At 45.3% G+C, this 72,089-nt stretch overlaps 1 protein-coding gene across 1 annotated transcript; it reads right to left on the bottom strand.

The window, feature by feature from the left end:
• Nucleotides 1–16,199: 16,199 nt before the first annotated feature.
• Nucleotides 16,200–36,639, bottom strand: LOC146200274 (uncharacterized). Its single transcript, XM_084592904.1, has 6 exons — nucleotides 36,499–36,639; nucleotides 21,204–21,294; nucleotides 19,865–19,926; nucleotides 19,638–19,727; nucleotides 18,691–18,717; nucleotides 16,200–16,345 (listed from the first exon to the last, which is right to left on the bottom strand). Exons 1-6 carry the CDS (start codon nucleotides 36,598–36,600, stop codon nucleotides 16,292–16,294), a joined length of 426 nt encoding a protein of 141 aa, XP_084449030.1. The 5' UTR covers nucleotides 36,601–36,639; the 3' UTR covers nucleotides 16,200–16,291.
• Nucleotides 36,640–72,089: the final 35,450 nt, after the last annotated feature.

The following is a 72,089-nucleotide window of genomic DNA, read 5'->3' on the forward strand; positions in this document are numbered from 1 at the left end:
AATGGGCAGGCCATCATTTTTTTTCCTCACAATTGAAGGAATAAATCAAAGTCATGCACATTAGGCACTACCTTGCAATTGCTGCGGTTCTTTGTTGCTGGAATAGCATTTTGGCATGGCAGTAGCAATTGATGGTAGATACTGTAAAAATAATCACGTACATTCTGTACAGACACTCCAGCATTCTGGAATTGTACTAGTGCTCCTAGTTCATAAGTGCTATCTTTGATGCACTTAACAAACCCTGCTTGTGCAGTGTATGAAAACCTGCATAAGCATTAAATACAAAATTTGTGGCTAGATGCGCATGTGGCATTTTCTTTGTTGTTGTTTTTTATAAGCACTGAATTTGTTGGTAAATTGTGGCATTTGCGTTGCGATTGCAGCAAAACCACAAAAAGGTTTTCGCATATAAAAAAGTGCAGCTTGGTAAAGCATCACTATCCAAGCATGAAATAATTTTTTTTTCTTTGAAACAGGAGGTGCGCTGAGAATGCCTTTGGCCTCCTCGTGACCCGCTGGAGAATACTTGAAAGGACACTGGGGGAAACTCCCAGGCGTGCTGAAGAGCTCGTGAAGGCATTGTGTGTTGTGCACAATTTTTTGATGGACCGAAGTGCAGAAGAGGGGGATGTCTACTGTGCCCCTGGCTATGCCGATGTAGTGAATGGGAACGGACGAAGGAGGCTTGGCCAGTGGCGTCAGTTGCTTGTACAGCCACCCTTGCAAGTGGCGCGCTGCAATGCGCGGAATTTTGGACAGAGAGCCCGGTATGTTCGGGAAATGTACTGTCAATATTTTAGCCGCCATATTGGGCGAGTGCCTTGGCAGGATGCCGTGCTGTACTAGAGAGTATTGCCTTTGTGGTTGCGTGCAATGTAATATATGGTGCATACAGGGTGTAAGTGAAATATTCACTTACAGCAAGCTGCAAGTAAAATATTGTACATGATGTGGCCATAATGCCTGCAGTTATAACTTTTTCTTTAGCTACGCAAAAACTCATGTAAATTATGTATTTTCCGTAAGGAACCGGAGAAGGCTCCCGCTTATCGTTGTCGGTGAGCCATTTGGAGAAGTCCTCTTCCCCTGTTGCGGTTAGTTCCAATTACTGCAGAATCTGTGTCGCTGATACCCTTGTCCCTGCACAAGTCCACAGCAGGTGGCAAACATCCACTTCTGCAGCTGGTGTGGAATACTTCGGGCAGGTGGTGTGTCCGATGTCTTCTTGAGATTCCCATCGGCATGTTACCGATGTGGTAAGGGCCGCCCCAGGCTCTTATCTTTCTGAGGGAAACCTCCTCCAACCTCATTATGAGGGAAGGGGAAAGTACACGGGTGAATTTGGGCACGTGCACTTTCCTTAAGGAAGATACTAAGATGGGAAAAGAGGAGCGGGCATCAAAAGGGAGCCTGGTGGGGGCCGAATTAGTGTTTGGAACTTCGTGTGTGAGGTGGTCAACTTTTCGCTGCTCAGTGCTCTCAGCATCGTCTTGTATGCAATGTATCTGGATGCGCATATTTGTTTTTTTATTGCGTGTGTGGATTTCCTGGGCATATGCACCAAGCTTCCTGCGCATGTAATATGCCTAGTTTTGGTTTAATGAAGATAAAATAAAAACGATGGAATTGCTACTACTGCAGGGCTTCAGAAAACTGGTTTATTGTTTCAACAACTCGTATGGCATATTCTTGTCCACAACTTCAAACTCTTCATTGGCATTAACATTAGGAGTGTAGCAATTAAAAAGTTAGTGAGTTTCAATTAATTAGCTTATGATTAGGAGCGTTGTGCCGTAAATTGTATCCATCAATGCTCAAAATGTTCCTTGCAAATATTTTTTCCATTTTGAACTCCTATGTTTAGGAATCTTCAAAAGTATTAACTGAAATCACAACTCGTCTGGCTGCCGCAACTGCACCAAACTGGTAGGCACCTTGCCAGACCTATATTGCATAATGACATCCATTATGTGGATCTTGCAGTAACCCTGCATTTCTTCTGGTATCTGATTGGTTTCCTTTGCCAGGGACAAGCAGAAGTGTTCGTTTGGATCCAATTTTTCTTGTAGCTTTTTGTTTATATTTTCTATTTCCGAATCAAATGTGTCCCTTTTTTTTGCTTGTTTTTTTTTGTTTTCATTTGAAGGGCTGGTATATGGCTGATGCCTAGCGGGTTTTTCTAATGCTACTGAAATGTTGCGAGGAGATGGAAGTGAAGGGCATGGTGAAATATTTGACAATTCAGCCAGTGGTGTAGAAGTTTGGGAAAAAGATGCACAGTTTTCTTGCGTGTTGCAACTTGCCCGTTCCGATACCATTTTTAGTAGCACTTCCTGTGCAGGGGAGTGCTGTGCAGGGGAGTGCTGTGCAGGGGAGTCTATCAATAGGTCGTCTTCACAACCCAGCAGGACTTCATCAACTGAGTCGCTGTCAACGAATACTGCACGCAAGTTGCCTGCATTGAGACCCGCAACATTGCTGGAGGACCTAAGGAGAAATAATAGGGTTTTAATCAGCATGACACCACCATATATGCCATTGATTCACAACTCTACTTAGATACAGCCGATATACTGTGCCAATTTTATTTTTACCTTTCTACTCACAACATGAAGGTTTTGCATGAGGTTAAAAATCGTATATTGTAAATAGATATGATCTGTCATTCTGCAATCTGTAATCGTGGTTGTGTAACTTCTCTACTTTGCTGCATTATTGCCAGGCTTGTGTATGGGCCAGGACTGGATCCACTGACATTTTTATCTTTGTGCAAAAAACCACGTCTTGCTGCTTTCACAATTGTTGTCATTTATTTTATTTACAATATACTGCAGGCCCTTTGGTGGGCCCAAGCAGGAGTGGCAACAATAATATTATTACATCATATATAAAGAAAAAATTATACACAGCTAGAACAGAATAATCATGGCAGCCAGGGGTAGAAAAATCGAACATTTGGTACAATAATGAAATGAAAAACGTCAGTGAAATCGGCAGTACAAGGGATAACATTTTTTTTGTTATTTAAAACACACAAATATTTAAAGCAGCAGCACAACAACAGGTTAGTTAAGGTAGTCAAGACTCAATTAGGTCAATCGAGTCGATGCTATTTGTTAGGCGAGGTGGCAGTCAGTTCCAGTCTTCTATAGTACGAGGAAAAAAGGAATATTTAAAAGCATTTACTCTAGAATTGTATGGAGTTAATTGATGTTCGTGACGATTGTCAGACGGGTGTTTAACGGTTTCAGGTAAGGTCAGGAGTTCATTAACAATTTATTGTGTTTCAGCAAGAACAGAAGTTTGAGTCTTTGAATCTTTCTTCGTAATTCGAGTGTTGGGATGTTATGTTGCTTCATTAGTTCAGTTGGTGAATCCATTGCACGATACTTGGAGAAAATAAAACAAACAGCTTTGCGTTGGGTCCTTTCGAGTGCATGAATGTTGCGTTTTGTGTACGGGTCCCAAACAGTGGAGGCATATTCAAGCTTGGGTCTTATGATTGACGAGTATGCTAACAGCTTTACATTAGGTGGAGCTTGCTTTAGTTTGTGTCGTAAAAGGGATAGTTTTTTAAATGAAGATGCGCATATGTTAGAAACATGTCGGTTCCAATTAAGTTTATTAGTTATAGTGACTCCAAGGTATTTGTATTCGCTGACTTCAGTTAAATGATGAGACGGAAGATTGTACTGGAATGAATGCGTGATTCGCTTCTTTGTTATTTTCATGAAGACCGTTTTATCTGTGCTAAGTTTCATATCCCACTCACTGCACCATTCTTGAATTTTATTAAGGCTAGAGTTAAGGAGTAATTGGTCACTAAGATCGTTAATTTCATGAAAAAGAATGCAATCGTCTGCAAAGAGCCGAATTTGAATAGGGTCAGCTATTGCATTGATAATATCATTAATATAAATGAGAAACAACAGAGGCCCGAGTACGCTACCTTGTGGCACTCCTGATGTTACTGGAAGTGGTTTAGAGAAATGATCACCTATGCAAACAACTTGAGTTCGGTTAGTCAGATAAGACACCCAGCTAATTATGAAGTTTGGAAGACCGATCAGATGAAGTTTGTGAATTAGCTTACGGTGTGAAACTAGATCAAATGCCTTACAGAAATCCAAAAATATAACATCAGCCTGGCCTGATTTATTCAAAACACTTGCAAAGTTATGGATAACAGAGGTAAGCTGTGTTACAGTAGAAAAACCCTTCCTAAATCCATGCTGACAAGAATACAAGACATTATTTTCAGTTAGAATGCCTTTGAGTACATTGAATGCCAGAATGTGTAATGGCCACAAGCACTTCGAGCTTCTCACTTGAAGCAGGTCGACTGGGGCCCTTTATTTGCAGATGCAAAATAAAGCATTCACTAATTTAAGAAAGTCTGATCGTCCAATGAGAGAGGTTTACGAGAAGGCAAGCACAGATGGCACAAGCTAGTTCACTGATGGGACATCGGAGAAGCCTTTGCACAGCAGTGGTCGTAAATTAATGATGTAGAAATACATATTCAATTGGCATTTCTTAAGGTCCTTTGCAGGTCAAAGGCCATCTATCACAGTACAAACGTACACTACCTAATTCAGTAATATGCAGTTATTTTAGTATGTTTTTTGTTCATCATTTCCATGTCGTCTTCAGTTAAAGCAATATTTCTGCTCCACATCAGTATCGTCAACTGCAATACATATTCTATTGAGTTGCTTAGGTAAAGAACGGCAAACATGTGCTAAGGAAACCTGAAGAGTGAGCATTCAGAGCATATCAAAGGGCAACAATTAAGTCTGAACTGTTTTACTTACTCACGAGGCTCGACTATGTCCCGCAAGAAGGCCATAATTTCAAAATATGGCCATGATGATGATGCGTCTCCTGCAGCAGAGCCACTTTTCTTCTTCAGTTCTTTTACTTTCTTGCAGTATGTATCTCTTAGGTTCCGCCACCGCTGGGTGACGGTCTTCACATCATCTATGAACCATTGAGAAGGATAGGAAACCTTGTCAGGAAAATAATGACATTCCAAAACAAGACTGCTTTTAGTAGTGATTAAGCAGTGCTGTACAGAGAAAATAAAGTAGAATTCAAAAGTACTGACTTTCACTCAAAATGCTATTAGTCTAGTTCATATCAACATACATGAGAACTGCACGGGCACAAGCACCTTGTCCCAGCAAACCAACTGCATCAATATTTAATGTGCTCCACAGCACACAGCTTGACTGCCTTTTAAAAGTAAATGGCTGTTTGGGCCCACCGGAGATACTACCAGTATTGTAAGTGATCTGAAATAAAACATTGTTGCTTCTCATGTTTTAAGAGGTAGAACTTGATTATAATTTTGCCCTTTGCAAAATATGTTTTGGCATCGCGAAAAATGACACCACGGTTTCTTGCTAGGTTCCTTAAGGGAAGGCATGCACGCGTTATCGGCGTTTTGCAAGGTGGAACATTTTAATAGAAGGATCGGTGCTGGCATATCACACGCTGCAGAGTCATGGACAAGTTTGCGGATGCGCCGAGGGAAAAAATTGCGTCGCCCCTCTATGTACATCACAATCCGGTACTGTTTATAAGATACCTTTGACTGAAGGTCTATCCACACTTGAGACTCGTGAAGGAGGCGCGACCGGCCGTCGCGTGCGACCAGAGCAACCGATGTTCACACTTGCGGATTGCTTTCTACATCGTATCTACCTGACTGTTCAGCACATAGAGTAAAACTTACGTTGGCAGTTGCTTTTCGACCGCTGCGACCATTTGCGACTGTCGCTTTTCGATGAAAACGGTCGCGCGACCGCTGCGAGTTGCAAGTGTGAACAGGCCTTGACAGTTTTTTTTTTTTCGCGGACCCGCATGCCGCAAACTCGTTCGCATTGACCGTTCTCGGAAGCACTCGATGGTAGCAAAATTGCGTCAGAAACTCATTTCCTGTTTTCATTTACCGCTAAAATGTTGTCCAGCAATCTATAGGGAGTGTTGTCTTAAGAAAGATCGCGGTAGCACAGCCGTAGCTTCAGTCGTGCAGAGCTTGCGAGCAGGCCTCATCCTCACATAGCGCGCAGTTGACGCTGCTGAGCGCTGCGCTCTTCACACACGAGGATGCGCAGGCTTCTGGCCCAAACAATTCACATTACTGGTAGAATAGATAAAAAAACGCTGAAACAGGCAAACAGCTGCCTATACATGCAGGGTATTCGCTTGGGTACGTACCTGGTGTTCCTTCCAATCCAACTTCTTTGGCGACGGCCACCCAGCTAGCGAACCTGCGGTCAATGTCTTTGTATAGCACGTTTCTCTGATCCCATATAGCTGGGTGCCTCCGTATTGCCGATATCAGCAGCTCGTTTTCGCTAATCCGTGATCTCTTGAATGCGCTCATGGCTGAATCAGTAGGCAAAAGTAAAGTGAACTAGAAGAAGTTCGCGGTCAAGAGCTTTCCAGCCGACACCATACCGCCAGGTTAGTGTTCAAGGGTTATACGTCACCATGACGTCAGCGCTATGAGCGCTCGCATTGGCTACCGTCGCCCGCCGGAGCGTCGCTTCGCATGCGGACTGCCGGAGACATCTGCCCGGTTGGACGCGGGCGGCGAGCGCCGGTTTGCCGGATCGGACTCGTCCGGACGCGGCGCGCCGGAGCGGATCGCACTCGCTTTTCGGACATGTGTCCCCGCCTTAACACCATCTCTGATGCGAATACCTAAGATAGCCTAGAAATGTGGCATTGAAAGCTAATGAGTAACCTGGTCTACGGGTTGCGCGGTGACAAGGGAGGTCGGGACAAAAACCTTTAAAAGCAAGGAGAGGGGCGAGGTCTGGCGGATCGAAGAAGCCTGCGACTAGGCCATTAGAAAAAAAAACACAGAAGAGGGAATGGCGGTAATTATGCGATAAGTAAACTGCAGCATATGACCTTCAATATGACATAACGCTGACCAGCGAGGAAAGATGCCGAGCAAAACGAACAGCATTTGGCCACCCCATGGAAGCGACGAACCTCGTTGTCGCCGGGGGCAATCAAGATACCGCTACAGGCGGCAGCATAATCTCTCCCCACCCCCTAATATCGAACGTACAAGCTGAGAATGAGCCTGAAGCGCTTCTGAACGACAAGACTGGCTGAAAGGACTCGCAAACAGCGGCAGTTTTCTCAAAATTGAAGAAGTAGAGAGCCTGCTCTACTCGTTTGAAAGGGTCCCAGAATAAGCAAAACCTTCAGTGTTTTGAATTTTTGCAAGAGGAGAAGAAGTTGCGACTGCCCAGAATTGTATTCACTATCTACTGTAGCACTTGCTGTGCCATCTACAGAAGTCAGCGTCGAGAGAGCGTTTTCTGCAGTAAAGAATATCCTTTCTTGTCATCAAACCCGGATGGTTTCAACAACCCTCGACAATGTTCTACTCTTTCGGTCTATCGATGTTGGCCAGGAAAAAAAAATATTGGCTGCACTTGCTGGGCGAATAATAAAATATTTGTGAGCAGCCATGATGTTTCGTTATGCTTGTTGTAAATTATGCTACTAAACATACTAGTCTAGTTTCAGAGCGGTACTAGAAGAAGGTACATAGCGCTCATATTTAACCAGCCAAAGGACGAGACACAGCAAAGAAGAGGACAGGACAAGGCTGGACTAGCACCTGAATGTTTATTGAACAGAAGAAAACAACGAAGACTCCTTCCGAAAATCACACGCACAACCCAACCGGTGGAATGGCAGGAAATTGGGAAGAAGATGAAAAAGGAGAAACTTCAAAGTCAATTCAAAGTCTAGGCCTAACTAACGACTTTTCTAATAGATCAAATTCCTTACAATGAAGGCTAACCGACGCCTTAGCCACACATCCTCAGCTTTAGCAATGTAATATGTTTCAACCAATTCTCTACAGAATTGATTACCATTGCTGTAAACTACACCCGTATTAATAAAATCAGGCGCACAAATGGACGGGTCATGCTCCGACTTACACTCTCGGAATTGCACATGTAGCGCCAGATTAGAACTGGCACTCCCTCCCAGAGAATTAGAGTGTTCCGTCAGGCGCACATTTAGACATCTGCCTTTCTGCCCGTAGTAGTACCGGCCACAATTGAGCGGAATGCGATAAATCACATTCTTTCTACAGGTGGTGAACCTTTTCTTATGTGACACTGCACAACGAAAACTATCACGAGCTACATTGTCGAGCCCCTTTCTAACTTGGCGCACAAGCCTTCTATCTTGGTTCTCGCTGTAAATAAACGTCGACGTCGTACCTTGCCGCCAGTTTCTTGAGCCGGTGCGAAACGCCATGGAAGTAAGGTATGGCAGCCACCTTCTTTCGCCGCGTCGCCACACCAACATCAACCTGCCCCGTTTTGCTCTTCCTGGAACGTGTTAAAACACGTTCTGACAGACGAGCGAGGTGGACAGTTGGGAAGCTTGCCGCCATCAACTTCGAAATCGGTTGTGAAAATGCATCTTCAACACGGCGATGGCAAGATTTACGTAATGCGGGCTTGATGCATCCGACCGCCAACTCATCCTTTACCAACCTCGAGTGGTCCGATTCAAAGCTAAGCATAGGCTTCTCTGACCTTGGGCTGTAGCTCCAACACACGTGATTGTCTTCGAAGCACAGGTCCAATTCCAGAAACTGTATATGGTGATCTTTAGGAAACTCATACGTAAAAGACAAGCCCTGACCTTGCTCTTTGAACATTCGTAACACATCTTGAGCCAAACTATCGAAACCATCGTTACCTAAGAAAATAAGGTAGTCATCAACGTAGCGAAACGCTACTATACCGAAGGCATCCAAACGTGGCTTCAATGCGGTGTTAACTTTAGACAGAAAAATGTCGCTGAGCGCAGGGGCGACCTGCGACCTAATGCGTACCCTTACTTCTGGATGTGCATGGTGCCTTGCCAACAGACGAGAGTGGAACTAAGGTAAAAGGATAACAGCTCCAAGAAACTAGCAAGTGATATACCGCACGCATTAATAAAAGCCAATTCATCATTATCTACAGTGATGCAGTCTTGCACACACCTTAGAAGTCCGTCCTATGGCAAACAATAATATAAGTCCTCCACATCAATGCTCATTGCAGAGCACCTACCCGGATTTCTGTCCATTAAAAATTCTAGCACCTTAGAAGAACTCGTAATCAAAAATGGGTCCTTAACTTTCAACATCTTTAGATGCTTCTTCAAAAATCCCGAAATCTCGTACTGCCAGGTACGAGATTCCGAAACAATGGTCCTGAAAGGAATGTCCGTCTTGTGCGTGTTCGCCGAGAAGAAAACATCCAAGTTGGCGTCTGTAGCTGCCTTCACCCTCGAACTTAAAGCCTTCAGATTGTGATCATCTAACTAAGCGATAGCTTGCTTCCTGTAAGACGATGGCTTCGCTTTCACCTTCTTAAAATCCTTGGCAATCGCGGCCGAGGCTTTTTCAGAGAAACCGCTGTCAGGTACAACGACAAAGAAGCCTTCTTTATCAGATACCATCAGAAGCAATCAGTTTTCAACCAGGTAGTCACATACTGGTTTCAGATTGTACCGTGGCTTCTGCTTACAATTCCGTGCCGCTATTACGTCCGTGGCTTCACTCAAAAACCGACTCTTCTCATCTTCCAAAACATGACGAGCAATATTTCGAGACGCCGCCAGAAGATCAACTGGACTTACATCGGGTTGTAGACAAACCTTTGGCCCACGCTCTAAGATCCGCCTGTGCCTTACATCCAACTCTTCGTCTCCCAGGATCAGCAGTTTACCCTGTACATTTGCGCACACCTTCCGAGAAGGCAACGTGAGGCGAAGAGTCTTCCACATGAACTCCGTTAGTCCGTCAACCGTCTTGCTCGCATGCATCAAGTCCGCATTACGTAAATCTTGCCATCACCGTGTTGAAGATGCATTTTCACAACAAATTTTGAAGTTGTTGGCCGTAGGCTTTCCAACTGTCCACCTCGCTCGTCTGTCAGAACGTGTTTTAACACGTTCCAGGAAGAGCAAAACGGAGCAGGTTGATGTTGCTGTGGCGACGCGGCGAAAGAAGGTGGCTGCCATACCTTACCTCCATGGCGTTTCGCACCGGCTCAAGAAACTGGCGGCAAGGTACGACGTCGATGTTTATTTACAGCGAGAACCAAGATAGGAGGCTCGTGCGCCAAGTTAGAAAGGGGCTCGACAATGGAGCTCATGATAGTTTTCGTTGTGCAGTGTCACATAAGAAAACGTTCACCACCTGCAGAAAGAATGTGGTCTATCGCATTCCGCTCAACTGTGGCCGGTGATACTACTACGGGCAGAAAGGCAGATGTCTAAATGTGCGCCTGACGGAACACTTTAATTCTCTGGGAGGGAATGCCAGTTCTAATCTGGCGCTACATGTGCAATTCCGAGAGTGTAAGTCGGAGCATGACCCGTCCCTTTGTGCGCCTGATTTCAATAATAACGGGTGCAGTTTACAGCAATGGTAATCAATTCTGTAGAGAGTTGGTTGAAGCATAATACATTGCTAAAGCTGAGGACAAGTGTGTGGCTAAGGCGTCGGTTAGCCTTCATTGTAAGGAATTTGATCTATTAGAAAAGTCGTTAGTTAGGCCCTGACTTTGAATCGGCTTTGAATTCCTTTTTCATCTTCTCAATTTCCTACCATTCCACCGGTTGGGTTGTGCGCGTGCTTTTCGGAAGGAGCCTTCGTTGTTTTCTTCTGTTCAATAAACATTCAGGTGCTAGTCCAGCCTTTTCCTGTCCTCTTCTTTCCTGTGTCTCGTCATTTGGCTGGTTAAATATGAACCCTTACCAACATGCCCAGTCGTCAACCTTGTTGAAGTACATAGCGCGCCTATAAAGGGAATCATGACGCGCATCACGACTTTGGTCGTATCGCGTCGCTGCCACAGGAGTGAGACAATGAATTAATCCAGTTTTCTGGCAAATTGAATGATTCTAACCATAATACGTGGTGGAGGGGACTTGTTTTAGCGCCTTTCGGGCCACAACACACGGGTACCTTTGTGTTCCACCTCCATAGAAAAGCGAAATGTAAAGATGTTCGCCTGCTGTGCGATATATAATCACACATAGGATAGATATATTCTCACAGAAATATATAGCTTCTCATCAGTCAGAAGTCAGAACTTCATCAGCCTTGGGGTGTGTGCTTGGTTTAGCCTTGATCTTACTTCGAAATCCTTTAGTGAGAGCCAGACGAAACTTTGTTGTACATGACACCCACCCCCCAGCAGGGGATTCGCCCTAAACTAAATTGTGTGCATTTCAGTGTATCTGTAAAGTGCAGCAAGAACATTATTTTCTTGTAACTTTGGGAGCGTGACAGCTTCACTTGGTCATGTGCCAGTGAAAATAATCATTATTACCTCCCCATCCAGCTCTAATCACCAATTACTCATTATAAACATTTTTCTGAGGGCTGTACAACCAATTTAGCGAGTCATATCTGACAAAAACAGACGGATTACGATATGAATTTTCACCTTTTATTATTACTGGAATAGGAAATAAAAGGCAGTACTAAAAAATTGGAGTAAAAAACATACACCGGAAGTGTTTTTTTTTGTTTTGTTTTATGAGCCCATTTGAACCCTTTGAACCGGTTCGGACAGGGTTGAACCTGTTCAAACTGGAACGGGATGTGTCTCCGAAGCCGAAACCAAACCCGAACCCGAAAGGCGTGAACCCGAACCCGAACCGAGCCCGAAAAAATTCCGGTTCGACACCCTGTGGAGGTCTTATAAAAGATATATAAACCTATAGCGCTAGGCATTACGTAGAAGCGCATTTCCTTCCTGCAAACACATTGAATTGATATCACATGTCAAATGCAGAACCAAGAGCTCTTGTCACGGGGCTGCGAAGACAATACGTTTAAGCGGTAACCGCATGAGCCGTCAATCCTTGGTGATCCGTTGCGCGACGCCGCCGCCAGCGCATGTCGTTGCCGGTTGTGCACAGCGCACGGAGCGACGGGACACGACAGAAGGCGTGTTTTTAGCATTGCTTTGTTACCGCCGCCTCGTCGTTCGGTCAGAGTGAGTACAGTTACGATATATTCCATTTCTAACATTAGGCAGCATGAAATACGATATATATGGTGAAGGTTTTTGCAACGCCTTTCGTTGAAAAAAAAAAAAAAAAGAGGTCCCAGTGCATGGGTGCGCTGCTACAGGACAATGCAGACTTGCATTGCAAACAGTGACTTTCTCCTTCTCCTTTTGAAGATTGGCAATATCTAGCCACACTATACATTTTATTTTTCCTTACTACCCTACTAAGCTTTTACAGAATTGTCTCGATGCGTTAAAATATGCACGGATCAGACGAAGTGAGCGTCTGCAGGTTCTTCACTCAAACCGGACTAGGAAAACAAACTTCGCCCGAAAAAAAAAATACAGAATGGAAGTTGAGTACCTCAAGTCCTTCTGCGATTGGCTGCCTCGCGAGCTGCTTCCTGGTGACACGCGAAATTTTCTAAAAACCCAGAAACTGAGCTACAGCGACGAGTGGCAAAGCTTTGGCCCTCAGCCCACCATGCGACCGCGTTGCGTGGCGTGTCATTGCGAATTGTCGTCTCATGCGGTTAGCGCTTTATGTGAGCAGCAATTAAATAACGTGCGCCACACCCATATTTATTTTTAGATGTCGGGAGAAACTGGCCGCATGACCAAGCCTAATATAGTCTCGAGGAAAAAATGATGCTTTGGGTTTATTTTTTCCCGCTTGAGTGCCACTTCGTGACTACTTTGAGTACTCCTGACGACCAAGGAAATAGAGGATGTTATCCCATAGAGGCCTTCGTCATTACTCAGGCAAAATCGCCTTGTGTTGCAGTCACTTTGTCCCTATTAAACCTGCTAACCTGGTGATTCTAGCGGACTCTGACCTCACCAGCCATGTTTTTCGTCCACGGCACTAACACGCAGCAGGTAAGATGTTCTCCGCATTACGCGTCCTGTCGGAGTCCATTTCTTCTTCTTAATTATGCATATAGCTTAGATATTATTAACTCTCATTTTTCTCTACCACGGATATCATCACCGTCAAGACGTAGTTACGTTTTTCGTCCATGGCACCAACACGTAGCAAGTAAGATGTTCGTATTACTTAGCCTGTCGGAGTCCATTTCCTCTTCTTTATTATATAGCTTAGATACTATTATCGCTCGTTTTAATTTAACCACGATTATCATAATCGTGAACGGCATAGAAATAGTGCTAGAGAACGTTGAGTCGGGCGAAGATAACCATTAAGAAGGAAAAGCATATGATGGTAGCTAAGGTTGCGGCATATGCAACCAGTTTTCATCCGAATCCATTAATGAACTAAACTTGTGATTGTTTTATAATTCTCTATATCAACCCACTCCTGTAACAGCCCCGATTAGGACAAACAGTATTTTAAAATAAAAAATAAATAAATAAATATAATCAGTCGCAATGGAAAACGGGAAGAGGGCTTCTGAAGCGACAAGTTAGTGTAAAGTCATGATGGTACCACTATAATGTTACTGAGAGCTGGCAGACAATAAAACTTCGGAACATACACTCAAGGCTACTTAGACTACAGTATAGTTTTGTCTTTCCTCGGGTGCTTTGCGCAAGTCGGCGAACCACAGTCGATCGCATACACCTCCTGCACTGGGGAAGGGCTTTTTTTAACGAATTTCTTGTTGAAACTGTTTTGGCCTCCTTGTATGGAGTCCGCCCATGTGCTTGCTTGTGCTTGTTGTTGCCGCCTCTGACGTGCTGCCTCTGCTTCTCGTTGTCCCTGTCCTCTTCACTCTTGCGAGTTTCGCATCGGCTCTCGTTTCCACACCTCTGCGTCTTGCTGGCGCTTTGGTCGCATCGTCTCGGCGCTTTCTGGTCGAAGTTCCTCGACGCTATGTCGTCGGGCTCGTTGAAGACTTAAACGGTGAAACTTCGCTCGGCGCCCAAACACCAAGCGAAGCATTTGTCGCACGGCGCGCCTCATTCTTCGCACGGCGAGCCTCAAATCGAGTATATAAACGGTCCGCATTTGATGTGTATATGTACTGACGCTTGAATGCTAGGAGGAACGAACAGGCATGCTTGTAGAAAGTGTCCTTGACGCGAGTTCAGGACGATCCACTAAAACTCTCGCCATTACTCCCATCGCACGCATGTTCCGATGGGCGGCATCTACCCATTTCCACATGCGTCCGCTCGCTTCGTACTACTGTCGATGTTTCGGTACTGTGTGAGTGACTTGAACGTCGACGGCATTTTAGAGCTATGTGGTAGGTAAAGCTTCAGATTTTGAAAATGTTTAGCTATGTAGCAAAGCACTAGAACACCTGACGCAGTTCAGCCAACCAACATGCCAACATGAAAAGACTGAGACAAGCTGGCGCCAGTCAACCGCACCCGACCGCATGAGGGCACCAGTAAATGACTAACACTGTGGCTATAGCAAGTAAGTGTACACGTAGCTGCCCGATTATGATATTCTAAAGCCGCTGCCACCTCGGGCGAATTTCGGCCATAATGTTGGTGGGAGTTATACTGAATATCCAAAGCGTTGTCCAAAACCATGCCGGTTCTTGAGCGACCAAAATCTGCCGTTCTCGAAGTGGAAGGTCTCTAAGCGGGTTTTCAACCGCTACACCAAACTCCGCACCACCGGTCTGCTTCTGCGGGTTTCTTCCGTAACAGTGCAGATGCGAAAGCTTTCCATTGTCTAATGGGCAGTGAAAATTGCTACAAAAATTGATCTGTACCGCCGTCAACACTATACATCGAGACCAATTGAAATGACGTGGTTGCTGTTGCAACAGATTGCAGCAGGCTACAACAAGACTACTAGTTGTGTAAGCATAGCTTCTCTCCGCGCTCTTTCAGGGCGAGGAGGGAATGAAACAACCTGAAAAAATTAGCAGGAAGCCTCCTTTACAAAGCGCCAAGAACAACTCGGTGCTTAAAAAAAGATCATCCCAAGGCAATGGACAACCTGCAAACTGAATAGCTCATTGCACAGCAGACCCATACTGGGATGGCAGGTCCAATTAAGAGAGTTTATTTCCTAATTCTTCCTTCCTCGTATCATTTTGTAGCTCAAAAAGCGGCTTTCGGTGCCAAAGAATACAAGTGAAGTGAAGCGCTTTCTTTCGAGCAGTACCAAAGACAGCAAATACATTATCTAGCGGATATTATATGTACTTGCGGCGCGCGAATAACTAGAGGGAATGCTGGTACATAACGGAGACAGGTTGACGTTCTGGTTGTTTACCGCCCTCTAAATTTTCATCGTTAATTCGGATTAATAAAAAAGTTATCAAGTGGTGCAATTTAAAACTATGGGTGTATTTAATCTTCGTAAATATGTATTGGGTCGTTTTGATTTAAGGGGTTTGAGGTCCCAAAGCGACTCAGGCTCCGATAGACGCCATATTGGAGGGCTCCGGAAATTTCGAACACCTGGGGTTCTTTAACGCGCAGTGACATCGAACAGTACAAGGGCATCTTGCTTTTCGCCTCCACCGAAAAGCGGTTGCCGCAGCCGTGATTCGATTCCGCGTCCTTGAGTCCACTAGTGATGTCTTAACGACTGAGCCACCGCGGCAACTCTCGTAGAGTTCTGTTGCTCGGAAAGTTTACCGCACGTTCTGGAGTAACTTGTGTGCATTCCATTACTCTATAAGTTAGGTAAACGAAAAGACGACGATGGGCTTTTGAAGATATGCACTTCTGCATTTGCAATGCAAAAAATAAAATAAAAGTAAAACTTATTAATTTTCGATTTGATTTGAAACTTGAGTACGGACATGTGATAATGCAGCTTTTCATTAGGTGAGCAAAACGCTAAAAAGGGCTCAACTAGAAATATTTCATCAGGCGTTGAAAACACAAATTTTTCACCCTTCCTTTGCGCAGGCTTTAAAAGAGGCCAACACCGAGCTCGAGCTCAAGAATCCGAGAGCATGGGTACCTTGATTAATTGGAATTGTAGTTAGCCTGATATTTCGAATAGCCCATTAGGGAGAAAGCAATAGTCGCTTGGTGTCAAAACGTACCCCTCATAATGCTCTCTGGCCGTAGCAGGGCAGGTCATCACTGGGAGGAAACTAAACTTGCTCGTGTTTAAATTTCTTTCCCGTATACGGGCGAGCAGGTGGTAAGGCCCACAAACATTTTTTTAAACGTGCTTACGGAACGGTGTATCGATCATCTTTATTTCATCACGTTCTCCAAGAGCAATGTCATTGTTCTCCGAATGTAGTGGCGTACGTCGTCAGTCCCTTGCAAGCAGTTTAACTTTGCCTACACTCCGCGTAGGCCTTCTTGACAGCTTCCGCTTCCTCAGGCTAAAAGCAAGAAAAAAAAGAGATTTAAATATACTGAAATGTATTTCTAGGCAGACTCATTTATTATGAATAACACAAACAAGAATCCTAATAACCCTGAGATTTTTATTTATATATTTCAACGTCCCAAAGCGACCAATGTTATGAGGAACGTCGTAGTGAAGGGGTAAGGAAATTTCAATGAATGGGATTGTTTAACGTGGTCGGACAATGCACACTGCACGGGCGCCGTATTGCGTTTATCCTCCGTCAAAAGCGGCCTCCATGGCCGGTATTTCATCCCGCGCTCTTTGCCTCAGCAGTCGAGCGTCGTGAAAACTTACCGCGGCAGGGCAGACGAACCAATCCATAAAAGCAGACAGCAGGCTTTATATGTAATGCTACAGTGGTTAAGAGGAGTACATATTGGAAGTTCTCCGTCTATTGCAACATTGCCACCGCCGATTTGATTTCACTTTTATTTCTAATGTGGAGTGCGTGCTCAAAATGAGGAGTACCTTAAGTCACTCACAGCGCTCGTGTGTCCTATGTGTCTTCATTTTGTCCTCGTAATTCTCTGCGCTGTATTTTTCCATCATGAATAACCAACACGGCCAGACTGCTACGGTATTGGACTTAAGTCACAAGTGTCCTCTGCGATGCCAGTGCTTGGAAATATCATTAGACTGTCGAAATATCGGATGTCCTTTGCTACGCCGTCCCTCATAACTGATCTCACTTGGGGACGTTAACTCCTACGAACCAAACCAAACAGAAGCATTCTTTCCAGATCCCTAGACGCCGATTGAGTGTTCATTCGCATACCAGGACCCCCTTCGCAAAAGACTTGAACACCGGGCGAATAATAGAAGTACTAGTACGGACGTGATTGTGGAGAGCCCTGCTCACAGGCGGACACTAATCTAAGGCAGATACAAGCTGATGAAGTGAAGTGCGGCGCTTCTTTGTATTAAGTGAATTAAAATGCACGAAGACTGAAACACTGAGCATGCGAGCAGTCGCTATCGAAAATAGCAGAACACTATACGGTTTTATTTAAGTCATCCCTACACTTTAAAATCATAATTCCTAACCTGGTTCATCGAACTGCTTTTTGCAATCTAAATGATTTCGTAATTCGATTCATGAAGCGGACATACGTTTGGAATAGGAACTGTATGTACGCCCCATTCGGCGTTGTCTGCTCTATATCGGCCACAAGCCATTTTGTAGGACGAAGCTTGACTTTTCTGCTTGTACGCCTAATCACCGGCTTGCGCCTTGTGAGTGTCCGCCTTCCAACAACTACAAGACTTCGAACAACTGCTGCGGAGGCACTGGGCAGTTGTATGTCTCCTTGTTAACTTTTAGGTAGAACGAGAGGAAGAAGATGGCTACACGATATGAAAGATCACTGAACAAAAGTAGAAGGGGGGGGGGAGAAGCCTCAGTTTGCAGGTCGAGCCAACGTTTTGACAAGTGCACTTGTCTTCATCTGGGCTTTTCGTCTTGTTTACTTTTCTTTGTTACGATCCGTGGTGTTTTCCTCCTAGATGGATAATTTCGTGATGACTCACGCCGTCAACTACTCCGGGGAGCTCGATAAACTAATTCTCGTGTGTGTTGCTGTTCTTTGGTCCTTCCCGTCGCCATTCTTTCCTGGTCCTCAGGACGGTGCGGCCGCCTTAAAGTCGGACAGTCCGTTTAATTTTCAGTCGTCACGAAAGGCACTTATCACAAGCTGAACAGCTACGAGAGTCAATTACCTGATCAGAGCAGCACAAGATCGATGTCCAAGTGAGCAGACTTATATTACATGTTTGCACTTGGGATAGTCATCGCATATTTTGGGAAATCAATGATTGTGTTTCACTGCATTGAAGCTTTTTGGGGAGCTTTTTTAAGCAATTATTAATATAAACAGCGCGCACACGAAGACGAAGGACAAGATAAAAGAAAGCCTTGTACTGTGGCTTTCTTTTATCTTGTCCTTTGTCTTCATGTTCGCGCTGTTTATATCAATAATGAATAAGTACCAGCTCGCCCAACAAAGTATCTTGGTTTTTAATCAAGACTCAATTAAACTACGCTTTTTATGGTAGTTCCAAACGGTGCGCCCATGTCAGTATATTATCTGCACTCCATATAGTTAGTTAGCTTTAGAGATACTTGTGGTATTGGTATTTTTTTTTAATTTTTGAACATTTCTTCACGCTAGTAGCGAGGTGGTGGGGCAAGGCAGGTAAAACTAGAACTATTGTTTACGCGCTGAACTGAAGGTAGATAGCACGTGCACTCGACGTTCTGCTTCCCAGAAGCACCAAATGTGCATTAACTAAGAAACACTGGGGTCAAAGTGTACTTACAGTGGCAATTGCCTTGAGCTTCTCACCCTGTGAAAGAGGAACACAATTTGGTTAGCAGACCTCTACAATACTGGTGGGTCTCAAGCACTGGTGTAAAATGTGGAAACAGCGGTGCAGTCCACCCAGCCTTCTGGACGCTTTCCGGTATGTGCACAGCTCGGAGACCAACGGTAACCGAAATATCCACTCTAGCTATGGTCCGGTGGCTGCGCAGTTAAATGTTCTCAGCTCTCGTTACCGCATTTATGCCTTCAGTGTGGCCGCCTTCATGTCCACTGCTGATATCCACGGTTAAAGCAGCATGTCTACCCGTACACTCAGTAGCGCATACCAGACTAGAGCTTCTTTCCTAGAACCTTCCTATTATAAGGCGGATGCTATAATTTCTATGCCACCGCAGAGATGACATTCATCGTAATTGGACTGCTGCCATCTCCATTATTTGAAAAGCATATGCATAGTTTTGAACCATTAAGTTCTTTTATTGCGCGACCGTTAGTACCTCCATTTAAAAACAAAGTACCTGCTGATGTTTGCGGTGTCGGCCCTTTGAAGCCTCGCAGACTCAGGAAATAGGAAGCGTGCAGAGTGGGTCAGAGAAATAACTCAAGTTACCGACAATCTAGTAGAAATCAAGAAGAAGAAATGGGCATGGGCAGGACATGTAGTGCTAAGAGAGGATAACCGATGGCCGCTTAGGGTAACAAACTGGATTCCAAGGGAAGGAAAGCGTAGCAGCGGGCGGCAGAAAGTTAGGTGGGCGGATGAGATTAAGAGGTTCGCAGGGGTCAAGTGGGCTAAGTGGAGAAACATGGGAGAGGCCTTCGCCCTGAAGTGGGCATAATCAGGCTGATGACCTCCTGAAAAACAATACTCAAGCAGTAGCAAGTAACCTTTAATCGCGAAAGGGAAATTATCTCCGAAAAGTGCCGAAACAGTGCACTTACAAAGTCGACGTTGGCATCACACTGCTTCTTAAGGATCTCGACAACATCGCCACCGTGTTTGGTGATGATATCCTTCGCTTTGCCCTTGAGCTGCGTGAAAAAAATATTACGTTAGAAAACTTGGGAGGTTTTGAAAAACACAGAAGGAGCCTGCATTTTGTGTCTCACGATATCGGTTTTTCGTGTTGCTAGCATGCAGAATAGGATAAAAATTATCTGAATAATACCTCAGAACCGACGCGGTCTCCCATGCACTTCACCAGTGCCGTGATTTGGTCGTTGCTCATGCCTGTAAAGTCAAAAGTCTGTGAGCTACATATCTGCATACTATCGCGTTATTCGAGAACTGCTCCATAATCAGATTAGGTTGTTTGCAATATCGCTTTAATTACTTTTTCAATTAAACACAGTTAATAGGTGTGTGTTGAAGGCAAATGATAACGAAATTTGAGGGCAGAATTTGACTACATCGGTCTGAGATCAACAGCAAAAGGCCTTAATGCCCGTGAAAAGTGTGAAAAATGCAGATAGATATGGTATGCTTTGATATTGCCTTTAGAAAAGGTAGCGTATAAAGGTTAGTCAATGAATTATCCGCATGCGCCAGAAATACTAAGAGAGCATTTTCGCAGCCGAGTCTATACCTATAAGCCGAGTCTCTATAAAACTGATCAGTAAATCCCAGGCGTTCTTAAGGCTACTTGTGTGTCTGAAATAAACAAGGAAATTAAAAAAACAGCTTTGTCATGGTTTGGAGTCGTCAGTTTACGTAATGCCACAATGAAAAATATTAACATTCACCAAAACGCAGTCAAACGGCTACGAAGGAAAGCTATACAGTTTTCTCTGAAACTTCGTATTTAAACAGAATCCTTCCTTGCCGCGGTGAGGAAATTTGTTTCATGCAAGAAGGAAAAAGACCTACCACATAGGATGAACTAAAAGGTTTATAAAATCTCGGACTGACCGGCAATGACCAAACGTTAACTGTAGTCGGCGTATAGCAGTTATATGATATGTTTATAATATGCAAGCGAACACGCGTTCGTACCTTCTTATTTAATTTGCTTGAATTCAAAATGTCGCTTTCTTGACTTTCATGCTTCGTCGTCCGCCTACGGACTTCACTCTTTGAGAGGTGTTTTTCAGCTTTAATTTCAGTTCTCTGTTTGTGCACGCTATGTTCTATGTAAAATATGTTTTTCTTGCGCTTCGTATCTATTTTTGAACACGTCAGGTAAGTTGTGCCGTAAAAAGCGCCTATCCTGATCGACTGAGCTCCACGCTTGGTAGCGCAGGTGTCGGAGCACGAAGAAAGAAGCTATTTAGTATGGTCCATATTTAATAAATATCGTCATCACGAAGTACAAGAATATATACGAAATTTACGACCTACGTGATTGAATAATTATCTAAGAACCATGGCTCATAATGTTTTTCGGCATGCCGAAGTGCGCTCGAAAGTTGGTTTAGTATTTCGTCGGCAACCACAAGATGCTCTACGATGCCTAAGCACAGTATAAAACGACAGGGAAATAAAAAAAAAAAAATTAAGTTCGCGCTTACCGCACAGCTCGTGGGCACCCTTGACGACGAAGGCCGCAGCAACGATGAGTGCGCACACGAACAGCACCTTCATTTTGGACGGGCTGGAAATCTGCGAGAAAGTGACGGAACAATGAACGAAGGCTTAAAGAGCGAGCTTGGCTGAAAAACCTCGAGCTTGGATCGTTATATATGCATGCGTACTGTAATCCAGTGACCTTGGCCAGAATAAGGACCGCCGCTCTCTTCCTAAAGCCAACTTTGTGAGATATTGCCCAATGATTTGCAATATTAAGCAGCCGCGCTTGCGCCATTCTTCTGTAACCTTTCAACGATAATATAGTAAAGGAACTTGACTGGATGGTAAGCGAACAGCACTGTTCTTTTCTTTGCGCACCTGCTGGACGAGCGGTAAGAGGAAACTTTGTCTCATCGACGACACGCATCACGCTTTTAGATCATAGTCCGATTTCGCTCACCCTTCCTGTTCTTTCCGTTTTTGTCAGGGTCTTGTTACATCCTTTTGCCTCGATGTCATTTGCGCTCAGACGCTCATCCCGTGCGTGACCATTGGTTACGCATCGTGCACCTCAATCCCCTCTTCCCCCCCCCCCCCCCCCCCCCTTTGTCACTGGAGACTGGACGCGGACGTCTTCGTGCGTTCGGGGTTCGCGTGCTGCAGCCGACAAGGGCATTAGAGATGGCGTCTCCCCGCCTTTGCGTCTATACTTTGTCTGTGAAAAGGACGCTGAGACTAGCATTAATTTAAAATCTATTAATTTAAAATTCCCCAGCGATTACAAGAAGGAAAAGCCTTTATGAAAGAAAAGAGTGTTATGCATGTAAGAAAGTTTCACTGCACCAAACTGACCCGAAAAGTTCATTTTCCTTTTAAACATCGTGGCCAAGAGCCGATGCATTTCGAATATCTAAGACAAACTAAAGACACTTATAAGGCAGTTTTGCTGACCCATTGCTGCTTTCAAAGCTAATTCTAGTTTTCGCCATTATCAATACGGTTCCAAACATGGCAATGACGCCCAAGAGGACCATTTAATTAAAAATAAACTTAGCTTATTTGGTTTGGTTTGGTTTGTGAGGTTTAACGTCCAAAAGCAACTCAAGCTATGAGAGACGCCGTAGTGGAGGACTCCGCAAATTTCGACCACCTGAATTTCTTTAACGTGCACTGACATCGCACACAGGGTCAGTTCAGCCGTATCAGAGCAGCGAATTGAAAAGTAGACTGACTGTCTCAAATAGAAAGGAAGTTTCGGTGCAAAACAAATTGGTAAAAAGGTAGAATCTGTGCCAAAACATTCTCGCTCAATGATTCTCTAAATTGTGAAATATATTGAAACACAAAATATTTCCGCGGATTTGCTAATAAAAGTTTAGAACATAATTTGAGCACAAGCGAGTCCCCTTGTCAATGCTCTTAACTGGGCTAGTTGGTGAACGAATTCAGGCATGGTGCTAGTGCACAAGAAGGACACACACTGCGGGTAGACGGACAGGACAGCGTGTGTCCTGTCCGCCTACCCGCAGTGTGTGTCTTTCTTGTGCGCTAGCCCTATGCCTGGAGTTCACGTGCTCGTATCTTGCAGTTACAACAAATGTCTGTGTCCTAATAACTGAAGACGTGCTGCGGTCTGGTTCGATGCGTCCCAAATAAAATGAATCTGTACGGTTGACTACGCAGTTGGCAAAAATAGGGAATCACCGCTAACTTCTCCACGCAGTTGAAAGGATGCGCGAGCCGCCTGAAAGCAGGCTAGGGCATCCACAGAAGCGTTCCAACAGTATACGTGTTCATTTTTCGGACAGAAATAATTTCGACACATTAAAAGAAACACAGCAGATTTGAAGCGCGCTCAAGCTATGCCTTTACAGTAAACATGATAACGCATTTTACATCGCTTTTTGATTCTGCGAATTTTTGACATTGAGAGACTGGCAGAAAGTTAGGCATATTGTTAGTCCTTTGTTGCTTTGCTTCTAGGGAAAGGAAGGCGTAGTATGTTTTTCACTTCTCGGTGGATACATACACTTACAATAAACGCCATGAAATTAGAAGTACATTTGCCGTAGGTTCGCAACTTTTTCGCAGACTAAATGGGAAGAGAAATGATATGACACCACCCTGAGTAATGCGTACAGAACGGTTGTGTCAAAAATGTCGGTATGAAACCACGTGCCTATTTTTTTCCGACGCGTTTTTCTCGATTCTGTGTGACTGCAACGGCGGTGCCTTTTCCACCGAACGAGCTGTATATGCTATCGCGTGAAAATGTGGCACTGAAGTCGCAGCTAACCACCAGGAAAGCACGCGCCGATAGGCTTCCAACAGGGCAGCGCGTCAAAACTGGAAGAAAGCGAGCGAGACAAAGATAGCTTTGAAAACGCTACTACTGCAAACTATCGATTATTCAATTAATGGCAGGGATTAGGATAGTCTGCATGTTAGTCACAAGATGGGCCTTGCTTGACGAGGTGGTCCCGTGATGCCATCTATCTCAATCAGGCAGCGTACGTACAGAAAAGAGGACTTGCATCCTAGCCCCAGGTTTCCTTCATTGTAAGTTTTCGCTATAGAAATATATGCTGTAATAATGAATTTGGCTGTTAAGACGGGAAGCATAGTTGGAATATTTGTTAAAAAAGCATTTCCTGTCTCTGGAGCTCTCCTGTTACTGCACAGAAGGAAAAAATATTTAGCGCAGCCTACTTACTGCCTTCAGCACTATGGTGGGAATGCAGAGAAACATTGCACGAGATGCATTTACGTTTAAACTCTCTTGATTCACTTTGTTGGTGCAGCCCTGCCCGACTTCAAATTTTCACAAAAGGCTTGACATTCTCACATGATGCGCAGTAGTCTCGTGAGCATATCAATGTCGCTCTCCGCTTCTGTGTTCACGATTTCGAAAAAAAAAGATTCCCACTGTTTTCTTAGCTCTTCCAATTTTATTTCTGTATAAGCATGTACTGAGGCCGCACGTTAAGTGGTTTTAATAATTTTTAGCATTCGAACCCTGAGTTGCTTTGGGACGTTAAACCCCACAAACCAACCAACCTACCTTGATCGGATGAAAACATGACGGTGACCGTCTTTGGTGACAAGCGACCGAGAAGGCCGAAAGTAAGGACACCCCATTCATGACCTACAGTGAATCCGAACTAGCGACAGTGTAGACAAATCAAATTTTCTTGTGGCTTCTTTAGACCATTCGGCATCGCCATAGTCTAATTTTGCACGTACTAATCTGGCAACCTCTGCGCAAGACCTTGGATATCGTCATCATCCCCAATTAACTCTCATCCGTGCTGTAGACCGCCCGAGCGTTGGAGCATGCGGTCATTTGCAAGTGCGAAGTCAAGGTCGAAATCGTCGCCAATTGTTGTAAAATGCTTCATTATTTGCTGGACACGTTACATAATTTTGAGTCATCTCTTCCACAAGCAAAGTGGCATCCGGTCAATGAGCGATTTGCATGGAACGGTGGGGAATTTGAAACAATGCACCTCAGAGAGAGAGAGAAAAAGTAAATGTGTTAAATTCTCATAGATTCGAAGAAATTCAGTCTGCACTTGCAGACACAAGTCACCCTAAGGTGAACAAGGACATAAATTTGTGACTGACTCTGCAATGATTGAAACAGCACCCAAGCTATTCCCATCTCATTATCCCAAAAATAAATTAGTAAAGAAAAGGTGCGTTGTCGCACCCGTCGATATCGGTGTTGGAGGGCATAAAAATGGCGGTGGTTTAGATATGGTTAAACCGACTATACCGCGACAGCTTCACGTGGCTCTTTATATTACCGCGAAACCTTCAAAACAGTATTTGTTGTTTTTAAACAGCCGCCGGCATACAAGCTTATCACTCAAATTCTGGACCGCGTATCAGTTCCGTAAACTTTGTTTGTTACTGCTCGATGTCGCGAGTCACACCTTTATCAGTTTTTGTTGTAGCGCAAGACGCACCGAGATCTGTCTCGAAGGTTCTGGCCACTCGGGTGTCTTTCCACAATGTTCCAGCCCATGCTGGTAGCTGTTAGCGACGTTATCTAGATTGTTCTGTGCAGCCTTTAAATTGAGCGTTGCCGAGTGTGACGGGCATTCTTTGTTCGACGATCGACGAGCACGTTTGTTTCTGTCACCGCCGCCGAGTTGCTTAGTTCTTTTGCGGGCGCAAGTCAGCCCAAATAAAGTTTCTTTAGTGCAATCATCGACCCTTCATTTATGTCGTCGACCTCGTCACCACTACGTGACATCTGGTGGAGGTGCTGCCTTTGATCCTTCAAGCGAAGACCCAAGCCGTGTTCCTGTCGCCCTGGAAGACGCACTGGACCTATTCCGTCAGCCTACATTTGACATCAACCCGGCACTGACCCACAACAGAAAAGACAAGATTCTCAGTCTGCTTCGAAGCTACGGGGAGTGCTTCTCATCGTCATCGAAGGTACGACAAACACCACTGGCCAAGCACCGCATAATAACGGACGAACACGCACGACCTCTGCGCCAAAGCCCTTATCGTGTATCGCCGCGAGAACGCCAGGCCATTCGCGATCAAGTTGAGGAAATGCTGCGTGATGACGTAATCCAGCCATCGAACAGCCCTGGGCTGCACCAGTCGTTTTGGTGAAGAAGAAAGACGGCACACTTCGCTTCTGCGTTGATTACCGCCGCTTGAATAGCATAACGAAGAAGGATGTCTACCCGCTTCCCCGCATCGACGATACTCTCGACCGGCTCTGCAATGCAAGGTACTTTTCATCGATGGACTTAAAAAGCGGATATTGGCAAATTGAGGTCGACGAAAGAGATCGCGAGAAGACCGCATTCATCACACCGGACGGACTTTTTGAGTTCAAGGCGATGCCATTTGGCCTCTGCTCCGCACCAGCCACATTTCAACGAGTAATGGACACAGTCCTGGCAGGCTTGGAGGCAAATTTGTTTGGTATATTTGGACGACGTTGTTGTCTTCTCATCAAACTTTGAAGACCACCTAAAACGACTACAGACAGTGCTGGAAGCCATCAAGTCATCGGGACTAACGCTAAAAGCAGAGAAATGTCACTTCGCCTACGAAGAACTCCGGTTCCTAGGTCACATCGTTAGCAAGGACGGTATCCGCCCAGACCCGTAGAAAACAGCTGCAATCGCACAATTCCCACCGCCTGCCGACAAGAAAGCTGTGCGCCGATTCCTTGGGCTGTGCGCTTATTATCGACGATTTATCAGAAACTTTTCGCGGATCGCCGAACCGTTGACGCAGCTTACAAAGGCTGACGTACCTTTTAAATGAGAAGCGCCGCAAGGAGAAGCCTTCGACGAACTCAAGCGCCGCCTGAAATGCCCTCCTGTACTTGGCCACTTTGATGAAAACGCCGAGACCGAAATTCACACAGACGCGAGCAGTGTTGGCCTAGGAGCCGTTCTCATCCAGAAGAGTGCCGGACAGGAGAAAGTAATCGCCTACGCTAGCAGGTCCCTCACAAAAGCCGAAATCAATTACTCGACGACAGAGAAGGAGTGCCTTGCAATCATCTGGGCCACTTCTAAGTTTCGTCCATACCTATACGGCCGACCATTCAAGGTGGTAAGCGACCATCACGCACTCTGCTGGCTGGCTAATTTGAAAGATCCTTCCGACCGCCTTGCCAGATGGAGCCTACGACTTCAAGAATTTGACATGACTGTAGTCTATAAGTCGGGCCGGAAGCATTCCGACGCAAACTGCTTATCTCGAGCTCCCGTCGATGCTCCCCCGAAGGACGATGACGACGACGCCTTTTTGGGACCGGTAAGCGCCAGCAGTTTCGCAGAACAACAGCGATCAGACCCTGAGCTGAAAGCGCTAGCCGATTACTTGGAAGGAAAGACCGCTTCCCCTCCTGGTGTGTTCAGGCGACATTTATCATCCTTCACGTTAAGCAATGGCCTCCTCGTGAAGAAGAACTTCGCACCCCAAAAGACCGCGCAGCTTCTCGTCGTGCCTAAAACCCTTCGGCAAGAAATTCTGCAGGCGTTGCACGATGAGCCCACAGCAGGCCACCTCGGATTTGCGCGCACGTTGCGCCGAATCCAGGAGAAGTATTACTGGCCGCGACTGTCTGCCGAAGTTGCCCACTACGTGAAGACGTGTCGTGAGTGCCAACGACGCAAGACACCGCCGATCAGACCAGCAGGACTACTAAACCCGATTCCGCCCCCAATCCTGCCCTTTCAACAAATTGGGATGGATCTCCTCGGCCCCTTTCCATCTTCGTCTGTGGGTAACAAGTGGATCATCGTGGCCACTGACTATCTCACCCTTTAGGCCGAAGCAAGAGCACTACCAAATGGTACCGCGGCAGAAGTCGCCAAATTTTTTGTCGAACAAATTCTCTTGCGACACGGCGCCCCAGAAGTGCTCATCACGGACAGGGGAACGCCGTTTACGGCAGAGTTGACGCAAGCCATCTTGGAATACAGTCACACAAGCCATCGACGAACAATTGCGTACCATCCCCAGACCATTGGGCTTACGGAGCGCCTGAACAAAACGATCGCGGACATGATCGCCATGAAAATCGACGCTGAACACAAGACCTGGGACGCCATCTTGCCGTACGTGATCTTTGCGTATAACACGGCAGTCCAGGAGACGACCAGAGCGACCCTGTTTAAGCTTGTGTACGGCAGGGAGCCCACGACGACGCTCGACGCAATGCTGCCGCACGTAACCAGGGAAGACAACCTTGACGTCGCCGCCTACCTGCAGCGTGCAGAGGAAGCCCGACGACTCGCACGGCTGCGTATTAAAGACCAACAGCGCACCGACAGCCGACGATACAATTTACGACGACGCCACGCAGAGTACAATCCAGGAGACCAAGTGTGGGTTTGGACACCAATTCGCCGTCGCGGATTAAGTGAAAAGTTGTTGCGTCGATACTTTGGGCCATACAAAATCCTTCGGCGCGTCGGACCACTGGACTATGAAGTCATTCCCGACGGAACGTCAGCATCACAACTGCGACGCGCACGCCCAGAAATTGTACATGTACGACTGAAGCCATATTACGCGCGTTAAATTATCTGTGGTGTTTAAACTTTGCAGTGTTTATGTTTAGGTTTCTTTGTTCTGGAACATCGAGGCGATGTTTTTATTAAGGGGGGAGTAATGCCGCGAAACCTTCAAAACAGTATTTGTTGTTTTTAAACAGCCGCCGGCATACAAGCTTATCACTCTGATTCTAGACCGCGTATCAGTTCCGTAAATTTTGTTTGTTACTGCTCGATGTCGCGAGTCACACCTTTATCAGTTTTTGTTGTAGCGCAAGACGCACCGAGATCTGTCTCGAAGGTTCTGGCCACTCGGGTGTCTTTCCACAATGTTCCAGTCCATGCTGGTAGCTGTTAGCGACGTTATCGAGATTGTTCTGTGCAGCCTTTAAATTGAGCGTTGCCGAGTGTGACGGGCATTCTTTGTTCGACGATCGACGAGCACGTTTGTTTCTGTCACCGCCGCCGAGTTGCTTAGTCCTTTTGCGGGCGCAAGTCAGCCCAAATAAAGAGTTTCTTTAGTGCAATCATCGACCCTTCATTTATGTCGTCGACCTCGTCACCACTACGTGACAATATAGTGGAGGCTTGACGTCAGTTGTCACATCGCACACCATCACGTCTGACATACAGCACTCCCGTATTCTAACTCACCCTTTCTGCGCTCTAATTTTTACCTGTGACCCACGAGTATCCTGTATAAAGAGGCGCGCTGTCTAAATCGGAATTGATGAGGTATCAGATTTCAAAATCCACTCTTACACGTGATGCAGCTTACGTAGAAAATGGAGGACTCATAAGCGAGCGCGACACTTATGCACTTGATGAGCCCTTGTTCCAGTGGCTGTAAATTTGATATACATTTTTTTGAACTCGTAGGGTTGTTTGAAAATTAATGTCATCGAAATCGTGAATGTGTAATGTTGCGTGCGATAAATGTAATTAAGCGCTTCAAGGACAAACTGATGCTTCAAGTTTGCTACAGTATACAAAACTAGTGCGCTTTGCCTAATGTTAGCATCCATGCACGATAAATCTGTAAATATAAGAGGAAGAATTGCAGAGTTCGTACTGGTCTTACATTCGACTTAGTATAAATTAAGGAATGTTCTTATCCTTTAAGAAAATGGCAGTAATATAAATGATCGCTCATGCTAAAAGCTTCGTGCAAGGATATCAGGATTCGAGCAATAGCCTTGCCCTCAAATCGTAGTGCGTCCTAATCAGCTATGAGAATCCAATTTATCCAATTGCCGGCTGTGTTTCGATGGAGGCGATACGCAAAATTCGCCTGTGTGGGAATTTTGCGCGCGCGCGCGCGCGCGCGCGCGCGCGCGCACACACACACACACACACACACACACACACACACACACACACACACACACACACACACACACACACACACACACACACACACACACACACACACACACACACACACACACACACACACACACACACACACACACACACACACACACACACACACACACACACACACACACACACACACACACACACACACACACACACACACACACACACACACACACACACACACACACACACACACACACACACACACACACACACACACACACACACACACACACACACACACACACACACACACACACACACACACACACACACACACACACACACACACACCACACACACACACACACACACACACACACACACACACACACACACACACACACACACACACACACACACACAACGCTGTAAACGGCCTCAAAATAAGCAATCTCTTGGAATTATTAGCCAGGCCGCAACCACTAGCATAGGCCACACATTTAAAAAAGCAACTATAGTCGTAGTACAGACTTCTTTTTTCCTCGAGTGCAGTCATAAACGAAACTGCCAAATGTGAAGTTTCCAGATGGATTGTGAAGTTGCAATTTGTATCGAAGTCTCTGTAATAGCATACGACCGGTTGCCGGGGGTCAGTAGAGGGCAATGAAAAGCTTTGCTAAACAGTGGAGTGCTTGCCTGACACGGCTCAGCAAACTTACACGGGGTGGATGAAGACGAAGAGATGTGGGCGCCTGTCAACTGAGCCTGACCGCATGGCAGCAGAAGTAGATGACTAACTTGGTGCTCCGGCTTCAAGGATTATAGGTTACCCGTAACCCACGCTCGGACAGCACCTTAGCTGATGGAGTCCTGGACGTGGGACCCCAACTACACATTCCCTCCAAGTTTTTCACTTAGGTGAAAAAAACAAGCAGTAGTATACGAAGCTGCGCAGTGCCTAAAATGGGAAGCCGTTGCCACCCAAAGTATAATTCAGCCATTAGTTCGGTCTATGTTCTCTTCGATGTCCAGAGCCTTGTTATGCCGCCCTCATGACATGCCAAAATATGCTCGGCTCGCAGTGAAAGGTGTCTGCTTGGATGCCTGACCGCTAAGCCGATTGTCTCTGTCACAATGCAGATGCGAAAACTTGTGTGAATCAAATAGGCGTATAAATATGTTGGGAAAGTTAGTCCACGTTGCCGGAAACACTGCAGCAGCATCAGCAGCGACAGAATGCTCTGCAGCAACAACCCGACAGCTAGTTGCGTAAACAATAGCGTACCTCATTGCTCTCCCTCCTTCCGTAGATTCGTGTCTGTAGTGGCCCAAACCACCTGAATTATAGGCAGGAAGACTCCTCCACAAAGAACCAGGAGCACCTGTGCTCTTTGTTCTAATGCAACTGGAAACCTGCTAACTTAATAGTTCTTCCAAAAGCAGAGCCTGTGCTGGAGTGTCTTATCGCCCAAAGAAAAAAATTATTTTTTTTTATTACGTCGTTATTTCTGCTTACGGTAGGCGTTTACCTTGCGGCAGAACTAAGTTGCTTCATGGATGTAGGGGTGGGGGAGCGGTTAATGGTGGGGGTGAGGGTATGGGTGGGGATGGGGGTGAAGGTAGGGATAGATATGAGGGACCGGTGTCCACTTCTTCCTCGAGGTAGGGTCGTCCCGAGGTCGGCTCCGCGAAGTAATGGCCTGGTCCTTCTTCTTCCTTGAAGTAAGAAAGAAAAGTTCGCCAGAGCCGGGTTGCGTCTGATAGCCCGATGTGCGATGGGGGATCGACCCATGCCTGCAGGGTTGCAGGTAGAAGCCCGCCCAGGGACTTGAGTGCTCTCTCCCATACTGCGTCAAAAGTAGGGCAGCTCCACAGGAGATGTTCGGCCGTGCCTCTGGCCGGGCATGTCGGGCACTGAGGAGAAGGGTATACCTGTGGGTTTATGAGGTGCAGCTTCGCAGGTGACAGAAGCTGACCTGTCTGGACTCGGCGAAGGAGTACTGCCTCCACTCTCCGGAATGAGCTATCTGGGCGACGATATAGTTGCTCAGGGTTGGCCAAGTGCTGGAGTGTGCTTCGACGATAGCGTCGTGCTCGATGCCATGTCTCCGCCCTATCCATATGAGGCGACGACGGATGCGTAACGTCCTCAGGGGGCCACGAAGCGGAAACGAATGTGGATCCAGGCAAAGGTGCGGAAAGAGCTGCCGCGCGCGCTGCCTGGTGTGCGTTTTCGTTTCCAGTGATTCCTTCGTGTGCAGGAATCCATTTGATAATTAAGGTGTAGCCCTCCTCTCTCAGGCGACGGGCTTGTGTTCGAATAGTGTTCAGAATGGCATAGTCTGCTCCCCCTGCGCGGAATGCAGTGTACGCTGCTTGTGAATCTGTGTAAACATGGTAGGTGCACGGAGCCCGATCCTGTCTTGCTACTATTCGAGTAATGGCAAGATTGGTAACAGTGTGTTCCTTGGAAAGACGTTGAACTACCGAGGTATCTGACACAGAGTCTTGACAAGCTATAGCTGCGCAGTGTTGAAATTGAGCGGCGTCTGTGTATAGTTGGATAGCTCCTTCCTGGGCTAGCTTGTGTGACATCTTCCTATGACGTTTGGCGGCAGCTTTGCGCCTTCGAGGATTAGCCGAACTCATATTCTTTGGTAATGGTATAACATCTACTAAGTCAATCAACTCTCTCTAAATTGTCAACGTTGTAGCCTAATGCCTGCAGGATCTGTCGGCCAGCTGCCGTTGTGGAGAGACGGACTCGCTGGGCTTGCAATTGCTGCTCTGCCAGATCCTGAAGGGCATTAATATTGCTGCATGCGTGTAGGTTCACTACTGGGCATTACTGTGGCAGACCAGTAACTAGGCGCATCGCCTTGCAATTGATTCGCTCAAGCTGAAGGCGTTGGGTTGCGTTAAGTCGCATGTACGGATATGCATACAGGATTTTCGATGTTATGAGTGCTAATGCCATCTGACGGAGCCCCACCTCCTTGATTTCCCATCCACGCGCAGGGACGCGGCGCATTAGGTGTAAAGCCTGATGACAGCTAAGCAACGTGTTACTAGTATACGGATTGTTGGTTTCCGGCAAATAACCGAGTGCCCTAAATGAAGAGAGATAAGTTTGCGTTCTGCCTCGGCTCGTACCCGCGGGCCGTTTATGACAACCACGTACTCGGTTTTTTCCGGAGAGGTTTTCATTCCCCACTTCTCGATGTATTCATGGACGGCATTGAGGCCTGTCTGTAGGGCTTGTTCTTGCTCTGCAGGGGACCCTGAATTGGTACACAGCGTTATATCGTCCGCATGCACGGTGAATTTGAGACCGGGTATCAACGACAGCATTGGCGGGAGACCTGACATAGCTACATTGAAGAGAGCCGGTGATAAGACAGTGCCTTGGGGGACACCTGTTTGGTTGCGTTGCCAACCACCCTGAGTATCTCCAACCATTACTGAAAAGGTTCTTTCTGCAAGAAAGACTTTCACGAAGCGGTAGAGGTTGCCGCCTATCCCCACTTCCTGGAGCCGGCGAAGTATGGTCGAGTGGGGCACGGAATCAAACGCCTTTTTGACGTCGACCCCAATAACCACTCTGAGCTGTGCGCTGCTAGGGTATGCGAGAACGTCGTTATGAAGCCTTCTGAGGATATCTTGGGCGCAGAGCCCTCGACGAAAACTTACTTGCATAGGAGACAGGACGTGGTATGTGTCTAAGTACCATTCAAGTCTTCTTAGAGCCATACGTTCCATGACCTTACAAAGGTTGGACGTCAGCGATATCGGCCTGAGGTCTTGTAATGTTCGACTTGGCTTGCCAGGTTTTGGAATTGGTATTACCACTGACTTCTTCCAAGCAAGAGGAAGATCACCGTCGGCCCAGTATTTGTTCAACTCTTTCAGCAGGGCAAGTTTGTGTGACTTGGGAAGGTTGAGAAGTGTTGAGTAGCTTATACCATCCGGTCCTGGGGCACTATTATGATTGGAGTCATAAAATGCTGCCTCCAGTTCGTCTAATGTGAAGGGAACGTCGTATTCGTTTAATGTACCTGATAAGGGGTCCGCAGGCAAGGCATCCGCATTTTCAGGTTGGGAAAAGAATACCTTCCCTGCTTCTATAGGTAACTCTGCCGGGGAGACGTTCAATTTCAGGGCCATACTTTGGGCAGGAGAAATCGGCTTCTTGCGTCCAAGGATAGCTCCAAATATGTGCCAGGCCTTCGACAAGTTAACTTTATCATTGAGTGAGTGGCACAGCAGCTGCCAGTCTTGGAGAACGAGGTGCAAAGTATACTTCTCAGCTTCTTGGCTAATGCGAGCGAGGGCACGCCTCCGATGGGATGTCCGGCCTGATCGGCGATACGCCTTGAGAGCACGAAGCCTACGATTCCACAGACGGAAGAGGTGAGAGTCCGGCTTTGGGGCATCAAATTTGACTGAAAGCTTCGTTGTAGCTTTCTTCTTGGCATTGGTGATCTGAGTGATAAGCTCGTCTAATCCTGTGGGAACGTTCACCTCACCGAGCATCCTACGGAAATCGTCCCATGAGACGTGCTCCTCTATTAGACGGCCTTGTTGTCGCTGTAATGACTTTCGCATTCGAGGAGCCCATGAGACCACCACGGGATAATGATCACTACCCATGACATCATCAGCCCATGACCATAGGATCTCAGTGGGATGAGACACTAGTGTCAAGTCTGGGGAAGTGTCTTGTTGACCTTTGTGCTGGCCAAAGCGAGTGGGTAGAGTGAGGCCGTTGGCTATGGTAAATTTCGCTCAGACAATTTGCTGCCAAAGGTGCCTTCCCCTAGCATCTGAGCGATTATATCCCAGCTGGTGTGCATGGCGTTAACATCACCCCCAACCACAACGCGATCCTGGGGATATATCCTTAAGAAGTGCTCTAAAAAGGCATATCCACTCGATATGTCGTAGTACCGAATGATCTCGCATAAACTGAAAAAACTAATGCTTGCTGGTCGCTATCTAAGCTAAGGCGTACTCCCGCTACTTCCTGCGTCTGCGTGCACCACGCGGAAGTATCTAGTTCAGTATGGGCAGTACGCGACAGAACAAGGACGCATGCCTGCCCATTGGCCATTGGAGCCGCTGTTCGCGATCCTGGCCCGGGGCGTTGGTGCTCTATGGAAGGGGTGCAGTAAGAATTGTACCCTATTAAATTGGGCTTATTAATGGCGGTCTCCTGAAGCAGGATAACTATAGGAGGCGTTGACGTGATGGACAGTCTCCTCTGAAGTTCCGCTTGCTTGCGACAGATTCCCCGACAATTCCATTGCAATAACCATGTAGGAGAGTCCGAAGCAAAAATGTCATGTGGTTTCGCGCTAATGCCTGCCATTTTTAAACTGAAAGGTACGCGGAGCTGGAGATGATGTGTGCCCAATTTAGGACTCTTGATTAGGAAAAGCCTGTGACATTCCCAAGAGCGGCAGCATACGCTTGATCACCTCGGCGGTGACCAGTTCGATAATGTGCGTGAGCTGGTTTTGATCTAAGTGTAGCTTATGCGAACGTTCTTTCGCAAGATTCATTTGTGCGCCGCGCTGCGTATCACGGGGAGATTCAGCGTAAGCCCGATGTACGCGCACTTGCTTTGGTGCCGTCGCGGTATGCTCAGAAACTGTGGCTAGGGATGAGGTGGCGTTCCTTTGACTATTGCTATCAGATTGTGTAGAGGATTTATGCGCGTCTTGCCGTTTAGTTTTACGTTCATTGTCTCGTGTCTTTGGCAACGGCTGACTTTGTAAGGGAGGGAAATCCTGATTATCAAGCACAGTTGCCTCCGAGGTTGATTGCTGTATATATATGCTGACAGGGCTGTTGTGCGCCGTCGTCGCCGCCGTTTGGTTATCACGTAGAATCTCGGCTTGTTGTTTGCGCTCTTTTCGTCGCGACACTCGTATATGGCGGAAGATGTCATTCCTCATGGTTCTTGTGGCCTGCTGCCGAGCAGGACACCTTGAGTCCGTGGCTACATGCGGACCTCTGCAATTGCGGCAGAGTGATTCTGTCGGACAAACCTCGAGGTTTCCATGAGCGAGGTGACCGCAATACGAGCATCGTCGTTGGTCGACTAATGGACACGAATTTGCCCTGTGTCCGATTTTGTGACAGGTCTCACATATGATAGACTTCGGGTGATAAGGTGTCACCGGAAGGAGTATGCTGTACAGATGAATTTTGCGGGGAAGTCTGGAGCCCTCAAACGTGATTAGAGCTGTTCCGTTCTTGCTCATAGGCCAGGCGTTTATTATCCTGCACGAGTAGCACTTGAGGTTTGCCATGAGCTGTTCGCTTGTTAACCTGTTGGCGCGATAAATGACCCCGCGGATGTTGCCGGGACATATGGTTTCATAAGCTTGAATAGGTGTATCCTTTCCAGCAATGACGAGAGACTGCAGTCAAATAAGGTGGTCTCTGGCATGTACATGCGATATGTCGACTGCAAACTGATTGCTTCGCTCAAGTGGCCGTACTTGAAATCCAGAGTGAAAATGGATTTTTCGAAGCTCATTTGCAACAGCTTCGTGCAGCCAGTGTGCGGGGTGTGTGCCTAGTTGTCCAGGTGAGGTTAGCTTAATTATCACAGTGTATTTAACACTGATTGGATCGGCGGCTGTGGCTTTGTTCTTTCGTCTAACCAACTGCCAATCATCTTCAGCATGTTCATTATCAGCCAAGTGATAGTTTCCACCCATTGTGGTGACTATGGGCGCTGAGGCAACGCCTTGCGCTCGATAATGCGCGTCCGCGAAGCGAGCGTTTGTAGCTGTCTGCGAGCGGCCATGTTTTAAGCCATGTCGTGTGTTCACAAAGCGAGTGCTTTCTTGAGCTATCTGCGAGGTGCTTAACCCCATCCTAGGTTGCTTGACGAATTTCGAAAACGGAAAAGTGCAAGACCTACCTGAGCAGGGGTGTTTCCCGACTTGTTCTCCATGGAAAGAACAGAGAAAGGGTTGGAGACAGGTATCGTCGCAACCACTGGGCTGGATTCGTGATCCGTCATGTTTTCGTCTGCGTCCAGCACGGCGTAGGTTGGGCCGCGTTATCTGTGCCACTGCATAGCGATGCTGCCGCGGCGTCTTGCCGGGGCTGCTCTGGAGCCATGTTTGCATCTTCGGCGGTAGGCGTATCCGATGCATCCGGATGGTTTCCTGGCGTAGTCTTCGACGCGGAATCGCTGAAACCGTCGTTCTCGGGTGGCAGGGAACACGATAGGGGTGGCCCATCCATTTTCTGGAGCCTAGCTCAATTTTCGCTTCTGCTTCCTCATCGTATTTCCCTGTTCAAAAAGGCGTCCTTTGCAGTGAAAGAATGCAAATGATGTAAACTAACGACACAGATGTAGATGGGACAGGCGCTATATTAAAAATAATAAATAATAATAATAATAAAGAAATGCATGTTTATAGGAGTGTTGGTAGCACCTGTGTTACGTGAGCATGACATACTTATATCCGCGGTTGACAAGTGCATTCAAGCTATTCTTTCTAACCTTTGTTGTCTAACCTACGTTGTGAAAGTGTTCAGATATGCTGATACTTCTACATTAAATTAAGCAAAGCGCTTCTTCTAAGGTCGTCAAGCGGGGGATTGTGTCTTTATGCCTTCACGGTGGCGTAACAAAATCCTGCCTCGACCAAATGACCGCCAGAAGAGAAATTCGGGCGTCTAGAGGAGGCAGAATTCCCCGCAGACGTTACACTAGCAGTGTGGGAAAGCCTTTTGCAAAAGCTAAATGCATTAACGGATCAGTGTAACGAACAGGGAAGCGAAGAAAATAACAGCAATACTCCTGTCCAGGTATAATATCATATTCTCATGTGTTTTCGCACGATTCCATAAAAGTTGTGTGCGTTATAACGTCAAGGCTGTCTTTTCTACCCCATGTAAACATTTGAAGTTCTGCACTTGGAAGGAGAAGAGCGAGATGATTGCATTGCGAAACATCGGAGTACTCAGAATACAAGGCGAACGTTGTGTACAGAATTCCTATATCAGATGCTGGCTTCATTACATTGGGCAGACAGGAAGATGATTCAATGAGACGGCAGGAGAAGATAGTTTATGCGTACGTAACAAATAAAGTACTAACCTTGCCGAGCCTTGCAAAGCATCTAAAACAGAAGCGAAGAATGGATGCCGTCCACTGCGAGACAGCAGAACTCATAAGATCAGCTAGAGAAAAAAACAGCGCGAACTCATGGAGGCGTACTTTATAAGAAAGACCGGACAGAAAAGCGTCAGCTAACATTCTATTAATTTACTTCAAATTGAGTTTGAATTCCCTGCTGGCCATCTGCATGTGGGAGTCACTGCGAGATAACAGAGAATTCATAAGATCAGCTAGAGAAAGATTGTTGTTGTTGTTGTGTTGGGTTTAGTGGCGCATAAGCAACTTAGGCTATCATGCGCCAACTTCAAGGTTAAGAGTGTTGCATTTATGTAATTTAAACTTACATTCTGTTCAGAACATTTGCTTCTCTTAAAAACCTGAAAACCCAGGGTATATGAACGGGCGCATTTTCACCTAAAAGCTAGAGAAAGAAACTGAGCGCAAAGTCATGGAGGCGTACTTTATAAGAAAGGCCGGACAGAAGTGCGTCAGCTAACGTTCTATTAATTTAGTTCAGAGCGAGTTTGAATTCCCTGATGGCCACCTGCATGTGGGAGTCACTGCGAGATAACAGAGAATTCATAAGATCAGCTAGAAAAACAAACTGAGCGCGAAGTCATGGAGGCGTACTTTATAAGAAAGAAGTGCGTCAGCTCACTTTGAATTCCCTCATGGCCACCTTAATGTGGCAGTCATTTCTTCAAGAATGATTTTCGCAAATATATCCCAAGCACCATTTTCGGTTGGGATTGAACCGGAATGGTATGACTCCTTCCCGCGTTTCTTTCTTTTTCGCTTTTACGTTTTTTTCCTGTTAGGTTAAGAATATCAAGGAAAGTAAAAGTTCACTTTCCTAAACATCCTCTTCTTTCGTAATCCCACACGCCAGATCTCATTTCGCCTTCCTCCATTTCACATGTTTGTTTTAGTATGGAGCCTTGGCACTCTTGTTTTCATTTTTTGTCCCGTCTGACTCTTTTCGCCTTCAATTTTATTCCTTTAATTTTGTTTCTTGTGACTTTTATTCCTTTGTGCTGTTTTTCTAATCTTTAAGATTTGTCTCGTAACTTCTGTTGTTCTTTGTCTTTTATGTTCGTTTCTGTTTCCTTGCTTTCTTTTCCTCTTTTCTTTGTTTTGTTTTATGCGTGTTTTATTTCTATTTTTATGTTTATTTTCCTTCTTTCTAGGAGGTATATGTTTACGCCTCTTGTTATTGCTCTATTTTTTGTTAGCTATTACTTCCCTTGTCATGCTTTTTTCATAATAGTTTTCCCACCACCATTTGTCATTTTGTGTCTCTTCCCCACATGCTTGTCTTAGCGTGGGGCTTTACAGACTCCTGTTTTTATTTTACCCCTCCCCTTTTATAGTCGACATCTAATCCCTGTTTAGCGTTAGAGCCTAGTACAGTCCTCTCAGCTTTTTCTTTTTCTTTTTTTTACTTCATTTTACTCTAGGTAATTAACTGTTGTGTATTAATGATTTAGGACGACCTTTAGAATAAAACAATTTCTGAAGGGAATACGTTTGAGAAAGTTTGTATTCGTTTTGTTTCTGTCCACTCGGCACCATGCCTGTTTTATACTTTTTTATGTAGTGTTTTCTTTATAGTGGTCTTTGCGCATTCTCGTCGATTGATAGTGGTGATGTCACATATGTATTAAGGGGAAATACTTTAATGGCTCATACGGCGTCTGGCGTCCTGTCCCACTATATCTATCAATGAAATGATATCATCAATTGAAACGCTCATCATAATTCCACTTGTCTACCGTGAGGAAGAGAGTCAAAATAAATAAATCTTGTATCCATGGGGAATCGAACATACATCCCCTGGATCCCCAGCCGAATGTTTTAACCAACTGCACCACGCCCGCGATTGTGAAACACACGCCATAAATCTCCTTGTCATCCTTGACGATGAGAGTAGCGATGCCAATGAAGCTGTAATTAGTGATAATCACAATGATGACATTAGCAATCATAATGACGGTGCATTTAGTTGATAATGATAATGAGAGCATACGTGATGCACCGTGTGCACCAGAAACGCTTAAGCTTTCGCATTTCTGCAGTGACTCCACAGCGCTTTCGGAATTTTTCGACGCGGTGGCTTTACAAAAAATAAAGTTTGACGCAGATTAAGACAACTCGTGATGCGAACAGTACCAAAGGCAGAAAATAAGCGATTTAGAGGACATTGTGTGTATGTGGGCTTCGCCTTGGAAAACAAAATGAATGCTGCGCATAATGGTGACAGGTGCTTTCTTTAGAGGCCTGCTAGTTATGTTTCTCAAGTTCATGCTTTCCACACTCCAAGGTCATGGGAGCCATAGTTTCAAAATGGCAACCTAGCGTGGCCGTCGCACAGCAACAGCGAATATATACCAAGCGACCAAGGTGGTACCACACAACCTGACAGTCGCATAGCAACACCGGAAGCGTAGAGGTGGTGATCGAGCCCAGAAGGTTAGAGCTGTACTTTAGTTTTGCTATACAAGTATATAGTTCTCTGGCGTACTACCATTCGTATGAAGTTTAGGGGCCACCCTTCTGGCGCAAAAGGGCCGAGGTATTGACGAATTCGGCGGGTTACGGAGAATAAAGTTCGCAGCAGTTGCATCAGAGCATTACCTACGCGAGGAATTCGAACCTCCGACCTTTTCTCTTTTTGAAACCATGCCCCCCACGCCCCTCCAAGCAATATCTAAATAAACATTGCAGCAGAGTAGTTTGTCGCAGGGCTTTCCGGATGGTTTCAAACGATTCGTTGTTTTGCATTTTGTATATTGTGGCGAAGAAATCCCCTGCAAAAATATAACGAAGGGGTATACCGGATATAAGGAATGTGAATTACACCATGGGATCCGTATATAAACAAAGTTAGTATTCTCAATTAGTGCAGAATCTATTCACTAGTCATCAATATGACCATACTGCGTTTACGCGAACTAAAAAAAAAACGACCGAAATATTCATTAAACAATTGTGTAACAAAATAGCTTTCTAAATCTAACGCTCGATAATCGATCGATGCCTCAGCGTCAGGTCATCTTTAGGTCTGAGCTGTATTTTATATATTACATAGTTTGCTGAAAAATTCAAGCAAATATGAGTTGCAACATACTGCCACTAAGCCCTGTTCCTCGATTTTTACTTCGTGGCTTTACATAACTTTGTAAGTTCCCCGTACGTTAGGAATTATTATTTGTGAAATCTATTTTTCTACAAGTTAGAGGATTGAAAATTGGGCTTTTTTCGCTATATCCATCGGTAGGCTTGGAATGCTAGAAGAAAATAAAAACATTTGTTTCCTGACTTTTTTGAAATTTGCATGGAAGCAGATACCTGACAGCTTTTCATCTGATTAGGCCAATAAACCGTTTAGCCAGGGATGAACCATGTCTGTTTCATCAAGAGATAAAAACGAATCTTTCGAACCATGCCTATAAGCGGGCTTCAAAACCTGCCGTCGCCAAGCACCACGACCTGCACGGATGGGTACCGTGACGAGCTGTAATTTCAGTGGAACATAGGGAAAAAAAGAAACGACCCGAGAGTGAAAACTTGGTTGAGTCACTAGTGTTATCGGAATCCCGTATTCAATTTATAACGTTTTAAGGTAAAAAACAATAACATCCCAGTATCAACACTTACCCATGTTAAAGTCCTTCGGTCGTTCCACATATCGCAGTTGGTTTCACAGAAAGGAAACGCCAACATTTAATGCGAACCTTGTTCCGTTCGAGTGCATGTCTATGGCAATTAGCCCTTCTCAGAAGCAGGGAAGACCCACAAATGTCTACAGAACGTGGTTGTGGAAAGACGTATCTATCGTTTTCATTTTGTCACGTTCTCGGCAAGAGCTCTAGTCTCTTTCTGAACACAGCGTTGCACATGTCGCCAGTCACCGCCGCTTGTGTAAAGAAATGTGGGTGTGTTGGGCTCCCGATCTACTAAGCCCAACACCAGCTTCCCGAAAGCCAGTTCTTTGTGATTCCCGCTATTTGGGTGGCATTTTGCTCTGCGTTCTTGTAGAGAAGACCTTTTAATTCAGATGACCAATCAATTTTCGCATTTTTCATCGATGTCCATAGCCACCATCGTGCCGGCTGTCTTCATCGAGCACGCACCTCATAACGTGCTATAGACCAACGCCGATCTGTGACGTAAGCACGATGCAGTGGCGCTACTGTCGCCAGGTTGGGCCGACTGGAGGTAAAAAGTAGGGTTAGCGCCTATAGGAATATATGGAACCGAAAGATTTCAAAGCAGTTTTCTCATTTCACAGGGCACATATGATGTCGTTTCGCGACGTCTTGAAATTACTTCGCCTCGGTCATGAGATTTCATACTTTCATGATCTGTTCTAGGATGTTCACGGTTGCCCTGCACCGAATAAATACATCATAGGTGTCCTGTGAAATTAGAAAACTGTTTAGAAATCTTTCGGTTCCATGCATTTCTAAGGGTGCTAACCCTACCTTTCACCCCCAGTCGGCTGCGACGCCGCGAGCGCCCCCTTTGTTTGTAAACATGATGTTGGTCTATAGAAAGATATGACTCATAGTTGCCGTCTAATCGCTTGTTCGAATAATAGCATAAGATGGATTTTGGCCGCTCAGGAGTTTTCATTGTGCACCTATCTCCTGAGATGAGCAGATTAGACGTGCGGTCTAGATGAAATTTCGGCACATGTGGTGATTCTTTCGGGAGAGGTTATTTCATCTACTATTGACTAACCACTACGATCCGAACTTTCCCAGTCGTGTCAGAAAACTATAAGCTGCTCACGCCTATCTGTTGGAAGGGCTTTGACGACTGTCCATTCGGGTTTATTGTTTCGGCATCCATTGCAGAATACAAGTAATGTTTTTGTTTCTGCGAGTATATATATATGAAGAGAAACTGGATTTTTCCCCGATTTAGTGTTGCAATCCTCTCTCGTTGGAACTTTATCTCAGCAACTGTTTTAATGTGGGCAATTTGTTTCTAAGTAAATAATTTTCATATGATTGATATTTCAGCTGTGGTTGTAGAAGAAACTGCAGTCATCACTGAAATGGGCTGTCATGCTATTGTGGAGATGAACCACAGACACACGCGTTGTCGGGTCTCCACAAATATATTTGGCCGGACCCGCTGAGCCAAGCGGAAACGGGACAGCGAACCGCCGGCATTCAGTCCTGCTGCCACAAAGAACGAACTGCTTGTGCTTGGGAGGCGTGCTGAGGCTTTCTTCTTTTGAACCGAGACCACGATGGCATACCGCACTATCTTTGGCTACCCGACTGTATTTAGCCAAAGGGCGGGACATCACATGGTTTGCTAGCTAATGGCAGCTATGGAGCTTCTGCATAATATTCTAGGTAGTCGTGAGATAAAATTTTTTGCAATGCCCATTCACTATTTCGTGACTGTATCCAACGTCCATTTGGTAAACCCACATTTCGATTAACATATCTGGCTCTAGTTATAGATTACAGTCGAAACTACATACAGTGAAACTGATACTAGGTCAGCATTCTCCTTTCTGATCTTTTAAAAAGGTTCTAACGTTGCAGCGAGGAAACTTGCCCAGCGTAGGTGCACTAGAACGCACGCAATATTTTCCATCTGCCTGCCACCCTCACGTGATAGGAGTAGGGAAAGTAGAAAGCCGATCGGTCATTCGAATCAAACCACGTGATCGGCTCAGCAAGAAAGGCACAGCCTGCGGCTAACCTACAGACATCGTAGTTGATAGTAGGAATGCTTCCCAAGCTTTCCTGTCTAGCTTGCTTCTGCTTCCAGTTTTATCGCTTTGCCTCATAGACACGCGGGTACGCACGAACCGATTTTTCATGAAGCCTAGTGAAGCTTGCTTTGCTGGTTTTTAGGTCCGACATCATTGCTTTAGTTTTTTGTGCTTCGTTGATGCGGGCCGGGCTATTTCGATATGATAGCAGTATGGCGGAGGGGGGGGGGGGGGGGGGAGTTCTTGCGGACGCGGTGGCCTGTTTGCTTGCGGCTAGTGCGTGCTTTCAACTGCGGACAGGAGTTGGCGCCGCCTGCTCTTTTTCTTCAAATGAGCCGTGTCATAACACTTATTTATTTTACGTGACACACAGTGCGATTGATCTAACACGTATTTTTGGCAGTAGCACCACTCCCGTTTGCAGTTAAGTGGCATTTTGTATAAATGCGTTGTTTCAGTGGGCTTATATTAGTGTTGCAACAATATCTTCGCAATATTTGCTCCTCATTTTTGTAATTTTGCATGTTTGAATAGCATTGCAGACAGTTTAAGAATGTTCACTTTAATAGGTGCGGTCAAATCACGACTTTATATCATTGTTTAGAGAAACGGTCCTTCGTGCTGAATACCTAGTAGTTGAGGCAATAAACCGTCCGGTTCATTTCGTCCCTTCGATCCTGCTGGATTCGCAATTAGTCAAGCCAACTTTCTTTCTGACAAGACGGAGCTGTTTAAGATAGGCGTCGTGTCTCACACACATAAATGACATTGAAAACTTGAATGAATTGGAGGGCAACATTGAGTGAGCAAACGTCCGTTTTGGGCGTGTTTAGTCTGCCTTCACAGCGGAGGATGCACTGCCTCTCGGCCGTGACGGCCGCACTGGGAGATGATAGTTTCGCGTCAGCTTGGTTCAACGTCTTCCTTAGCACTTAACTTGTTTTGTTATCCGTTAACTATTGCCTTTAGCTTTTGTAATCGCTTGAAAAACCGAAACTGACGTAAATCTTAGTGCACGCATGACAGACGGAGTGCAGAAACGAAGACGGAGAGCGGCGCTGTCTGATGTCCTTGGCGATTGCAGCACGCGAACCATCATGCACGAAGACGTCCTCGCCGAGTGGCGGGTAGGGGGAGGGAGCTTCCAGGTGTGCACTGCGCGGCCAGTGGTCACGCACTGAATGCGCCCCTCGGCGTGAATGAGACCGAGGCAAAATGACGCGACAAGACCGTTACAACAATGGAAACGCAGGAGGGACGAGCGAAATAGGACAGTGATCGAAAACCTCCATGCGTGTCGTTGCTGCAACAGCTTCCTTTTATACGACGTTGTAGCACGTGAGCAAAGAAGAGAGCAGCCCTGTTTAGTTAAGGTTTCTGCCTAGTTTTTTAACTCTGTTCATGATCACAAAGTTACGGCAGAGTGGCAAAAGCATGACTGCTACGTATTGCTGTATACTGCGAAATACTTTCGAGGGTCGGCTGTGCTGAAGTGGGGAGTGGGTAGCGAAATGTTTCTTGTTCTAGCTAAGGCTACACGATTAGAGTACGCAGGCATATATAACTGGTGTCGAGGGGGTCTTTTTCAGTCGAGCTCACTCTTGGAGTCCCTTTCGTCGGCACATCAAAGACTTTCAGTACGTCCAATATGAAGGTGCTATTCGTTTGTGCAATCGTTTTGGCTGGAGCTTTCATCGTCAAGGGTGCGCATGAGCTTTGTGGTAAGTGCAAGTGAAATTATTTTTTATATTTCGTACACTTCGGCCCTGCTCTTTTATTTCTTGTAGCATGCTTGTGGATGGCGACAAAGCAATCAGCCAACTGTGGAGTGCGTTTCACCATGAAACTGGGATTTATGAGACATGTTCCTTCTATAATTCTTGAACCATGTCAATCAATGCATTGTTAATTAGTTTGTGCTTCTGGGAGTCGCTATGTATAATAATTTCATTAAATTGATTATTTATTTATCTTCAACATCTGTACTAACGAGAAAAAGTTCAGTCGATTAGGCTAAGATTTGTCTCGACCTTCAGCTAACCTCTTCTAGAAATGGATACCTAGTAGAGCGAGAGGCATACCATTAATGCGAAGCTCATATAGAGCAAGAAAGGCAGAAACAAATAAAGTAACGCTTGCAAATAGTACAGTTTGTAAACGAACCAAGCATCACGATTTCCAAAGAGGCGGTAATTTTTATGCAAGCAAAGCAAATGAAAGGTGTAAGTACATGCGCAAAACGTTCTTTTTATAACAGCTATATGCTTACTGAACCTATAGTTAAACGATAGTCATAATCCGACCGCTGTCCAGCGATCATAGTTTATGAGAGCTTTTGAGTGAGCAATACATCTCTAAAGGAACTTTTCGTGCTATGATTCGACCAACGTTAATGTAATGAGGCTTCGAGGTCACTGCTGGCCAGTCAGAATCGAGGCAGATTTTTACTTCTTGCGTGAATCAAAATGCTGAAAACCCATTATCTATACACTCCAGATTATTCTCGGCGCATATTTCATACTTGGAGTCAGACTGACGTTTAAAGCCCTCAAGATGTCTTGTGACCACGGTAGAAGCAGTATTACCGATGAAACGACTATCCTCTTGTGCAATAATAAACAAGCACTGCTCTATTGCCTGTACATTGACTATTCCGGCAGTCTTAGTTTGAGTGAGTAACGAACCTGAGCAGAGGAACACAGCAGTAACCAACTTCAAGCAGATATGGTACTGCTAGCGTACGCGTTGAGAAGAAAGAAGAAGGAGCATTTTAGTTAAAAATAGCAGGGGATGAGGTGGACAGAGATTCTCCTAGTAAGTGTTTCTTGAAAAGTCTAGCTAGCGCATTTGTCGCCACATGCCTCATCTCATCCAAAATTAATATCGCGTGCGTATTTCTTTTCGGCTGTTATATGTTCCCAGTTTACGGTGATGGTGACCACCATTGTGTATTTTGATGCTTTTTCTAAAGGCATGTTCTAGCACTACTTAAATAACAAAACGAAGAAAGGCAATTACTTTATAACCTAAATTTCATTGGATGGGACATCGAAGAGCAATGAGCGTAAGGAAATAGAAGAGCTCGCAAATCCTTTAGTGCTTTTTCGATATAACAACTTAACAAACATCATTCGTAACAGAATTCGCTTTCATGAGCGTATCACAATGTTTATTGAATATAATTTATTCTGTCATGGGACGGAAATGAAATGCTCTGAAACTTGATTTGATATCCAGGTACATACTATATGTTCTCGATGACAATGCAAATACATATATGCGCTGTTTTGCGACCTTTCATTTGTGTTGAAATGGCGATAAGATATGCGTCTTTTACCAGGCCGTCTCCACCAGGAGATGGCATTCACAGCTTCTTGCTATGACTTCCTGTGTTTGGAGTTTACTTAGTTGCAGCTATTTAGACAGTTGAAAACATCGCATGAAAGGTTATCATATTTGTTTCACCGGTGTGCTCATTGATGAAGCAAATTGAGTAAGTCGTTATGCGCTTTCTTCTATTTGAAGCTAAAACTGAAGGCACCGACTGTTTCTTTCCACACTTATTTCAAGGACATACCTGTTACCTTAGGAACGCGCTTGGTTTCCGGCCCTATGTTTATAGCCAGTATGCTTACAGGATACATTTTCTGTGCGTGGATATGAATGTTGTTACAGTATTTCAGGTCACTGACAGATAACTTATCCACTCAGCTTCATGCGCTAACTCTTGCAAAAAAACATAAACTGCAAAAACAAAGCTTGCAAAAAACATAAACTGTCATTCTGCCATTAAAGTCTTTTCGCGAGCTTTGCAATCTTTCCTCTCGATCGCATACTGGTGTAGGAGGATCGTGTTGCCCTTAAATCTCGCTTAGCATACGATAACTTTCAGTAATTCACTTTCAGCGTTCCACGCGCACGCACACACACACACACACACACACACACACACACACACACACACACACACACACACACACACACACACACACACACACACACACACACACACACACACACACACACACACACACACACACACACACACACACACACACACACACACACACACACACACACACACACACACACACACACACACACACACACACACACACACACACACACACACACACACACACACACACACACACACACACACACACACACACACACACACACACACACACACACACACACACACACACACACACACACACACACACACACACACACACACACACACACACACACACACACACACACACACACACACATTGGCTCTGTTAATTAAAGACGTAATTAAATTCTAGCTGCAGAGGGTGACTTACTATGTTCGCAGAGTTCTTACTATAAAGCGATGTTATCGTGTGTCTAAGAACATCTAAGAAGCCACGAGGCCCATGGGCCTCGTGGCTTCTTAGATGTTGGCAAGATAAAGTTTCTCAATAGATAGGGACTACTTAAGTTATGGAATGTAGATGGACATGTCCTACTGTATTTGCTGTATTTGTGTGGTGGTGTTTTTAGTGTATGACTTGTGACTATGTGGTGGTATTTGCCTGTCCAGTGTGGTAGGAGTTACTGGGCAATGCAGAGGTGTGAATTTACAAGACAGTATAGAATTTGTGACTGTCATGTTTGGTCGATGTTTTTTGGGCTGAGAGGAAGAAAGTGTCACTATCCCCTTGGTAAAGAAGAGGAAGAATAGAAGAAGAGGAAGAAGAGATTAGTCACCGCCATGTTTGGACAAGGTTATGGTCTGCGAGGAAGAGAGTGCCATTTTCCCCTTCGCAAAGAAGAGGAAGATGAGAAGAAGAGGAAGTTGAGACGTGCCTGAGTGTAGAAGAGGAAGTGTGTTCCGGTTCTTCTTACAGTTGGTAGTGTGCGCGTGTGTTGTGGATCTTCTCCTGTGTTTGTCTTTGTTTGCGCCACATATCTGAATACGATGATGCACCAACTAGCCTCTCAAGCTGTTATTATGAAGGTGCAGCTTTACCCTTGGATGCCCCAAAATGAACTTGCAGACACCATTGTAAACTGCTAAAACCATAGAGCATATCTCAGAATAGATAACCCGCTTAAAATTAAATCATCGCTGTGGCAGACATTTCTCATATCTCTGGGCGCAAGGTATGCTCCTATCACGCCCTTGGTTGTGCAGAAAAGGTTGTGTGGAAAGCACCGATATATCTGTTAACACTGTAAAACAGTAAATAGTAAACAGTAAACAGTAAAACGCTGTAAAACAGTGTGCCACAAACTTGGTCGATAAGCTCACCATTAATGAATTTCATTTCCTTGTTTCACAGGGTGAGAAGCTCAAGGAAATGGCCACAGTAAGTACATTTGTATCTCAGCTTTCTTCGTTGGAGCGTATACTTGGTGCTCTTCTTAAGAAAGCCGAGTGGGCTTGTTATCTACATTCATTTATGTGCATAAACAATAACTTTAGTCATACCTGCTCCATTATACAACCATTCTGCTAGCGTACATCTATTCGGAAATTAGAAAACGACACGGTGCCACAAGGTCTAAACCTAACCATACCCCCGGACAACTTTCCGTAGCTAAGAAGCTAAGAATATGAATGCGGAGCTTTCGTCGCGGTGTTTTACTATAAATGTGTACTTCTGTTATATCTGGCCTCACATACGGTTTCGGCATCAGTTTCGTCTTTGCTTTAGATAATAGGTGTAGAGCCGACAACGAAACAGAAATTTATTTCTTTACACCACTGAAGCCCCAAGTGAACGTGAACTCACGGCCAATAAATATCTCAAGCTACGTGCGCTGCTGAAAAAGTGCACGATAAAATATCCAGAAACCGGCGGGTGGATGGATCAGAAGTTGCCGACGTACGCTGTGCGGCATTCTCGACAGATGGCGCAGCCATCGCATTTGCGCGGCTTAGTTTCTGTAGTGTACTCTTAGAAATGCGCTAAATTAACGCCGTACTGGCTTGTATTGCATTGCAATATTGGTGTACTGTTATCATGAATATTTCTGCAATTGTATAATATTGCAGAGCACGAGCCGCAATATTTCCGAAAAGACTATATTCCGCAGCGCAGTGAGCTGATGCGTTTCGCTTCGGTAGCTTTTGCTGGACAGCCACAAAGAGTTGTTCAGGGGTATATGCAGTTGAGATAACACAAGTGACCTAAACGAATTTTTGGACCTTCGTTTCGACCTGCCCTGGAAAGCGCAAACCGATCGAGCCTTGTTTAGTTAAGGCTAACTGGTTTAAAATTTGAAAGCATAGAATACGCTCATTGATATTTTTCTTAAATGCATGTAGCGCCTTCTATCAACTTCTAAGGGTTTCTGATCTTTAAGCGTTTATATCTCGAAGCTTTGATGCTGCAAAGCTCTTTTCTCGCTTTCCGCAATTATGCGACAAATTATTAGGTGCGTACCCCGACGTAGCTACTTGAAGCCAGCACTCAATCACTCACCGGCGTAATTGTGATGCATGCTATTCGTGATTTATTGTAGCTGCTAGCTGTTGCAAAAACACTCATTTTACTTTTAGAGATGAGTGCAATGTCATCTCCGACAAATAGTAAACAAGGACACTATGAAGTAATCTGCACCCCAGAAGCTTTATGCGTTTGTGCGTAAGTGGAAATTATAATTGTAAAACAGGAGAGTTTGTCGGGGCTAAACGGCAGTTGTCGAGTTTGACTGCACCATCAAGCGCGCACCCTACTGCTTGCTTGCTGTCCAAGAAGCACTACAACCGTGCACAAACGTTTGTTAAGCGATACAAGCGCCACTAACGCTTTCCTTATATTGGTTTGTACAGCTTCGAAAACAACAACAAAAAAAGGGCGGGGGGCTGTAAGTTTTATTCGGGGCAAGCGCGAAATTACACTCAAGATCGAGCTTTACAATTTACGTCGACTTTTCTTTCTAGTTTCTTTTATATTTTTCTGAATTTTGAAACTGTGCAAACCACTGCAAACACACAAGTGCGTTCTCGTGATAACACCGATGTTGAGCTGTTTTAATCACCTTGTACACTTTGGTAGCTTGTTCAGCCCGTAATATGTGCGTGACAAGACGACCAAGAAGAGAATTGGCTGCGTGGTTAAATACAGCGCTAACCTTGTTGAAATCAGGAAGTGAGTTGCTACGGAATGATTAGCGAAAGATAAGAGCCGCACACGCGAGAAATCATTTGTCGAGCTCCCCGGAGTAGTTGACAGCATGCCTGATCACGAGGGTACCTATCCAAGAGGAGAAATAGGGAGTGTAATGAGAATAAAAATGGCGGAAATGCAGTAAAATTTCTCAGTGCCTGCGTAGCAGGTTTCCTTAGTCTCGTGGTTGTTGCCGGGTGAACATGCGCAGTGAGCGTGCTTGTGACAGAAGGCGTAAACCAGAAGGAAAGCCACATACCGTTAACCTGGATAAACGTTGTTAAGATAAGACTTGCAAGGGAGTCGAAAACCTAACCACCAAAGGAAAATGCTGTATGCTATGTGATTCCCAATACAAATGCACGTAAAAAATATTTGAGGAACCGGCTGAGAAAATGCGTTTTTCAGACGTAGAGAGCATTTTAATAATGCCTGTTGCGCACTAAATCATTGGCTCGTTAGGCCAATATTTCACGTTTTGCGCATATACATAATTGAGTAGAAAGAAGCGCAGCTATCGTTTTTTATCTTCCCGTAGTCAGTTTTCTCTCGCGAACAGAACTCTGTAGAATGAAGTAGGTGATAGTAATTCTATTATTCTAACTCTGTTATTAAGCTGGTCCAAGTCATTTGCGAAAGGAGTCCTGGTGCACGGATGTACACTGATTTGGCTTCTAGTGAGATGAGGGGAATGTTTTGGTTGGGTTCCTTTGATTGCGTTAATTTAAGCCTCCCAAAACGAGATCGACTTTGAGGAATGCCATATAGGGCAGGGTTCCGCAAATGTCGACCATTTAGATTTTTTTAACGTGCACTGAAATCGCGCCGGAGACTTGCACTTTCACCATTTAAATGCGGATTATACGGCTGGCATTTAAATACTGAGCTAGAATATCCACCGGCAAAGTTAAAAAGAAACAGTGATATACACTGGTCATAGCGGCTTTAATATTAAATGGAAAGGCTCAAGTTTCGTTCCTGGATGGATTCGTCAAAACCGCTGCGGTTTCTCAGTGGTTGTGGAGATATATTTTCGACCCAAAGACATGGGATCATGTCCGGGCTGCGGCGACTACATTTAAATAAGAGAAAAAAACGAGGCAGTCGAATACTGTGCGATGTCAGTGCACAATAACAACCTCAGAGGCCGGAGTTTCTGGAGCCCGCCACTGTGGCGCTCCTCACACGCAGAGTCACCTTGCGATGTTAAAACACATAAACCTTAATTAGGCTTCCTGTTTGAGGCATTCATAGGAACTCACACTCTACCTAGAAATTCGCTTGAAATTTGGTACATTCTGGTTTTTGTTGCTTTCAGCCGGAAGAAGCCGAGGCTGTCAAGAAGGCCTACGCCGAGTGCAGACAAAGTTGAACTGGTTGCCAGCCACGGTTGACTCGTGCAACGCACCTTTCGGGCAACTACAGTTCTTTTGTAGGTTGTAATGAAATAAAAGCGGTCGTTATACCGTTCCGCAACCGCTTTCAAAATAGGATATCTTTGTGCTTTGCCATCCTTTATGAAGAGCTGATCTCCGTGTACAAGCAATCAAGGACGAGCAAGTTTAGCTTTAAAGCCTAAAGTATTTTGCCAGTGATAACGCCAGCTATATGTGCAACAGCCAAATATTGTTATGAGTGGTAACTGTTTACAATGGGAGACTGCTCTTTCGTCCCTAAACGGCTAATGATGGAAATAGCAGTCTAGATAAATACTTCTTAAAAAGAACACCTACTGCTAGCAGTTGATTCTCTCTGGTCCCAACAAATCCCAGCGTGCTGTGCCCTTCAAGTCTTTCTGTATTTGGCCATGGGGAAAGAGAGTGCATTCATGTACAATGTGAAAGGCTATAGACGTAGTCCAACATATCTATATGCTTCAAGAAATAGTTATTTGTTCACTACGTTCGATTGTATTAGTAGTTCTTTATGGTGTTCATCCAGGCAGGTTCAGGAGCTCGGGCCTGGTAAATTTTTACGCCCCCGTATGGGAAGGGCTTCGACGTTTTGTTTTCATCTCCTGAGGAAATATTCCTGAATTAGCCCTTTCCAAAGCGGCACAACAGCACTGAACACAAACATCTGGCAAATGGCCCAAGCATTAAACCTTTCTCGACATTCGACCCCAGGCCTACCCGCGGCAATATTAGGCGGTCTGAATTACGACATGGAACATATATATTAGCCGCCGAAACAGTCGGAATAGCTGCGATTCTGGTCTTCCATTCTCAAACCGATAATTAAATATTTAGCTATGGACTGCTTGCTCTATATTGCCAACCCAATCGCATTCGTCAGCTATCCTAATATTTGCCATCAAATGTTGTTAATTAGCTTCTAAATGTTGTCGTGCAATTGAAATCACTGGCACTGCAATATTTGCGACCTGAACCTACCCAATGGCCTGCATAATTATGTCCATATTTCCTGGCTACTCTGTTGCTTGATGGAGTTCTTTTCTGTTAAGAGTTGTTTCTGCATCTCACTAGAAAGCGCACTGAAGAGAGATAAATAAGAAATACAAGTATGTATTGTGAAAAAGACTTCTTTATTGAAGAATAAATCAGCGTGCATATAGTCCAGAGGTTAGTATCAAATGCGGCGTGGAAATTGTGAGTGGTGCCCAGCTCACTGCAGGACCAGGAAGCAGCTTATCTGTATTTAGGTTGTTCTTGAGTATGAGGTTTCCAGACAGCGGCGCCGGCATTGTTACAGTACAGGGCAAGGACGCCACATGGTTCCAGATGCCTTCTGAGAAGACAACTCAACCAGGCCCCTCTTTCGGCCACTTCTGCTGTAGGCCAACCTCGCATATGAGAATACTGTATTTCGGCGATGTTGATTTCGTCATCGTGATGGATAGATCACGTGTGCACAAAAAAAGGGCAAATTAATGCAAGCGTGGATTTCAGCGATACTCCAGACTCGCAGTTATAGAATGCCGATCATGCTGGAAAAATCAGCGCAAAAAAAAAAGAAAAAAAAAACAGGAAAAGGAAGAGAGACACACACAAGTGCTGACTAGCAAATAGTTGCTAGTCTGAGCTAGTGTGTGTCTCTCTTCGTTCGTCCCGGTTTTCGCGCTGCTTTTTCCAAAATGATCTGTAATAATCTTGCCCAGTAACACACCTTGATACAGAATGCTGGACCTCCATAAGTAAGATTTCAGTAGCGGTTTGTCTATTACAGGAAACATGCGGGTGGGGTAACATGCTTATTCGTTTTCCTTCACAGCAAAGTAAATAAATTGATGGGGATATTACTGCGACTTTTTTCCCAATGTATTCGAATTATAAGCTGGCTCTGCATGGGAACAATAATGGAGCTAGCTCAGTTATGAGAATATCGTTGTTCGGTTAACTTCAATAGAAGGTCTTGCGAAAATGGACTCGTGCTGCATATGAAAGGCGTCATGTGCTGCGTCGAGCCTCTTCTCAACGGCAGTGCCCTTCAGAAGCATACCTGGAAGGAATAATATAGCGTAGATGTATAGAAAAACAGGTTCACTGGAACTGTTTGGCTGCTAAGAGGCACTGGACAACTCTGCTACGCTTTAAAGTACAGAAAAAGCGCAAGAAAGTACAGAAAAGACGAAAGCTACTATGCTCCGGCTGATGAAATAAGCAGAAATGAATGCCTTAGTGTAATATAGCTAGCAGTAAGCTGATACCCACAACAGTAGTGTAAATAAATCTTCACTTGCTGCCACTCCAGTCTGCTTCCAAGTGAATAAAGGCTGGATAGATTCCATTTCTTTCCATGGTTGTTTAATTCACCACGGTACCGTTGAATTACGAGTGTAAGAAGTGATGTCCATCGCGCGTCGGCGTGTGCATTGTTTGCCCGGGCTGGCCAGAGCACTCGGAACTGGACAGGCTTCTTTCCTCAACTGTAACTGGAAACTTTGAGAGGCTATTCTGTCATTGCTCTAGAGCGCATTCAGTTAGCTACTTTGTCGTTGCCCTAGAGCGCATTCAGTTAGCTTTCGTAGTTATATATATATATATATATATATATTATTGTTTCATTGCTAGAACTAAGAAACATTTGAGCAGAGATTATTTTTTTCTAGCATCAAAGCCTTTACTATCCTTACGGGGGTGGATGTATTATTTACAAAATATGCGAGGAATGCATGAAAGCCAGGAGCAGATACAGTAAGGCTTATCTTAGAACCAGTCCTCGCACATCCACCTCGTCCTTCTCCTTCACATGCACACCGCTGCGTGGTACAGCGTAATTGGCGTAACCGTTGTTCCAGTGGTAGACCAAGCTTGGCCTCGAGCGGCTCAATTGGATCTATGATTGCAGCGTTTCAATGTTCCACGTAGCCAGCTGCGTCTTTCACGAGCACCGATTCATCGATGTCACTTTAGCTATGACGTAGGGTATTTCGCTCAGCTGACTTATAACAACAAAGGGTATTGCCACAGGAACTTTTGATATAGTTGACGGCGCCGCAATGGCGTCCAACACCAAGTCAGTTCTTCGGGCTCGTAAGTTACTGCGGCATGAGCTGCATCATATTGGACATTTGCACGGTCTTGGGAGGCGATGGTTCGCAAATGAGCAAGACGATGCGCTTCTTCAGCAAGACAGAAATGCTGTGACCCGACAGATGTTGGGACACGGATGGGTCATCATGCTCTGAGAATGAAAGCATTGTGTCCAGGAAGGTTGATGGTAAGCTCGCGTATAGTAGGAAAATAGGCAAATATCCGGTCACTTCATGCTTAGCTTTGTTAGGCGTGAGTCACATGTGGTAAGACGGCATCTCAGTTCTTATGATCTGATGCTACGTACATCGAAATTATTTGTGAGAGTCCAGTTTAAACACTCGGTGAGGCCGTTTGTCTGAGGGTGGCAGGGAGGAGAATGACGGTATTCAGAGCCACAGAGCCGCAAAAGTTCCTGCATGATATTTGCAGTGAACTGTTGACCTCGATCACTGATGATCATTCGGGGCGCTTCGTGGCTAAGAACAATTTGGGGTAATAAAACATTCGACGCATCGGCTGCTTTGGCAGAAACGAGTGCAGCCATCTCCACATACCGGGTCAAGTAGGAAATAGTTACGATAATCCATACGATTGTACGACACGATACGACACGATGATGCGATACGACAGAGATGTTGCGACACGGATGGGTCATCGTGCGCGGAGAACGGAAGAATTGTGCCTAGGAAGGTCGTTGGTAAAGGTCGTTGGTAAGCTCGCGTAAAGAAGGAAAAAAGGAAAATATCCGGTCTCTTCATGGTTAGCAGTGTTATCGGCGTGAGTCACCAATGGCAAGACGGCGTCCCATTTCTTATGATCTGATGCTGCGTACATAGAAATTATATTGATGAGAGCCCGGTTAAACACTCGGTGAGGCCGTTTGTCTGAGGGTGGTAGGGAGTAGAAAGGCGATATTCGGAGCCACAAAGCCACAAAAGTTCTTCTACAATATCTGCAATAAGCTGTCGACTGCGATTACTGATTATCATTTGAGGCGTGCTGCGTCGAAGAACGATTTAGTGTAATAAAAAGTTTGACACGTCGACTGCTTTGGCAGAAACGAGTGCAGACGTCTCCACATACTCGGTGAAGTAGTCAATAGATACTATAATCCAGCGACAGCCGTCAGACGACTTGGGGAAAGGACCATGCAGATCAATTATAATTTTCTCGAAAGACGATCTAAGGGGCTTGACAGATTGAAGGCCAGCCGGTAGCATGTTGCTTTGCTTCATACATTGGCAAGGCACACTCCTTGCTAATTAACGCTTCGTTGTAGTGTACAACCTTGGCCAATAAAATCGTTGGCTGACCCTAGAGAGAGTACTGGCAAAACTAAGATGACATGAAGTGATGTCGTCATGCATCGCATGTAGGACGGCACTGCGAAGAGAAGCCGGGACGACAAGCAGCAGACGGACGCAATCAGTTGAGTAGTTCTTTTTAGAGAGTAGACCATCTCGAATAATAAATGATGTAGATGCAGACTTGCGCGCCTTATCAAACAATGGAGTAACTGGGTGGTCTTGACATTGCTTGTGTCGAAACTCGACGTGGTCTGGTAATGTTTCGGCCACAGCCGCCAGTCAATCACCTAGATCATCCACACTGACCTCTGTGCATGGAACATGAAATCAGGACAGTTAGCGTCGGCGTAGAGGCAACCCTTCTTACAGGACACATAAAAGTCATATTCTTGTAGACATAATGCCCAGAGAGCTAGTCGACCAGAGGGGTCGCGCGGGCCAATAAGCCGACGCAAGGAGTGATGGTCGATAATTGCGTTGACGTGCCGGCCGTACAAATAAAGGCGGAACTTGGTAACAACTACGACGATGGCGAAAAATTTCATTTCTGTTACCGTGTAGTTGCGCTCTGCTTTTGTTAAAGTGCGGCTCGCGTATGCGATAACATATTGGGCGCTGTTCTGGAGCTGGACGAGAACCGCGCCGATGCCCACGCAGCTCGCATCGGTGTGAACTTCGGTGGTAGCAGCCGGATTGAAATGGCGTAAAGCAGGGCCAGATGTGAGCAGAAACTTCAGCTGTCGGAAAGATGACTCGCATTCCATGGACCAAACAAACGGAACGTATTTTTGCAGGAGGGAAGTGAGGGGATGATCAGTTTGGGCGGATCCTTGAATGAAACGGCGGAAATATGAACATAGCCTCAGAAAGCTTCCAAATGTTTTACGTTTGGAGGCTTTGCAGTCTCGTACAGCAGCAATCGTTTGGGGGTCGGGCCGAATACCTTCTGATTTACTAAAAATCCAAGCACCAATGTCTTGCGTTCAACGAAACGACACGTAGTGGAGTTTAAAATTAGTCTGGTGTTTCGAATACAGTCCAGCACGAGACTAACTCGCTGATTATGCTGCCGAGATGTCTTTTCATAGATGATGACGTCATCTAGGTAGCAAATTCATATGTCCCATTTAAAGCTGCTCAGAATTCCGTCCATAAATCGTTTGAACGTCGCTGGTGCATTGCGCAGTCGAAAGGGCAGCACGCTAAATTAATAAAGTCCGTCAGATATCACAAAGACTGTCTTTTCGCGGCCCGATGGATGCATCGGGATCTGCAAATAGCCAAACTACAGATCTACTGACGAGAAATAGGAAGCGGATTGAAGGAGACAGAATATTGCGGCACAGTGAAATTTCGCCTGCTGCGCAATGGATCTTTGCTCCACAATCGAGCAGAAAATGAATGACGAGAATAACATTGTGTGGCTCGTGCTAAAACTGCAAATTCAGCTCGAAACGTTTCCCCAGCAATGACGATTGACACAAAGCAGAGAACCACAGGACGTAAATGTTCTCCCCCAACCCCGCGAAAGCTGTCACTTTGGTCCCAAGCAATCATTACTGTCGGTCCAAGGCAATTTTTAAACCTGTTACTTATAACTGAAATTGTGGCACCAGTATCCACTAAAGCAAACTTTTTTCACCACTTATAGTAACATGCACTTTGTTCTTCAGCATTACAGCAGGCAGAGTAATTGACGAAGATGACCGTTCCGCGACTTCACCTCCATCGGTTGCTCCTGCTAGCTTCCCGGTAGTGGCGTAGGCGAGCGTCGACGGGGTGACGGGGACCGTTGTCGGCACGGGGGTGATGATGTGAAGTTGCTGACAAAACCGGTGCTGTAGCCCGAGGAATTCCACGTTGGGTGATAGACGGTGGGAGCTGCATGGCGCACTTGCGAATGTGGAGAAAACCTGGTGCTCAGAGGGGCAGAGGCTTGTTCATTACCGTAGGAGTAGCGCGGAAGTTTTGGTTGCCACGCCCACGATGCTTTGTGGTCAGCCTGCTGTGGCTGAACTGCGCATTCTGAGTACACAGGTCGCGTTTCGGCGCCTTGCAGGTGCTTGGCCAGCTGCTCACTCACAACTCTGCAGACCAGAGAGGCGAGATCGTCATGGACAGTGTAGTCAACGCTGGCCACTATTGGGATGTCGGAGAGGCGTCCAAATTTGGGTAAAATACAGCATATTTTTAGAGCTTCAAATGAATGCAGTACTCGATAACGTCCGAAGTACTAGTTAAGGTTTATTTTCTGATAAGGAAATGATAAACATCTTTGGCGAACCTCTTTAAAAGATGACCAACCTTATCTTCCTATCTTTTTCAGACATGCGTCTATTCGCGATGCGGCAGAGCTTCAGGACTTCTTTGATGTATGTAGTGCAGGTCTCTCCGGGCAACCGTGCTCGTTGGGAAAGGGTCTGGTCCGCCTTACCTCTTTTTGATGTGCAGTCTCCAAAACAGTTTATTGTCTCATCCACAAACCCCTCCCATGTAGAGAGATTGCATTCCTGGTCCTCAAACCAGAGCAGAGCTCTGCCGACCAGAAAGAAGACCATGTTCGCTAGTTGCATGGCCAAGTCCCAGGGATTGTATTTGTTGACACGTTTGTAGTGTGTCAACCAATCCTCTGCGTCCTCATCGGTGAAACCAGAAAATGTTCTGGGCTCATTTTGAGGCGACCAGAAACTGACCGGTATTTGATGCTCGCTGCCTGAGCTAGAAGCAGCTGCAGTAGATCGCGAAGAGTAACCTTCACCGTCGTGGCTTGCCATGGCTCTTAGGTTACGCGGGAGCCCTGCCAAGCACCTGCTTCGTCGATGTTCGGCACGGTCCAGGACTATCCCGTACGCTGGACCAAAGTGTTACAGGGATGGGTGTATTATTTGCAAAATATGCGGGAAATGCATGAAAGTCAAGAACAGTCACAGTCAGTCTTCCAGTCCTCACACATGCACTTCGTCGTTCTCTTTCACATGCACAACGGCGAGCAGCGCAGCGTAATTGGCTTTACAATATAAACGATCGTATTGCAACATTAATGTGCCTATATCTTCATTCTACAAAAAACTAATAACTAACGCGATTAAAATTTGTTGACATAATTATTGTGAATGATCAAATCGTCAGCCGCACATTTGCATAATGCAGTAAACGATAAATATTTACGTACCTATGAATGTAAATACGAGTTCATGCCTTTGATATAGCCAGCAGTATTTTCATTCTTTATTTCTTGCAAAATTTAGAAGAAAAAAGAAAAGCAGCTTAGAGTTCAATTAAAGGCGCTCAGAGAATACCTGATCATCGCTTACCGTTACAAGGTGCATCACAGTGACAATTGCTTAAATCCTACTAGCAGGTTTTATCAGAGTGGCGTCACGTGTGGGCTCGAATCTAACTGCTGCTTTTTATCCGAGACACACTGGCCACGCTAATTACGTAGGTAGGGTCGTCCCGAGGTCGGCTCCGCGAAGTAATGGCCTGGTCCTTCTTCCTTGAAGTAAGAAAGAAAAGTTCGCCAGAGCCGGGTTGCGTCTGATAGCCCGATGTGCGATGGGGGATCGACCCATGCCTGCAGGGTTGCAGGTCGAAGCCCGCCCAGGGACTTGAGTGCTCTCTCCCGTACTGCGTCAAAAGTAGGGCAGCTCCACAGGAGATGTTCGGCCGTGCCTCTGGCCGGGCATGTCGGGCACTGAGGAGAAGGGTATACCTGCGGGTTTATGAGGTGCAGCTTCGCGGGTGACAGAAGCTGACCAGTCTGGGCTCGGCGAAGGAGTACTGCCTCCACTCTCCGGAATGAGCTATCTGGGCGGCGATATAGTTGCTCAGGGTTGGCCAAGTGCTGGAGTATGCTTCGACGATATCGTTGTGCTCGATGCCATGTCTCCGCCCTATCCATATGAGGCGACGACAGATGCGTAACGTCCTCAGGGGGCCACGAAGCGGAAACGAATGTGGATCCAGGCAAAGGTGCGGAAAGAGCTGCTGCGCGCGCTGCCTGGTGCGCCTTTTCGTTTCCAGTGATTCCTTCGTGTGCAAGAATCCATTTGATAATTAAGGTGTAGCCCTTCTCTCTCAGGCGACGGGCTTGTGTTCGAATAGTGTTCAGAATGGCATAGTCTGCTCCCCCTGCGCGGCATGCAGTGTACGCTGCTTGTGAATCTGTGTAAACATGGTAGGTGCACGGAGCCCGATTCTGTCTTGCTACTATTCGAGTAATGGCAAGTCGTATGGCAATGAGTTCGAGATTGGTAACAGTGTGTTCCTCGGAAAGCAGTTGAACTACCGAGGTATCTGACACAGAGTCGTGACAAGCTATAGCTGCGCAGTGTTGAAACTAAGCGGCATCTGTGTATAGTTGGATAGCTCCTTCCTGGGCTAGCTTGTGTGACATCTTCCTATGACGTTTGGCGGCAGCTTTGCGCCTTTGAGGATTAGCCGAACTCATATTCTTTGGTAATGGTATACCATCTACTAAGTCAATCAACTCCCATGGTGGGGCGGCGGACGAAAGTGGCTCTAAATTGTCAACGTTGTAGCCTAATGCCTGCAGGATCTGTCGGCCAGCCGCCGTTGTGGAGAGACGGACTCGCTGGGCTTGCAATTTCTGCTCTGCCAGATCCTGAAGGGCATTAATATTACTGCATGCGTGTAGGTTCACTACTGGGCAGTACTGTGGCAGACCAGTAACTAGGCGCATCGCCCTGCGATTGATTCGCTCAAGCTGAAGGCGTTGGGTCGCGTTAAGTCGCATGTACGGATGTGCGTACAGGATTTTCAGGAAGTTTTTCATAAATTTTCACTTCTTTGTATGCGTATTGACACAGATATGGCAGAAACATTCCAGGTGAATATCTTGATAAGTGTAAGCGCACTGAGAATACTACCTTATAGCGTGGCCTAAGGGCGTCACTGCCTTCAATATTCTAATATTCTAAGAGGGGCAGACAAAATTTATTCCTCCAACACATGTAAACTTTCTGCCTAACCTCAGCGTAAGAGCAACTTCCGTGTGCTCTTTAGCGCTTGCCTAAAAACACCCTAAAAGACTAACACCAATGGTCTTTACGGAAGGTCTCATGCAGAAAATACGTCCTTATCGACGGGACAGTGTTGACCAGTGCATGCGAAAATACATGGAGGGTTTGCAGTCTATCTTCACCAAGAGGAAATGTGACCAACAGATGTTTATGATATATCTATGGTGGTAATGTCGCTAAATAATTGGGTGATATCGATCAACATCATTATCCGTACCAACTCTCCTAAGTTTTCACCCTTTTGCCATCGTGAGATGCGCCAACCCATGGCGCTAGCTCGTCATGTTCTTCGTGAGCCAGCAGCCCTTCTAACATTCCAAAAGGGACTCAGATATGGGCGCTACAATGTGGTATTTCGGAGGGGCTGCGGCTCTGCTTTCAGAGCCAGGCACCGCGCAGTTAGCTCAGATCGACCCTGTGGCCTCGAGGAACTGAGGAATAACCAGCAGGCAAATTGTATATTGGGTCTTTCCAAAGCATCAACGGGTGCGTAGCGTGGCGCTTCGACTGGTTGCTTCAGCGGCTTCCTCTCGTCATTGTCTGTAATTTTACTAGCCCCTCTCCTCTTTGCCAGCCGTTGCTTCACTAACAGCGGAGACTGCATCGCCTTTGGCATACTTAACTCAATCGGGTCTATCATGTGACACGGGCACAAACGAGAAGTTAAGACAGTGTTAATGTGACACGCATGGATTCTAGTCTGGAGAGAGAGCGCTTGTACCCGCTGTCACAGAGGCGTTGCAGCCGCTTGCAGCCAATGTCTGTAAAAAAAAAGGAAACAGCACTACGCTGTCCATAGGAGAAAACAATTCGAGAGAAACCCGTCAGACCTTTGCGAGTGAGCCAACTCTGAAGGCACAGTCGACACACGCAAACTGTTGCGCATCGATGCACCGGCGCCATGCGTGTAAAAGGTTACTCGTCCCCTTGGTTGCTAACTTTTCGCTAGATACGTTGAAGCGCATGAGGTTTTTTTTTTTTGCTTGAAAAGACTGCTGGGAGAAAACAACAACTCAGGTTTGTTATTATAATCGTAGAAATCAGCCTATGACCACCATATGCAACCCGCAATCCCGCAGATCTTAAGTGCAAATTCTGCATTAGCGGCTGCAGCGCTTAACGGGAGAGTAGAGTATTTCTCTTAATGGACTATTATTAGGAGCTCTGACGTTATACCGAAAAAGAAATGGGGTCATTGATACGCGGATCCAAGCTCGGCTGAGCGAATGAAGATTACAGGATGAGCTCAGAAAACATCGCACTATGTGTGGCTAGCCGTCAACTTTCACTAAACGATTACTTTGTATATCATTGCCTAATAAGATATGGCCCGCAGTAAGTTTGCTCCAGAAAAATATTTCGATGCCTAAATATGATTGAAAATGCGAGTGCTAACTCTCAGGCTAACGCCACCCACTACTATTCACAAGAATGAGTCCCGAATAAATTGAATAATGTCTCGATAAGAGGCAAGAGTAGCTCAGAACAATTGTTGGCGTGCTGTAATGCTTATATATATATTTGACTGCTTATACTTCTAAAGTCTGCTGGTTCCTCTATGTGCTAAATAAACTAGGGGCGTAAAAAAGTTATATTTTTTTACTTCCGATTCTCTTTCTTTACACAGACCTTTTATAACATCAAAGTTTGCAAGAACATTTAAATATATTATATAAAACCATGCAAAGCTCTATACATCGTGCTAAGAGACATTATTCCGAGACATTCAGTAATGAGCACAGCCACAAGAACTTTAGATGAGGATTACAAATATGTTTGATAGTTCATAGTATATATTCCAACCTTTTTGCGATATGGGTATCCACAAGCAATAAATCATTTGATATAGTATTGCTAGAGTGGCAGATTATAGCAGCTTAGAGGGACAATTTTTCTACTTCAACAATTTTTCTAGAGAACTTTCTAACTAGTTACAAATATGTCGCAAGCGTACGTCTCGCACTATTTAAAGAATATTTCTTTTCATTTTTGCATGCGGCAAGATATTCTTGCTTCCTCCGTTATTAATATTGAATTTGATAAAATATGCACTATCATGCCGGAGGGATTTTACCTCAGCAATTAAACAGACCATTATCGCAGCTTGTTGGTGCTTCCTTCAATGTGAGGGTATGGAATAAATGTTCTAGATTTCAATGAGACATTTAGGCACATTAAACTTAAGGCACTAGCTTCAAATAACACGCATAATATCGGCGATTTCGAATAATCATTTAAATAACCTAAACCTTTTTATTGTTACTTTTATGTTCTATTGAGTTAATATGCAGATTAATAAGCAGTAGAGAATGCTGATATTAAGTGCTGATTTGGCTCTACATCGAAGGAAAATGACCGGCAAAATTGAGAATGCCCACCTGTGATCACATTACGGGTTCCTCCAGGCCGTATTTTCACGGTGGTTTAAGGTAATGCGCCTATTATAGATGTTTAAATCAGTTCAATTTGCACTGTTACATTTACCCTTCTCAATATAATAGCTGTCAAAAGGGGTCCCTTGACACACGAAATGCTTCGGGCTTTGTAAAAAGGCGTCAATAAATGTGGTTCCTAAATATTTTTATTCGGTATGTATATTATTCACATTTTGTATGCATATTATTGATGTCGTGATTGAAGTCGGGTCTGCATAAAAATCATAAAACAATATTGGTTTCACCCTAATCCAAAATCTTCCGTGTCATCATCATCATCATCATCGTCATCCTCATCATCAGCCTGACTATGCACCCTGCAGGGTGAAGGCCCCTCCCATATTCCTCCAATTAACCCGGTCCTGTGCTAGCTGCATCCACTTGACCCCTGCGAACTTCTTAACCTCATCAGCCCACCTAATTTACTCAGGTTTATATGCTGTACTCAGGTTTATATGCTGGTACGGTAATACGTCCTTATACGCCAAAACATGTGAATAAGGTACAGTTGTGCGCAAATGTGGACAAACCACGCGAACCGCTACAGTTCCTGCTTTTATCTATTGAAAGGGGAGCCCGACGGAAGTGCCCGGCAAAGTTGGGAAGCATATCAGGATGGCATATCTTGAAAAGAACACAGCAACTGTCAAGAACGCTCACGTTCAGTATTGCATGGTCCTACACATTTTCGCACGACTAATCATCAGACGCATCAGTGTGCATAAAAAAGATGGCATAATCTATATTAGTGCGAGTATAATCTAGTGCCCCTATGCTTCACTTGCAGCATAGTGATCGGCACGTGGGCTCGAGTGTTTGTCGCCTCCGTTGGTGCACCCTACTGGGTATATCCGGAGTGTTCATTGCAGAGGGCGACGCGCAAGCACATTATCGTGGCAGTAAGACAAGATAAGCGCGGAAGAAACAAGTGGTCATAGGAGAACGACGCTAGCGCTCCAACGACGTGGCGATGCTGACTGTCGGCAGTGCGGTCACAACACCCCGGCCGGACGCGAATACATTTTCATCTTGTAAAACGGTCGCAGCACGAAAAATCGAAGACGAGAAGAAACACACACGAAAGGGCAAATTCCGCACTTCGAACTAAACTTTATTCGGAAAAAGCCAAGCTTAAATACATTTCTATTATCGTCACGTGGTAGTCAAGCATGTTTGTACAAAAGGGCCATTTCATTCCCATGAAGAAACAATGCTAGGTTACAGGCACATTGATCACCCGCTTTTCTGATGTGATACGCCTCAATAATCTCCCTTTCAATAAGATCTTTTCGCTCGCCCAACAAACTTAGTTTTTAGAAAACTGAGTTTACGCCATTCTTTGCAATTTGGCTTCTTTGCCATCTTTGCCATGATTGCAGTGCTGCTTGCTCTCTCATTAAAACAAAATCCTGTATGACCAATGTGCACTCTATTACAAGTGTACTGTACTGTACAAGTAATACTGTAAACTCCCTTGGTAGTGCACCGGTTAAACCAGAGTTGGTATTTGACAGCAGAATACGTTTTTTTTTATTTTTCACCATCACAAAACAAATTTTCAATAGCTTACTTGGCGTGGAGAAGAGCACGGTTTGCAGTGTATATTTTAGAACCTTCTTAACCCCTTAAGGGTGAAATAAATAAAAAAATTATATTAGTGCATATGGGTGTGTCTTCCTCTTCCTGGTCCGTCGTCAGCTATAGCGTTCATTCTCTATGTTCCCAAATTGTTTTATTACGTAAAATGCTTCAGTAACGCGTTTGAAACACGAAAAAAATCACACAAACAATTTCTGGCGGATAATTATATTTTATTAGTCATTACCTGCTCCCTTGTGCAATACGCCATACCTTACACCTTTGAGGAGCATTGAGAAATAAAAAAATAAATTCTTGAAAGTACCGATACTACCAAGTGGCTTAGAATTGCCGTGCAAAAGATGCACCATTGCTTTTAGATGCATTCAAACTAGATGAGCCCACTATCCGTGTGGTAGCGTTCGAAGCATGGCCCTGCGCAGAGGGACTTCTCGCACCACCTATCCGGCGCCATTCACGGGACCTCGCCATCGTGTCATCGCTGCTGTCGATAAAAATGTCATCACTATCCTCTTCACTTGAAGAACAAAAAACAACATCGTGATCACTTGCGCCATCGCCGCTGGGGTGGCACAGTGGTTACGGCGCTTGACTACTATTCCCAAGGATGCGGGATCGAATCCCGGCCTCGGCGGCAGCTTATCGATGGAGGCGAAAAGCAAGGCGCCCGTGTGCTGTGCGATGTCAGTGCACGCTAAAGAACCCCAGGTGGTCGAAATTACCGGAGTCCTCCACTACGGCGTCTCTCATAGCCTGAATTGCTTTGGGACGTTAAACCCCACAAACCAAACCAAACTTGCGCTATCATACGACGCAGAATAATCTCCCGCACCAGCCACGCACGCATGATGCCATGTTTTAGAAAACGCGGGAAACGGGATGCTAGAATTCCGCTATCTATTGTTCAAAATCGCATTCAATGAAAACACCAATGATGGGTATACAACACTACAACACAGCATCAAAGAGCGCTGCCGATACCTGCGAGAGACCTCACAAGTCTCGGTACGAATTCATAGGACACCTGGACATCACGCACAAGGAACTGGGAACAGAATGGCCCACGAGGCCGCTGGCGCGCAGCTAGAGGAAGACCGCCGGCATAGCCTTGATAGCCAACTCGGACCACCCTTACTGTTCTCCCGTCTCCTTCATCATACCGGACTCTGTCATCACGCGGCTTAAACATGAGCGGAGGGGTTTGTTGCGGGACCTTGTCCCCGGTATTACTCCTCCGATCCCTTCCGGCCTCTCTCGTCCAGCCCAAGTTCTAACTCACAAGGCGCGAGCCGGTGCAGCGTACACACCGGACATCCTGTGTCAATGGCGCCGAACCAAGATCAGCTGCCCCAACTGCCCTGCTGACTCCGTTGACCTGCAGCACTTGGTCTGGACCTGTCCTGGCACGGCTGGCCTCCGCGCACGCTACACATCTGCTCATCACATTCAGAGTTACGAAGACTGGACAGCCCCCAATACCAACGCCAAGCGCAAGCTTAGTGCCCTGCTAGACTTCATGTCGAAGTCTGGCGCCCTCAACCTCACCTAACCCACCCCCTTCCCCCCTAGGCCTCAGGTCATCCTCATGAATAAAGGTTTATGAATGAATGAATGAATGAATGCGAGCCGTGCTGCCATCTATGTTTTATAAGGTAAAGTACCGTCTAAAGAGCTGGGCTCGCCAAAAGCCCCTTGAAACATTACGGAAGAGCTATGACGACCTCAGCTCGTCATAAGCAAAAAGTGCCCATCGCTTGCGACGAGCTGAGCTCGTCATACTTCAGTAGTCGGAGTTCTTCGGAATTACTTCAGTAGTCGGCCTCTAATCTTGCTTATCTCGATTTTTAGAGCTCTTTTTCTTTTGTAGCCTACATGCTATCTGCAACTGTTGACAAAGTATCTGGAAGACAGCCGCACATACGCAAACGTTCCATTTGTGTTTTCAAACTTAGATACGTTTGATGAGTTACAATTTTTCTAACGTGGGATTGTGGGATTGAAGCACATCATGACAACTGCTCATTTGACAATCTTCGAATGAGCACTTATGTAGGGCAGGAGTGCCTTTTGTAACCTAGGACTGTGCATTCAACATATACATGCCCTTCCAAAAAATGAAGTCTTAGATCAAGATACTGTATAATGTTTTCATATGGGTGTTCATTTTGCGACCGTTTTCAATAAAGCAAGAACGTCATCAACAGCTTCATCAATAGATAAAGTATGCGGCTTGTCAATTATCACCAGGTTGTTGTCTACATATATAAAAATGCCTAGGCTAAGAGCGCGCGGCTGATGAAAATTGTCAGTTGTTCCGCGATCAGCTCGTTCAAATTGAAGATCGCTGCGTGCCGAAAAGTGTGATAACTTCGCGTTCTTACGATCCTTGGTTCACTAGAGATGTCAAAAGCGCAATAAGCAGGATAAAGAGAGCATTTAGAAAAGAAACTCGAACTAAGCAGGCCACAGACTGGGAAAATTACAAAGAAATTTCGAAAATAGCTGAAAAAATTACGAAGCCAGAAACAGATATTTTAATTTCACAATTCCTAGTTTGATAAGAACTGAGTCGAAGAAGTTTTGGAACACGGTTAATCTGAAAAGCGTCGGTGCGGCTTCTGTTCCTTTGGATGAATACGGCAGTACTCTACCTATACAAAAACGCGCAGAAATATTATTCAACAATCACTTCACAAAAGCTTCCACGGACGAACTGTCACTTCATAGTCACTTGCTGCTTCCCGAAGCCGACATCCGAATCCTATTTTCGCGCATTCTCGTAACAGCAAAAGGCGTGCTTCGCGCCGTTCAACGCTCACCACTCAGCACAACCTCAGGACCCGTTGGCATCAACGCGAAACTGTTAAAAATAACCTGCGAGCACTCCGCTTTACTTCTCTAATTTTTCAGCAATCTATCGTTACAACACACGTGCCGCAAGATTGGCGATCTGATTCCGTCATCCCGCCTTCTAAAACTGGAGACAGATCCGTTCCCAATAACTACAGGCCTATTTCACTGACTTCGACATGTTGCAAAATTCTCGAACACAGTATCTACGCTCACATTAATGCTCATCTTAACCAAAACAACTTGCTTCATATCAACCAGCATGGTTTTCGGAAGCATTTATCGTACCAGACACAGTTATTTGAGTTAGTAACAGACCTTCATCAGGCATTCATTTCATCCTTGTATATTGAATTCATATTTACTAATTTTGCCAAAGCTTTTGATCGCGTCCCCTAAAACTGTTTATTGATAAAAATTCATTATCTGAAATTTGATCAATATGCTACACAGTGGATTGACGCGTTTCTAACTAACCGATTTCAATCAGTGAAAATACATAACTGCTTTTCAAATGGCTCAAGAGTTGCTTCCGGTGTGCCTCAGGGTTCGGTGCTGGGTCCTTTGCTCTTCTTAATTTATAATAATGACATTACGTCTAACATTACATCTATAATAAGATTATTCGCAGATGAGTGTATAATTTACAGAAAAATACCTAACCTTGCTGACATCATCGCTCTACAGGCTGAACTTGATGAGCTGATTTTTTGGTGCGGCAGGTGGCAAATGGTAATTAACACCGATAAAACGCAACATCTTAAATTTACTTGCGCGGCGTACTCGAGTCCAAACACTTACACAAATTACAACTCTCTGATTGAAACTGCTGTATCGGCGAAATACCTCGGCATGCATTTTAACAGGAATTTATGCTGGAACACATATATAGAGTACATCACTTCCAAATGTTTTAAGAACTTGGTCTTCTTAAGCGCCGGCTACATCTTGCTGACAATAACACACGACTACAGGCCTTTAACTCGCTAGTCAAACCAATATTAGAATATGCGTCAGACATTTGGAATCTTTACCAAGCCTATCTTATTAACATATTAGAATCGGTCCAAAACAAAGCAGCGCGATTCATTCTTTCACAGTACTCTCGCCATTAAAGTGTTACAGCGATGAAAACATCACCGAATCTCCCGCCCCTAGTCATGCGCAGAAAATTCAATCGTTTATCTCTTTTTGATGCTATCACAGCAGCACACCACTTGCATGCTCACACATCTTTCCGAAGCCGCACATCTCTGCTCGTGTAGATCATATCAAAAAGATTAAAGCCTATTTTATCGCGAATAGAAAGTACTCCCCTTTGGTCTTGTCTATTAAAGTCCCACTGTCCGGGGAAGGACCTTTTAAGCAAAGATTCCTAGTGCTTCGATCAGATACCGTAGATAGTCTGTGCAAAATACTACAGCGATACGCGCGCCGCAAAGCAGCAAAACTAGAAATCAAAGCTCTCTCATCCTCCCCGTCGGGAAACCAGCTTCCCCGTTCTCTATGAGCCACAATACTGACGTCGGAGTAGAAAACGACATCCATTGGTCCGTCTCGTTGACAGGTGAAGGACGGGCGTACACCACTAATTGTGTCCACCGTTCGCTGCGCGCTTTTCCCTCGCCACGGTTGGACTGAATGCAGAGGCGCGCGCTCCCGCACCCGTTTTTTATTTTATTTTTTTCGCGCACGCAGAGTACCACGCCCCACCTCCCGCTAAACGGGGAGAAGGAAGGGGAAGTTGGCTTGCGGAGGCTAGACGACTGGGCAGGACAGTGAAAAACCTTTGCGAAGGTAACGGGAGGAGAGAAACATGACATAATCGGGTGATTGTGGTGGCTGTAACTGAGTTATTAATTACTATTTTCAAAAACCTTTTGTGGCCTTGCGTTTTGGGGGTGAAGCTTCACAGTCACCGGGGAAAAAATATTTTCGACCAGAGAGGGTGGACAGTGAGCCTTTAACGAGTTGAACTCACTTCCTTCTAGTATCACCATTATTCCTGAAGCATAATCTTTTCAAGCAGTTCTTCTATAGGTGGGTTGCAGAAACCTAGAAGTCAGCTTCTCTGCAGAGCAAACACCCCTTCACCATGGCGGCCAATCCTGTTTTGGGGGCAGAAATTAGGTGCAGTGCAGGAGTCTATTGTGGCAATAATGGCCACGTCCATTTCCTGCACCCCTCTTGTCGTTGTCGCAATTATGGGATTAAGAACCGCTCCGTTTGTGAGTTCCATTCATAGGCCTCCCCCGCCCCTACCGCTTCTCAATAGCGAAGGAATTCTGCTCAACAGGTTCGTGCGTGACATCAGGCTGGACATAGAAGTATTCTGCGCTGCACCCAACGTATGCCCCCAAACAGGTTTGGCTGCCATGGTCAAGGGGTTCTTGCTCTGCAGAGAGGCTGACTTCTGGGTTTCTGCAATCCATCTATCACTCTTGAATTCACGAACCTAATCTGATGTGAATTTTACCTTTCTAGTTCTTCAATTTATCGTCTACGTTACGTGCTCCATTACGTGCCCTAAAACGCTTCCCTGTGCTTTGTTCCGCAACTTTCGATCGCGAAATTTTTCATCTTTGTTTTTAAGTGCTAAATTTCACTGTTTTGTTAGATGTGATTTTTATTTTTTTTTAAACCTGCTCCTGTCGCCTGTATAAATTGTCATGGTTTTTTGTGCACCTATTTCTGCTTACAACTTTTTGTTTGCTTGTATTGTAAATTATTTTTATTATTTGATGAATCCCCTCCTATGTTATTCCCGCAAGGATCCTTAGGATATCCAAAATAAATAAATAAAATAAATAATAGCCCTTTCAATGCGCGCAAGAAATATTTCCGGCCAAACGGGTGCCACACACGATCCCGGCGATGCAAAATCCTTATTTTTTTTTTCTGCGTAAAGCTGGTTATTAAAATAATGGCAGTAGATTATAGACTATAAACTCTAACAGGGCTAAGAAACAATAGCTGTTTATACCAGACATGTTTTGAAAAGGCGCCTCTATAGATTTACCTTTTCAAAATGTTGGCTGTAAGCAGGGATCTTAGATGCCGGTTCATTAGTCACTAATCTAACAGCTTTAAACAATTCTTTGTGCAATATTAAGAAGTAAAGGTATTTTATGTCAATGACGAATCCTGCGGTGGCTGATGTAGTAACGTCGAGCGCTTTCTTCAATTCGTCTGTTATCTGGTGCGAGCTCCTAGCGAGAAAAGGTTTTTCGGTCTTCAAAGCCGTCAGGTGCTAGTGAAGAAATGTTCCTAAAGCTGCCTGCCCGTTACCCTTTTCCGACATTATCACCCTGAATGAGGAATCAGGCTTGTGTGTTTTATAGAGTAAAATACTGTAAAAATATATATTAGAGTATACATTGGTCAAACAGGGCGCTGTTTTGTTGAGGGAGCCAAGGAGCACTACAATCATTACAAAGATGACAAAGGTAGTAATCTTGCAGTTCACTGCAAAGAATGTAAGTGTACTATAACCATTTTTCGAAAATCTGAGTTTCTTGGGCACGGAAAACCTGCTTGAGCCTTCTGTTGATTGAAGTCTAAGGTTTCCCTGATTTTATTTAGGATCACCTTAGTAAATACTTTGTCCGTAACTGATATTAAGCTCATTGTTCTGTAATTGTCCACGTCTTTAGCTTCCACTTTCCTATGAATTAAGACAACGTTAGCGTTCCCTCTTCATTTCGGTAACCGCCGATGTCATCAGGCATTGCGTATACACGTGTACAGGGTGGCCATTTATCTCTAGCC

This window comes from Amblyomma maculatum, chromosome 2 (genome assembly GCF_055883805.1).
Source record: "Amblyomma maculatum isolate TAMU_Amacu chromosome 2, ASM5588380v1, whole genome shotgun sequence".
In the NCBI taxonomy this organism is placed as follows: domain Eukaryota; kingdom Metazoa; phylum Arthropoda; class Arachnida; order Ixodida; family Ixodidae; genus Amblyomma; species Amblyomma maculatum.

Coding starts and splice junctions, on each gene's coding strand:
- LOC146200274 (XM_084592904.1), bottom strand. CDS start 36,600: ATGACGGATCACGAATCCAGCCCAGTGGTTGCGACGATACCTGTCTCC. Junction 21,295..36,498: donor CGGGAAACACCCCTGCTCAG/GTAGGTCTTGCA, acceptor ACTTTCTCGCAG/ATTTCCAGCCCGTCCAAAAT. Junction 19,927..21,203: donor GGGTGCCCACGAGCTGTGCG/GTAAGCGCGAAC, acceptor TTGACTTTACAG/GCATGAGCAACGACCAAATC.